General features: G+C 53.7%; 2 protein-coding genes across 5 annotated transcripts; one reads left to right on the top strand and one right to left on the bottom strand.

Annotated features, from left to right (window-relative positions):
- Positions 1-305: 305 nt before the first annotated feature.
- Positions 306-51,012, bottom strand: SLCO2B1 (solute carrier organic anion transporter family member 2B1). 4 transcript variants are annotated; one of them, XM_069471001.1, is made up of 14 exons: positions 50,754-51,012; positions 37,358-37,475; positions 36,081-36,218; positions 34,446-34,608; positions 31,159-31,392; positions 30,828-30,926; positions 28,532-28,722; positions 16,709-16,811; positions 12,370-12,727; positions 8,991-9,156; positions 5,667-5,830; positions 3,503-3,567; positions 3,039-3,159; positions 306-2,056 (listed from the first exon to the last, which is right to left on the bottom strand). In XM_069471001.1, exons 2-14 carry the CDS (start codon positions 37,463-37,465, stop codon positions 1,876-1,878), a joined length of 2,091 nt encoding a protein of 696 aa, XP_069327102.1. In that variant the 5' UTR covers positions 37,466-37,475; positions 50,754-51,012; the 3' UTR covers positions 306-1,875. The 4 variants fall into 4 exon arrangements, with proteins under 4 accessions (XP_069327102.1, XP_069327099.1, XP_069327101.1 ...); XM_069470998.1 differs by lacking the exon at positions 50,754-51,012 and adding an exon at positions 44,788-44,948; XM_069471000.1 differs by lacking the exon at positions 50,754-51,012 and adding an exon at positions 40,738-41,075.
- A 16,615-nt stretch (positions 51,013-67,627) lies between these two features.
- LOC138384822 (olfactory receptor 2AT4-like) lies at positions 67,628-68,593 on the top strand. The gene has a single exon (XM_069470487.1). It carries the CDS (start codon positions 67,628-67,630, stop codon positions 68,591-68,593), a length of 966 nt encoding a protein of 321 aa, XP_069326588.1.
- The last annotated feature ends 1,343 nt before the right edge of the window (positions 68,594-69,936 follow it).

The following is a 69,936-nucleotide window of genomic DNA, read 5'->3' on the forward strand; positions in this document are numbered from 1 at the left end:
GTCTTCGGGAAGTCACTTAGCCTTTCTGAGCCGGCATCCTCTTCTGTAACGTGCGAATGACAATTTGGACAGGTGAGGACTCAGAAAGCCTCGTGCCCTTATCCCATTTTTTGAAACAATTACTAGAGGAAGTCACTGAGCCAAACAAAAATTAGACCAGAATATGAGGCTCGGGAGAGATGTAATGCACGCGCAGTCATGGTGAGCAACGAGCCCAGTAAAGCCCAAATCTACATAACTGGAAATAATGTGGTTGCTGCAGACCTTAATGCAGTTTGTAAAGAAAGGATTTTTGTAATAGAAGAGACATTATGCAAGGACAAATTTAATAACAAGCTATATCTACAAGTCCAGATTATTTCTGCAAAACCTGGGAAACAGGAGGGAAGGGGAGGGAACATAAACATACTGAAAGCCTCATCTTGGCGGAGGAGACTTTGAAATTCTCGGCATTGATAAACACAGGCTCAGATGCTTGCTAAGTATCTACAGGTGTCAATCAGTAGAATAAAAAGGGAATCAGAGCTTCTGTACCCCTCTCTTCTTTCATGTGGGGAAGCCTCAAAGCCCTGGACTGGGAACGCGCGGAAGGCAAGAGCTGTGTGCCCCGTGCCCACCTTCTCCGCCAGGCACCAGCACAGGGCTGGGCGCAGCGCTGGGGAAGCCGCTGCCGGTGGCTCCCTGGCAGCTGCCTCCTGACAGCAGGTCCCAGCAGGCGGGGTGTGTGGCGGCCACTGACTGGGCTGGGAGCAGATCAGGAAACTCTGCTCGCAACAGACGAGACCGGCCATAAAACAAGACAAGCCCTAACGTAGAAACAGATTGGCTCATTCAGACCCAAGCAAGCCGCAGGACCGCTCGTTACAGAGCTGGGCTTACTGCTCCCAGAAGCACAGAGAACCAGGTGGCACCCCCCAGACTTGGGTGTCACAGAACCAGACATTATCTACATACACAGCCCCAGGCAACTGGGGGGAAATGTGGAAATTCGGAATCTGTTCATCAAGGTCACAGTGAGTTGGGTGGCCCCCGGGCATGTGTGTGAAATCTCTGCACCATGAGTGTGCCCTGAGCGTGTGTTTGGTCTCAAGTTTGAAAATACCCAAATGTGGGCCTGGGTTTCCCTCCCCACTCTCGGGCTCCTAAGGCAGGTGCTGGGCCTCACCCCTAAACTGTGGCTCCCTGAGGGCAAGGGCGGGAATTCCTGAGTCAGAGGTGAGTCTCCGCGCTCAGCCAGGGCTCCCTGCCCGCCCCCCAACCTCCCAAAGGCCCAGCCAAGTCTGGATGTCCCGGTGTGACACCAGCTCATTCCCTGTGGGGCCAGAGTCCAGCTCAGGGCTCTGCCTCCAGGGGGCGCCAAATAGACACTTCTTGAAGGCTGCCTGGGGTTGGGGAGAAGACCTGAGTCTGTCCTGACCACACAGATGGTCAAAGCTGAACAAACCTGAAAGCTGGCGAGTCCATTCCCACCCGACAGGAGGTGGCCAAGGCTCAGAGAGAGTACTCCAGGGCCCAGTGTGGAGGCATCCTGGCCTACTATGGCCCACTTCCCTCTCCTGGGGCCCGGGGAAAAGATATGCAGTTCCTTCCACCCAGGAGAACCTGGTTCCAGGCAGCTGGCTGGCTGGGGGAGGAATGCCCAGGGAAGACCCTCTTGCTTCAGCAATGGCCAACACGGCAAACCATCAAATTGGTTTCTGGTTCAAATGAGCAAACAAAGGCCCAGAGAGGGCCAGTGGCTTGCCTGAAGTCACACAGCAATTTAGTGGAGGAGCCAGAATTGGAACACAGGGCTCCTTTGGAATCTTGGCCAAAGAGCCCAGAGGAAGTGCCACTGTAGCTGCTACTCTTGGCCAGGTGGGGCCCTGGGACAGCTCACACTCTGGAATCTTCTGGCTTCTTCTCTGGCCCTGACACCAATAGTTGCTGCTCTGGGCCAGAGCTGCATACGGTTGCCTTGGGCCCTGCTTCTTTATCCTGCTGCCGCAGGATCGCCAAAACTAAGGCGAAGCAGACCAGGGTGCCTGTTCTGAAGAAGAACTGGAGGCCGATGAACCTGGGGAAAGAACAAGGGACCCTTGAACTCAGGAGCTCCCAGTCCAGGGCTTGGATGTCCTTGGGCTGGGGACAGAGCAGAGTCAGCAGTCATCACTCGTTGTGCAGGTGGAGACACTGAGGCCTCGGGGAGACACTGGCCTCCACTGGGGCCCTTCCCTGAAAGAGGGGGAGAGGCTCTGCAGAAAGAGCCCTGGCACCCTCCTTGTCCTGTCCTGGACAGCCATGTGGCCCGGGCTGGCCCTGCCTCCCTCTGAGCCTCTCCAAGGGCTCGGGGCCTGACAAGTACAGCTTTGGATTGTCCCCAACCCAGCCACTGGAAAAGAGATTCTCTCTCCTCGGTTTGTTTAACCCATCAAGGCTCTCGAGACTTTCCCCCTGCTAGGAAGACCCCCTGGACAGTCCAAGCCCAGAGGGATTGTGCCCTCCTCGGAGCTGGAAGTGACCAGCTCCTGCCCCTAGCCCTGCTAGCCAGCCCTCCCCACATCCACCCAGGTCAGCAGCCTCTGGGCCCTCAGGTTCCTTGAGCTCCCCGATGTATCAGTACAGACGGGAAGACCGAGCCCCAGAGAAGGCGAGTCCCATAATGAGGGAGACAGAGCCGGCCTGGAACCCAGGGCTCCTGTGTCCTAGACAGGGCTTGCTTCCCAACACCCTGCCCCAAGTCCCTCTCACAGCTGGCCGCTCCCCTGATTCTCCCCGGGTTCCTACATAGAGTCTGCAGGCAGACAGCTTGGGGTCAAGGCCCAGCTTTGCCAGTTATTAGCTGTGTGACCTTAGGCTACTAACTCTAACTCTCACCTTCCTCTTCTATAAAAGGGAGAGACAGTGTCTAGCTTATAGGACTTGTGAGCTTAGCACAGGATATAGCACCTGTCACCTAGCAGGTGGACTTCAGTGGGACCTCCCCCCTGCTGTTACCCTGTCTGGGATCCAGACAGCATGTCCAGCACCCTCCCCACAGCCCCCGCCCCAGGTCTCACCGGTTTCGGAACAGGTCGTGGTCATAGTAGCGGCAGACAGCTCGACGCCCACAGCGCTGGGCCCAGTGCACACAGGTGGTGTCAATGGCGCTGCCGTGGATCACGGGGCTGGGCATCCAGGCTGAGGGAGGAGGGGCTCAGGGGCCAACGGAGGCCGCATCCCTGCCCCACCCCCTCCCAGCGTGTGCTACTAGGGGCTCTGGGCTCCTGGAGGCCTCTTGGCTCTGGAGTCGTTGGCCTTCAACCCACCCCTGCCCCTGTATCCACGGTGGCCTCCTGACGGCTGTGTGGCCTCTGCTCGCACATCCCCTCCGGGAGAGCTGGATCGGGTCTGCGCCCCATGGGCCTGAGAGCCCTAAGGTCAGGGACTGGGTCCTGCTTATGCCTGTGCCCCCCAGGCCGGGCACACAGTGGCCCTCCAGACCCCCTTCACCACCACCAATGGTTCCAAGCAGAGGCTTTACCCAAAACTCTCAGGAGCATGAACTGGATCCCCAAGGCCAGAGTCTTGTCTTCTTTCTTCACTCCCCTGACAAGCAGACATGTGGGCGCCATGAGGATGCTGGGGTTCCTGCCCCCAAGGGCCATGCAGCGGTGTGGAGGGCCTCTCACCACGCCCTTCTCTCTCACCACCCAGCCTTCCCTCAGTCGAAGGTCTGGTCTGGGGGGCTCAGGCCCCACACCCCATCTCCCTTCAACCTGAAGAGCCTGGTCCGCTTGCACTAGGCACACACACTGACCATCAGGGTCCCGTGCTGCCCTCTATGTCCCTGGTCACGGACACTGCCCCTCTCTCCCCACCTCCTGGTTCCACCAAATTCTCCCCTTCCCCTACCACTGCAATGCCCCAGCCTGGGGTCCTCTGGCTCCTCCCAAATAGCACCAGTGGCTGGCATTTATGAAGTGCTCACTATGGGCTCAGTAATTCTATACTGCAACCCCTACACCCCTATGAGCTAGGTATATCATTAGCCCCATTTTACAGATAAGGAGACTGACACTTAGATGAAATGACTTGGCCAAGATCCCATGGCCGATGGTGTCGGAGCCAGAGTCTCCGCAGCCCAGAGCCTGTGTTCTCCACTTCTCTTAGTCACGCTGCCTGCTGGGGCATTCGATTCCTCTACTCTCTCTCTTATGGCCAGCCTGTTTTATAGATCTACGTGTCTTCTAATAGTTGGGAGGAGCTCCATCCCCCTACTAATTTCTTAGAAAGTAGATAGTGAATAAAATAATCCCAGCAGGAGGAAAATCGGAATTAGCTTGCTCTGAGGTCCCCGTGATATTGTGAAATGCATATTGGGTCTTCCCCACATACAGCTCCTAAAATCCTGGGAATCTTCAGTGATAAGTATATTCATATGCTAATGAATTGGCTGAAGGCTGGCAGTCCCCAGGTAACAGGATGGGGACTGGTGACTAGAGGGGCCAAGGCAGGATTAGACGGTTGGGACTTTCAGCCCCACCCCCAGCCTCTGGGGAGAGGAAAGGGGCTAAGGTTAAGTTCATTGCCAGTGGCCAGTAGTTTAGTCAATCCTGCCCATGTAATGGAGCTTTCGTAAAAACCTAAATGGCTGCGTTTGGGGGGCTTCTGGAGAGCTGAACACGTGGAGGTTCCTGGAGGGTAGGGTATCTGGGGAGGGCATGGGGGCCCCTCCTTGCCACATGCATCTCTTCATCTGTGTCCTTTGCAATATCTTTTATAATAAACTGATAAACATACGTAGGTATTACCCCGAGTTCCCAGAGCCACTCTAGCAAATTAATCAAACTCAAGGAGGGGGTCAGGGAAACCCCAATTTATAGCCAGTTGGTCAGAAGCACAGGTAAAACAAGCTGGGGCTTGTGACTAGGGGAAGGGGGAGGCAGTCTTGTGGGACTGAGCCCTCCACCTGTGGGATCTGAGGCCATCTCCAGGTAGGTGGCGTCGGAATTGAACTGGGGTGTCCACTGCAGAAGTGATTGATGGCTTAGTGGTGTGAAAACACCCCCACACTTCTGGTCATACAAGTCTTCTGTGCTGACTGTTGCGTGAGAGTATAGAAAAGCAGCCCCTACCCCAGAAGACCCTGACTTTGGACTCAGGTGACAATTTGTCAGGCACAGCAGGCACTCTCAGGACGAGGGCTAGAAAGACACTGGACCAAAAAGCAGTGCTCAGCACGGGCTGGGTCCACAGTGGACACTTAGTAAATGTTTGTGGCCTTGCAGTGGCATTCAGAATCATGGAGCATGTGACATAGCTTGGTTTCCCAGCTGTGCCTCCTGTGGCTCATCCACTGCAGGTAGGATGGGGGGGGAGTTCCCTTCCTCCTCACTGTATGACACGCTCTCTTCGGGAGGCCAGGACAGGGCCCTAGGTATGGCCTCTCTTCCCTGGGCAAGTAGAGGCTTGGGCTCTGGGCTGGGCCACCAGTACCATTCCACCCAACACTTGCTATGTGACTGAGGCCAGCTCCTGAACTTCTCTGAGCCTCAGTTTTCTCATCTGCAAGATGGGGAGAAAACCTCGCCTTAGCAAACTGCCAGGTGGCTTCCTTCCTCAAACTCTTCCCTCAGAATTCCTTGTCCTGCCTGTGATTAAGGACCTCCTGGTATCCACCTGCCCCTGCCCCACCCCACCTTTACCTTAGGATGAGCATGAAAGTGGGTGTATGTGTGACACAGCCCACTGTCGCACTCAGGCCGACCAGGAACATGAAGGGCAGCACCAGGTGGCTGCAGGCCGAGTCGCAGGAGCCTGCTGGCACAGGGCCACCCCCTACCACGCAGCTGCAGTTGGTGTAGAAAACCTGGGGTGGAAGAGGGGGAAAAGAGCCTTCAGGAGCCTCCAAGGGCAGGCGGCTGGCAAGGCCTAGGGAGCGGGAAGGCTCGTGAGAGGCCCAGGGGCCCGCAGCCAGGTGGAGGAGAGCCAGCTGGTATCCGAGACTTCCAATCCCTTGGCAGGGTCAGGATGGCTCGAGGAGCTAGGCAGGTACCCGGAGACAGGGTGTGTGTCTGCATAAACTGGGCTGAGCCTGGGCTGAGGCTTTGTGGGGACAGGGAAGTAGAGAGAGAAGGAGGGAGGGACCCAGAAGAGCATCACTGCCTAAACACTACGCACTAGCTGCACGGAAAATATCCCCAGGCTGGCCTTCTGGCGTGTTTGATCCCAGCCTGCATTCCCACTCCCTAGGTAGCCTGGAAAACCTCCAGCCAAGGAAGCCTAGGCCTCGCCTTTCCTTCCCAGGGATCAGAGTTTCTTGAGCAGTGTGTCCCAGCCACCGGGGCCTCCGATGGGGGACAGGTGTGTAGGGATTGGCCCCAACAGCAAGCAAGGTGACCCGGCTGGCCTGGGCAGCTGCAGCCCTCGAGGGTCCTCACCTCCTGCCCTCTCAGCCTCACACTTCCAGTGGGGAAAAGGGTTGGGAAGCCCCGAGAGGGATGCTGGGAGCCTTGGAAGGATTTCAAGCAAGGGAGAGACAGAACTGATAGTACAAAGGCCACTCTGGCCGCTGCACAGAGGAGGGACCCAGTGGGAAGTGGGGTGGGGATGTGTGGCTAAAAGAATTTTGACTTGAAGTTACTTAGGAGATGGAATCAGGGAAAGGAGAGAGAGAGAGGACACGTAGGCTTGGGTGGCTGGATGCTCCCCATGTCCTGGCAGAGCTGATGTGCATGACGAGGCTGTGCTGCCACATGTGTGTGACCTCTTATTTACACGCCATTTTACGCCTTTGGCCCTCCAACTGCAGGCTGCAGACACGGCGGAGGGGCAGGTCATGGAGAAGCACGCTAAGGCAGGGTGACTGGAAGAGGGACCATGCCCCGTTCCTCTTCCCAGAAGCAGAAGCTTGCCGGCATGGACACAAAGGCTGCAGACCTTCCTCTTGGGCTTTTCCTGACATTTCAGTCACATTCATGTAATTCCATAGCAGGAAATTCTTCCTGTAAATCACCTCAATCTCTCCAGTTGCCTGGGCCTCACTCCCCAGGAGCATTTGGCCCCACCCCGTGTGGCCGCCCACCTTCCGCATCACACCTGGGTCCGTAGCTCATTCATAAGCAGCTCCGGAGCACAGCTGCCGTGGGCACTGGGCCACCCGTCCCTGAGCTCACAGTTGGCCTGAGGAAGCAGACATGTCAAGACACAATTCCAGGCCAGCATGACAGTTCCTGCGTGCTCGCCTGCTCCCTCCTCCAAATACTGTACCGAAGCCCAAGTCTCTGCGATGCTCCAAAGAGGGGCCAGAGCCTTGGGTTCTAGTCCTAGCTCTGCTACTGACACTCTGAGCAATGCCTGGTCCTTGCCTGGCACTCCATTTCTCATCCGTCCAATGGGTATAATAGGAGTGTTAGTTACTGAGAGCTTAAAATTTCCTAGGCACTGTCTCTGTGCTTTTCATGGATAATGTCATATGGTTCTTCATTTACCATTTAATGAGTCATCTGGGTAAATCATTTATTTGGCACAGTGTCTGCTCTATAGTGGGTGCTCAGTAATATCACCCCCATTTTACAGACCAGGAAACTGAGGCACAGATTAGATCATTTGCTTAAGGTAACAGAGCCAGTTAGAGGCAGAACAGGGGTTTGAACTGGGTGGTCTGGCCTCTGTGTTCAGAGCCCCATATCCGCAGGCCTGCCAGGGCCTGGGGGCCTCTGGAGGGCTCTCGGGGAGATCAGACTAGCTCAGGGCAGAGAACACTAGGAGGTCCGAAAGGCTGGGATTGTGATTGTTCCGAATACAGTTGACGCAGTCCAGGTAGTGCCTGGCTGGCTTCTGACGACCACAACCGCTGGCAGGTGCTCTACTCTGCACCAGCGTGGCGGCCCAGGTCTCTCCCTGGAGGAGCCTTGGGCTCAGGTGCGGTGCCCAGCGTAAGGGCAGGGATTCGGTATGGTGGACATGGGAGGACTCTGGAGAGAGGGAATATTGTCGTAACAAACAGCCTGACACCCCTGCCCCATGCTCAACTATAGCTGAGGGGCCTGAGAAGGTGGGTGCTGTCTAGGAGAAAGAGGAGGGGGAGCCGCCTGGTCTCAGTGGCCTTTCTAAGGTTCACACAGTGTGCTGCTGCGGATTACGCTGCCCTCATTTTCCCACTGGGCTGCTTGGTTCTGAGACCTCAGGCCCCAGCACAGGGCCTGGCACAGAGGAGGCACTCGGTGAAGGTTTGTTGACTGACTGATCAACTGAATGGGCTTGTGTCAGCCTTTTTACTGGTCTCCATGTCCTATTCTGTACTCTGCTCACCCTCCTCCACGCTATGGCCTCAAGTGTGATAGAACACAGATCTGACCCTGTCGCTCACCCACTTAAAACCCATCCGTGGCTCCCCATAGCTTTCCAGATAAAGTCCCACTCTTGGTCTGGCATTCAAGGCCCTTTCTTGAGTAGGCCTTGCTTTCTCTCCGTGAACCCTCATGTTTCTGCTATGCCAAGTTCTTTGTGGTTTCTCAAAACACTGTGTGTGTGTACATGCATGTGTGCCCGTGCATACATGCACGTTCTTGCAAATCTCTATTTACGCTGTTCTCCTTGCCTGGAAAGCCCTTCCCTCCCAAGTCCTAGTTTGCTACTCACCCTGGAAGGTCTGGCACAAAAGCTACCTCCTGTGAAGCCTTCTGGGACGCTCCCAGGCGGGATGGTCTCCTTCCATCCTTCTCTGTACTTGGAGCCCCTGCCCCTGCCTATCTGTACCCTGGCCAGTTCCTGTGAGTTACTTCCTTTTGCATCTCCCCTGCCTGGACAGCTGGGGCCAGATCTGTTCCTCCTCTGGGCCCTGGGGCCAGGTTGGCAATGACAGCTTATTGACAGAATAATGTTCTACATCTGCCAACAGAATGAGAGAGACAGACAGACAGAGACAGAGAGGAGAGAGCCAAGGAGTGAGAGCACGCAGAAGTGCAGAGCGTGGCAGGCCCACGGGACGGGGAACGGCACAGGTGACCTCCAGAGTCCTGACCCACCTGGCTTTTGTCCAGAGTCTCCTGGACCACCCGGCTGGCACAGCCTGCGTGGCAGGGCGTGATGTATTCCACGCGCGTGCTGGGGTCGCAGACAGGGTTGAAGTCGTCCGATGGGCAGGAGCAGGGCTCCATGCAGGCTGGAAACAGCCCTGGCCCAGGCTGGGTGCTGGGGGGAGAGAGGCCGCAGGGTTGGCCTGGCTCTTCCCCCTCAGGCCACAAGCGGGGGCCCCCTCAGCCCTGCAGCCCGGCTCCCCACCCCCAGAGCCACGGCCAGAGGCTCCAGCTCCGCACGGAGGTCCTCCACTGTCAGGGCTGCCAGGGCTGCCCGGTGGCAGAGCAGCAGTGAGCTCCTTGCACTGAGGGATCCAAGCGGGGAGACGCGCTGCAAGCTCAGGAGGCCTCCTCATGGGACCCCCTCCAGCCCTGGATCCTACGGGTCTTTGAGCTTCTTCTGCGAACATCTCTGTACCTCAGTGAGCCTTCCATGGGGAACACAAGATAAATTCCTCCCAGAATTTCGTGTCAGATTGAGTACCGTTCTCCCAATGAGCTGGATTGCTTCCTTCTCAGAAAATTAGAGCTATGAGTGTGGGATCCAATCAGGAGCCCTGAACACCTGTGGGATCTCCCCCCTGTCCTGGCCTCTTTCTAGGCCTCAGTTTCCCTGCCTGTCAGCTGGGCTGGGGCTCCCTCCCCCGCATTGCCATCCTGCTGCCTCGTGACCTCTCTGCTGTCTCCCACGGCCCTGTTTACTGTGTCCAGGGCACGTTTTAGCCCCCCTGCCTCCCTCCCGAGGGCCTGCTCCCAAATCCCAGGGGAGCCCCTGCGCCAGGGCAAGGTGGGGTACATAGGGGCAGGACGTCAGAGAGAGGCTGAGTCTGAGGGGTGGGTCACCGTGGGAGGGGGTGGGGAGGTGGCCCCTGGGACTCAGAGTATGACCTGGCTTCATGCTAGAAGGAGCACAGCACACCTGCTGGGAGACAGAGGCCCAGAGAGGCTGGTGCCCGACTCAGGGTCACCAGGCTGCGGAGGAGGAGCCCAGAGGGAGAAGCTGGAGGATCCCCGTTTGGGCTGGGGTGGGTGTGGGCAGAGGCCCAGGCTGAGGGGCAGGCCTGGCAGGCTGACTGAAATGTCCCTGTCATGGTGAAGAGGGCTGCCAGGGGTGGGGGAGCCGGTCTGTAGCCAGGTGTGAGGTGGGGAAGGGGTTTATGGGCAAAGGTGAGCTTCTGTCCCTCCCTAAGGTGGAGGTCCCCATGTGAAGGGGGGGAACTTCGTCAGCCCCCACAGTCCTTTCCTCCTCCCCTGCCAGACAGCGCTCGCTCCGGTGTGTCTGACACCATCTCGGCACGTCTCCTGCGGGGATGGCGGGGGAGACGGGCTGGCACTGTCTGAGCAGAGGGCCCATCCGGAGGCTGTGCCAGGGGACTCTGCCCACGGAGAGGCCCTTCCCAGCACCCGCTGCCAACAGCTGGAGGGCTGAGCAGGTGGGAGCTGGGGGCTCCCCCTCCATCCCTGCCCTGTCACCAACCCCATGGGGCTCAATGAGACGGCACACAGGCAGGCTGGGCAGCGCCCTGGGCACACGGGGACCCTCGGCTCTTGCAGCTGTGGGCATCGTTTGTGCGTAGGAATATGAGACGCTCTCCTCAGCCTGCTCAGTCAGACCCAAAAGGCTTCTTCAGTGAATTAGAACACAGCTCAGTACATAAATTACAAGACTATCAATGAAAACACAGGTGAGATGAACTGTCGAAGCCAAGGGGTGAGAGGGAGAGGAAAAGAGAGATGGGCATGTTGGATGTGCTGACATTTTCCCTTATTCACCATTTTAAAAACTGTATTTGGGCCGGGCGCGGTGGCTCATGCCTGTAATCCTAGCACTCTGGGAGGCCGAGGCAGGAGGATCACTCGAGGTCAGGAGTTCGAGACCAGACTGAACAAGAGGGAGACCCCGTCTCTACTAAAAATAGAAAGAAATGATCTGGACAGCTAAAATTATATATATAGAAAAAAATTAGCCGGGCATGGTGGCGCATGCCTGTAGTCCCAGCTACTTGGGAGGCTGAGGCAGGAGGATTGCTTGAGCCCAGGAGTTTGAGGTTGCTGTGAGCTTGACACCATGGCACTCTAGCCCAGGCAACAGAGCAAGACTCTGTCTCAAAATAAATAAATAAATTAAATTAAATTAAAAAACTATATTTGCTTATTACTCTAAAAATCATTTGAAAAGTGTGGCTCCCTCCTAGGAAGAGGGGCTTCCCGAGGACATGGCTGAAGGCCTCATAGCAGTGCCTAGAACAGGGCTCTGCACACAGAAGGCCTGAGTCTAGAAGGCTGTGTTGGCCCCTGTTTGGAAAAGGAGCTGAGACAGGGAAGGAAGGGGGATGGGGGGAGGGAAATAGGGGGAGGCTGGTGAGGGTGGGGCCTGGGACAGATAGGGGACAGGCTGGCACTCCTTGGCCCTGAGCTGAGCCCCCACAGCCATGCTGAAGGAGTCCCAGGTGAGGAAAGCTGGCACCCAGGTGAAGACAGAAGATGCCAAGGAAGAGGTGGGGGCAGAGCAAGTAGGGGAATTCTAGCCGGGTGTTGGGCCAACCTAAGCCCAGAGCAGTTTCCAGGAAAGATGAAATCATTTCTGGAAAACAGGCAGGAATGTAACTTCCAACATCCTCTCCAAGAAGGGTTCCAAGGGGAAAGAGAGAGAGGGGGGCGGGGGCAGCTGGGGTGGGAGGGGCGGGGGGTAGCAGGGAGTGAGGCATCAGCAGCCTTCCTCCTAGAGGGTGCCTCACAGATGTGGAAAAAGAATCCTGACATTTTAGGATCCCAAGCTCTAAGAACTAAGAAGTCAGACGTCTGCAGTCCAACCCCTTCCAGGGCATCGGGCCCCTCTGCAGCTTCCCTGAGAGGGCCAGCCCGCCCCAGCTCACCTGCTCTCCCACCCTCGCCCCCCGGGCAGCCCGTTCCTCTGGCTGAGCTGGGTCCTGCCTCCTGTGATGTGGCCTGTGTCCCACCTCTGCTGGGCCCACAGGGCTTGGCCACTCCGGAGATGCCATGGCACAGGTGGCTTTGCCCTGTCTCAGCCTGCATCCTGGAGGAGGAGGGAAGGTAGATGGGGGAGGCCTCCACCCTCCAGGAGGAAGGCCCCAGGCCTAAGCTCTCCTGCCCTTGGAGGCCTACCTGGGCCCCTTCTAGGGGTGCCTGACACCTTCACTGGAGCCTTCCGGAGCGTCCCACTGCTTGACTTGAATAGAGAGGTGGGGAGATGGTGCTACAGGGGAGCTGAGGTTTGAGGGGTGTCCACTGACGTGGCCTCTCTCTGGGGCCAATGTCCTTCCCGGTCCCGCCCTGCGCGTGCTCGCCTTGGCGCTCGTGCACTCACCCAGGCTGGTGGAGGATGCCTGCAATCTGGTGGGTGGAGCAGCCCACGAAGAAGAGGGGCAGGCTAAGGAGGAGGCTGAACAGGGCTCCCAGCAGGCAGAGGATGCTGCAGCGCATGGGCCCCAGGTGGAGGCACTTGACCAGGGTGCCGCCCAACACCATGCCCAGGATGCCCATCGGGAAGGAGACGCTGCCGATGAGCTGGTTCGCGTACGAGGCCGTGACAGAGAACTGGCGCTCCAGGAACTTCGGCAGGAAGATGGCCAAGCCCGCCACCATGGAAGACATGCACACCTGGGCCAGGACCACCAGCAGGAAGATGGGGTGGCGCAGGGTCCGCAGCAGCACCCTGGGGAAGACTGTTGGGCGAGTGGGGCGGAGGTCAGAGCGGGTGGCCAGCCACGCCATCCGTGCCCTCCCCCCCCCCCGCCCCGTCCTGTGCCAGCTGTTCCATCCCGTCCCGTCTGGTCCCACTTAACTCTGTTGCAATCAAGTCCATCCCCTTACACTTGACTCCTTTCCATGGAATTCTATTCCATTTTTGGAATTCTGTTTCATTCTGTTCCATTGAGTTAGGCTGAATTTTATTCAATATTTTTTTCCATTCAATTCTATTTGATTCCATATAGCTCTATTTCATGCTATCTTATTTGATTCTACTTCATTCATCCCAGCCCATCTCATTTCATTTTTTCTATTCAGACTATTTTTCACTCAGCCTATTCCATCCTGTCCTGCTCTTTCAGGGCCAACCCAGGCCTTTGTCCTCTCTTCTGTGTCCCCAGCACAGGCCCACACCCCTACCCTGCTGTCCCCATCCCTAGTTTGTGATTCTCCATAGCACTTTACATAACACACTGCCCCTTTTACTCATCTAGCTGCTTCACTGCCACCCCCCGCCCCGTTGTAATTTTCCTTTAGAGCAGGGGCTCTTGTCTGTTGTGTTATTTGCTGAATCTCCAGAGCCCAGGGCATAGCAGGCACTCAATAAATATTTGGGGAATGAATGAGGGAAAGAATGAATGGACATACAGGCCAATATGTGATCAAATGTCGAAATGTCTGGGGCAGAACTGAAGACTCCAGAGGGGAAACCTCAGCAGGCTGGGCGCTGAGGCCTCCTGGAGGTAGGACCTAAAGAATGCAGGGTCTGGAGGGGTGGAGTGGGAGGGAAAGGAATCCCAGGTAGGGGCACAGCAGGGGCAAAAGCTTGGGGACAGGAATAGAAGTGACCATTCTGGCACTGGGGACCTCCCCAGTCTCCTTCTAGCTTCTAAAACAGTGCCTTGTTCACAGCTTGCCCTCATTACGGCGAGTCTGCTAAATTGAAGGGCGAGGAAGGGTGGGTAAGTCCCTTCCTCTCTGGGCTTCAGTGCCCTCATCACTTGGGGCAGCCCAGGTGATGTCCAAGTGCACCTTCTGTTCTGACATGTACGACCATCTCTCCACTAACAACAAAAGCGGCAGAGGTGTGCTTCTGCCGGGAATAGGCAAAACTGAAGTCAGGGGTAAGGTACGGGGGAGAGGAGGAGAGGCCTTCCCCGGAAGAGGAGCAACTCACTTTCCAGGCTGGGCTGGTGGGGCAGGAAGGCTATGGGGTGCTCTGGGCCAGGTGGGGGGCCCCTTTTGTTCCTATAGCAGCAGGACCAGGACCTCTGGCATGAGAGATTTGTGTCTGTCCTCAGAGCATGGCCAAGCCAGCTGGTCCCCTAGCCCCCTGGGCCAGGCCAGAAGCTGTTTCCCTGAAGCCAGAAAATAAAGACAAACAGTCCAAAAGGGATGGGTGGGGCTGTGGAATTCCCCAGGCCTGCCTCTCATCCCTGGTCCCTTGTCATGCACTCAGCGCTTCCAGCCAGCATTTGGAGTGGAGCTGTAAAGCTGGCCCTTGCCTCAGGTTGCTGTTCCAGCCTCCCTCCCACTGTGAGCTGCTCAGGGCATCTGAGGCCCTGGATGAGCCATGGAATTTCAGTCTGCTTGGCCCAAGTCATACAGGTGCCCTCACTGCGTGGTGGGGCCCAGAGATGGGCAGGGACTCACCCAAGTTCATCCAGAGAGGCCAGGTCAAGGCCAGGAGTTCCCAGGGTCTCCTGACCCCCAGTACAAGGCCTGTTTCCCTTCCTGTCCCCTCCCCCATTCCTGTGCCTCTCCAGCCGCCTGACTCCAGAAGACTCCATCCCGCTGTTTCCGCCCCATTCTCCTGCGCCAATCACTGCAGTGTGCTTGTGCCCATCCTCCGCCTCTCCTCGGCATCCACAGCCTGCCTCCAGGACAGATGGAAAGTTCCTGGCGGGCAGGAGCTATGCCTTTCACTTAGGTGGGGCCACCTGAAGGGGAGTTCCAGGGCCCATGGCCAGCCCCGAGGCAGGCCTTCCCCACGGGAAGGGGCTTCCCTCAGCTCAGCACAACGTCGCCCCCATCACACAAGCCAGGGCCTCCCTCAACTCAGCGACTGCGTCTTCCTCATCAGCCGGCTCGGGGACCAGCTATCCTCCCTCAAATAGGACAGGTCCTCCCTCAGTTGACGGACTATATTTCCTCCCACTAGCTAGGGGCCTCCCTTAACTCCAGGACAATGTCTCCCCCATTAGACAGGAACCTCCTCCATTCAGGGGCTCTGCCTCCCCCATCAGACAGGGGCCTTCTCCACCCTAGAGGCCAGGTCTCCTCCATCAGACAAGAGAGGCTCTCCCTTCCTTCAGGGACTATGTATCTTCCACCAGAGAGACTGCGTCAGCCCCACCTGCCAGGGCCTTCCCAGCTCAGGGACTACCTTTCCCTAAGAGTTGGGGCTCCTCCGGCTGAAGGACCATGGTTCCTCCTCCCTCCGCCTCCCCTATGTCCCAGGTGGTCAAGGCCAGGTCTCAGGGTCAGACTGGCCCCTGCGCAGCGCAGCAGCAGAAGGCTGGCTAACTAGCCCAGGGCCCGTGGCCAGCCCTGCCTGGGTCCTCTCCAGGCTCCTGTTGGAGCGGAAACCATCAGAAATAATCTTGCCTAGAACACTCGCTCTAGGATCCAATTTCAGCAACTGACTCCAGCTTCCCTCTAGGCAGGAGCCAAAGCAGTGATTAATAAGCAGTTCCGTGGTGCAGTGTGCTGGGCCTTCTAGCAGCTGGGGGTGACCCGAGGCTAGTGAGTCCAGGCCCCTGTCTTGGAGTCCAGGCCCTCCCTTTCCCTGGGAATGCGGAGGAACCGGGGGCTAGATCTGACACGTTGGGACAACAGTAGTCTTAGGAAACGCCTCCCCCAAATTGGCCTAATTTCTTCCTGCTGCAAAAGTCCTCAGTGAAGGATTAAGCAACCTCTGTGGACATCTCCCGCCTAAACCACAGGCAGCTCCACTTACTCTCCTAGGACATGGGCAGAGTGGTAACGGCAGGCGGGAGTGATAACTGACAGAACTGCACCTTACCCACGGGCAGGGTTTGTAATAGAATACGGGGCTTTCCGCTCATTGTCCCGCCGGACTCTCGTCATAGTCCTTGAGCGAGGCAGAGCAAGGCTTCTCAACCCCATCTTCCAGGTGAGGAAACTCAGCTTAGAGGAGGAAAGTAAGTCCCCTAAGACTGTGCACTGGTCAGTAGGGGCACAGGACTCAAAGCCAGGTCTTCTGACTTGTCACCCAGTGCTCTGCAAGAGCTTGGCACGCAGCAGGCACTCACTCCATGTTCACAGGATTGGAGTCTTTAGACAGGTCGGCCTGGTCACAATGTGTACTCTGGTTACCTACAGTTTGAGCTCATGGTCTCAGGGTCGTAGCCACACGGACCTTAGATCATTGAGTCTACTGTACAGATGGAGAAACTGAGGCCCAGAGAGAAGCGAGGACCCAGAATAAAAGCCCAGGTCCCTGGATTTTAGCCTAGAAGTCCCTCCACCTGTGCCCAGCCTGGGACTTTAACAATTTCCTGGGAGTCTCCCGTTCACAGGCTCAGCGGTGGGTGGGAGGAGAGGAAGGCTCACAGATGGGCCAGCACAGGCGATGACCTTCAGGAACATGGCGCTCGGGGAAGGGCTGGACAAGTGCACGGCACAGATCTGAGTTGATGGAGAAGCCTGAGCATCCAAGAGCCCCCAGGAGGGAGGGACGCAGCCCTGCAGGCTGGGAGAGCAGGCCTGCTGGGGGAAGGAGAGGCTCTCGGGCTGGACCCAGAGGGCCAGGGAAGATGTTGATAGATAGCAACAGAAACTGTTGCTCCAGGCAGAGGGGATTGCACAAGCGAAGAGTCACAGGGAGTTTACGGTGCTCGTGAGTCTCCTGTCGGTGGAGAAGATGAAGCAGGAAGAGCAGGCAGGACTGGATCCTGTACAGCCTCCCCGCAACCTGGCCTGAGCTCACTTACCTTTGATGAACTGGATCACAGTCAGGTCGGGTGCCACCTGTGCTAGGCCATCCTGCTTCTCTGGGGACCCCCCAGGTCTCTGCTCAGAGGGGGGGTCCCTACCCTGGGGAGACACACAACCAAGAGCAGTCAGCTGGATGCCAGAGGTCCTGCTCAGAGAGGGCTGTGGGCTGGGAAGGGCTGCAGCAGAGGGGAGGCGGGGGCCGCAGTGCTGTTTACTCTGGGCTCTATAGGGTACGCAACACGTGGTTTTGGAAGAATCACCCTCACCAACATCCACATGACGGCCAATTATCATCACTGTCCTTAACATCGTAATAATCACCAACATCATCATGAAAATTACCACCACAGCCACCATCATCATCATTATTATGCCTATCACCTTAAATATCACCCCCATTCATATCACCAATATCGTCATGACTAAATGACCAGTTTAGTCATGAGAATTGTTATTGTTGACTCTGTCACAGTCACCACTATAGCACAATTACCACCATTGTCACAGTCACCTGAACCTTCAGAATCACCACCGACGTCATGATTATCAGAATCATTGATATCATTATCACTGTGTCTGACATCAGCATCATCCCTACCGCTGTCTTCACCAACGTCAGTGTCATCAAACTCTCCATTACCACTGCGCCATCACCACTGTCACCAAAAACACCAACGTCACCAATCCCATCACTACCACTGTCACCAGCATCTCCATTGCTGACATCATTATCAGTGTCACCGTTATTGCTACCATCAGTGTCAGCTATTCTGTCGACACCATCACCATCAGCGTCGCCGTCATCATCCGCAGCAGCATCTTTACCCCCCTCACCACCTCCATCAACATCACCAGCGCGGTGACTGCCAGACCTCTCTCTTCAGTTATCACATCACCCCCGACTGTCATCACCTGGGGAGTTGCCAGGAGCAGAGGCCTCCAGTGAGCTGTGCCTACCGAGAGGCTGGGTGGCTTGGGCTCCAGGCCATCCTGTTCTAGACTGTCTTCTGGGACAGGAAGGGAACGTGTTGGGGAGGTGAGCAACAGTAGCCCCCTCTCCTCCTCTTGCATAAATCAGGTCATAGAGGGCGTGCTCAGCTCTGAGCCCACACTGTGAGGGTGCCCACTGACACCCTGGACGGTGTCCCTCCCCCTGGGTGAGGATGGCCTATGTGCAACTCCTGAAGGACAGATCTCTTCTATTTTTAAGAGACAGGGTCTCGCTGTGTCACCCAGGCTGAAGTGCAGTGGCGTGCTCACAGCTCCCTGGAACCTGGAACTCCTAGGCTCAAGTGATCCTCCCACCTCAGCCTCCTTCCAGAGTAGCTGGGACTATAGTTGTGCAACACCATGCCTGGCTAATATTTTTTTTTATTTTTTGTAGAGATGGGGTCTCACTATGTTGCCCAGGCTGGTCTCAAACTCCTGGGCTCAAGCAATCCTTCTGTTTCAACCTCCCAAAGTGCTAGGATTACAGGCGTGAGCCACTACACCTGGCCTAGGAGAGGTCTTTTATTCTGGGGACGAGAAGACTTGCTGTGTGTGACAGGGGGCTCAGAGGGAGGGGAGAAAATCACCATCTTCTGATTTTCAGAAACAAGGAAGAAAATGATAAATAATGGTCAATGCCTACTAAGCACTTACTACATGCCGGGTACTGTTCTAATGACTAACGCATAACTTACTGAAACCTCACGACAACCTTCTGACGTAGATACCATTAGAATCCTTTATCTCAGGTGGTAAAACTGAGACGCAGACAGGTGAGTTAACTTGCCTTGAGTTCCACGACTAGTAAGTGGTCCAGCTAGGATCTGCACCCAGACAGCCTGACCCTGACTCCAGAGCCTGAGCACTTTGCTGGTTGAACCTAAAGGCAGGAAGCTGCCAAGGCCACCGGGTGCCCAGGGTGTTCTACCTGCATTCCTCCAACACAAACACGCAGTGAGGTAGGTACGATTACTGTGCATATTTTTCAGATGAGGAAACTAAGTCTCGGAGAAGTTGCTACTGGCATGGGGTCATTCGAACATAAGCAATCAAGCAGGGTCTGATTCAGCCACACTTTTCTATGCAGGCTGACATCAGAATTAGAAGTAACAAATTCCATGGAAGAAGCCTTGAGCCCAGCCTGAACAGCAGCGTGGGCACCCTGGCAGGAAGTGAGTTTCCCGTAACAGGAGCGCACAGGCAGAGGCTTCCCCAGGTGGGTCCAGGATGCTGGAGGCCCCAGGAGAGTGCCTTGGGCTGGAGAGCTCGCCCGGGCTTTGCTGCTCTTGCCTCCTGTCCCCATGTTGCCTGTGAGGTCCCCCCAGGGCTCACCAACCTCTAGCTGGGTCTGACACCTTCTATTTATTCTTCTCCCATCTCATTTTTCTTTCTTTCTTTTGTAGAGATGGGGTCTCACTATGTTGCCCGGGCTTATCTCAAACGATCCTCCCTCCTTAGCCTCCCAAAGTGCTGGGATTACAGGCATGAGCCACCACACTGGCCCCATCTCCTTTTATTTAGGGTCCTTCATGAGGCAAATATTGGATTTTCCCACATTTCAGAAGCTCCATGCCTGCCCCCACCCCAGGGAGGAGGGTGCCCTGTTCTGAGCTTCCGCCACCTGGCTCCCTGGTGCTGGCTGGCCCAAGGCTGGCCTGTCCCAGCAGGATAATTCATTCAAATATGAATTCATGTGTGCTTGCTCCCCTGGGCTTTTTCCTTTCTTGTCTCTTCTTTCATTCCAGCAGGGAGCAGGTTCTGGGCTTCCCTTCCTCAGGGGAGGTTCATGGAAGGGTAGAAAGCAGTAATCAGGTTGCAAGATTTTCTTTCCTGGCTTTTGTTTCTCGAACTTGAACTTAAGTCCATTGAGAAAATTCTGCTGGGTGATGCGGGGGGTGCAAGAAGAAGGGGAGGCCTCTGAGGATGAGGGGAAGAGAATGTCATCCTCCCTACAACTAAAAACTGGAAATGAGGATGGGACAGGGACCTAGCAGTCTGTGGGTTCCAACAGCAGCAGAGAGCCACATACCCTCTGAAACAGGGCACAAGGAAGCAGTTCACTTCCAAGAAGCAGGCTGCAGGCTGACCTAGGGGAGGCTGGGCTCCCACGTTCCCAGCCATACCAGGACTCCTTCCCAGCATGTTAAGGGGGACCACATGGGCCAGGATGGTAGGTGGGCATCACCATAGTGACCAGAGTGGGTGGATGCTGGAGTCTGGTGGGTGGGACCTCCTTGGTGCCTGGGCAAAGGGTAAGACTTTAGGACTTTTGCTTCACTTTGCTGGGAGAGCCCTGAGAAAGGCTGAGGTTAAATTTCCTGATGATCTGGCATCATGGGCATTCAGAGTAGAACTTAAGTTGATTTTTAAAGAAAATAAAGAAATATCTATTTTATCCACGTTTAGGTTGGAGTCAAACCCTGTTCAGTGTCTATCTCTCCTGCTGGACCCTGAGCTCTGCAAGAGCAGGAACCAGGTTTTCTTGTTCTCTGTTGAAACCCTGGTGCCTAGCGCAGGGCCTGGGGCGAAACAGTGGGCATCTGATAAACAGCCATTAAAATAGGGAGGGCGAGAGACAGCTGGACCCATGGCAGCCCATGCGAGGCTCTTAGAAGAAAAACGAGAACATCAAGAGGAGACGCGATCAGGCTGCCAGGGAGCGCTGGGACTGCTAATGGTTCAGAGACAGGCAAAGGGCCACACGAAGCACCCCGGGGTTGGCAGAACTGAGACTCCAGGACCACACTGGGATGTGGGCTGGTGGCTATGCATGCGTGAGCCTGCTCCATCTTCACTGGGACCTGCAAAGGACGGAGACCTGTGCTCCTTCACATGTGAGCAAACAAGCTCTGAGGTTAGGCGACTTGTTTACACCCCACGACTAGAGATGGCTGGACTCAGATCTGAGTTCGAGTTTGCCTGAGTAGAAAACTCACGCTCCATCCACTAAGCCCTATCAGCCAGCAGCCCTGGCAGAATTAGGAGGTACCGTCGTGGTGTGATTTGAAGGGGCCTCACATCCCACCATTTAAGTCTTATTTCTTTGGGCGAGGCACCCTGGGTCTATTCTTCATTTGTACCTGCGAGCTGCACTGTCTGATGAAGCCGCCACCAGCCACGTGTGGCTCTAAGCACTTGAAATACGGCTAGTCCAGATTGAGAGATGCCATGAGTATAAAATACACATTGCATTTTGAAGACTTAATATGAAGAAAAAAGAATGAAAAATATTTCAGCATTAATTTTTTATATTTATTATATGCTAAAATGAGAATATTTTAGATATAGTGGGTTAAATAAAATATATTATCACAATTAACTTTTACTTTTGATTGTGGCTACTGGAAAATTTAGAATTACATGCGTGGCTCACGTGATATTTCTTCTGGACGTGCTGCCTTAAAGAGAATTAGGGAATCTGCTCCTGCCTCAGCCCCAGCCAAGCTCTGGGACAGCGTCTGCACACACAGTGGCCGGAGGGGCCTGCGGAGCTGCGGGAGAGGGTGCGAGGAGCGCGGCTGCCCCAGGATGGCAGGAGGAGGGGTGGGGACAGACGATAACCAGAACGTGCCAGGGAGGGGCAGGCTCACCCTTCAGGGACAAGCAGAGTCTTTTGAGTTCCTTGCCTGGGTTCCTTGTCCCCACATAAACAGCAAAAACAACCACAATGTCATCGTCTCCCCGTGTGGTCTACGCTGCTCTTTCACATCCACCATGTCGTTTCATTCCCACAACAGTCTATCTGGTGCAGGGATCATCGCTGCACCTATTTTACAGAAGAGAAAACTGAGGCCCCAAAAGAATAGGTGTCACCTGGGGAGTTATTGGTAGAGCAGGTTGTCAAACCCAGGTCGTCTAGTCACCCTGTCTCACCGGTCTCCTGCTGTGTAAAAGGAGAGGGGATTTGGAGACAGGAGGGGAGGGACAGACTTTCAGGGCCTGGGTGGTCAGGGAAGGCATCTAGGGAGAAGTGAGCTTTGGGATTTGAATAGACAGAAAAGGAGAGGTGTTTTTTTGTTTGTTTGTTTGTTTTGGTTTTGGGGTGTTTTTTTTTTGTTGTTGTTTTTTTGTTTTCCCACCATGCCCAGCTATTTTTTTTTTTTTTTAATTTTTTGTAGAGATGGGATCTCGCTATGTTGCCCAGGCTGGTCTTGAACTCCTGGCCTTAAGCAATCCTCCCTCCTTGGCCTCCCAAAGTGCTGGGATTACAGGCGTGAGCCACTGTGCCCAGCCAGGAGAGGTGATTTGAAACAGGGGCATTGTATGAGCAAAAGCACGGTGGTGGGAGCTTGTGTGTAGGATGCAGTGTGGGCAAGAGATGGACTGGAGCCAAGGCAGGCTAAGAGCTCTAGGCTTTATTCTGTGGGTGTAGGGAGCCCTAACTGTCCTGAGCTCCTGTCCTCTGTGCTCTCCATGGGTTTCTACCTCCTACCGCTAATCCCACTAATCCGTGTCGAGGTCTGCTGACTAATAGCGGGCTCTAGAAACAGGAACATTGTGCCTCTGCTCAGAGGAGGGCTTGGTGTACAACCCATCTGGGCTGTGGTTTGCCCAGGTCAGCAGGCCTGGATTGAGGGGGCTGTTGGAACTTCCCCTCTTGGCACTCTGTGCTGACCACAGCAAGCCTGCAGGACAAGGCACGCTGTGTGTGGCTCAGCCCACAGAAGGCTCTACTGTCTGCTGGGCCTGCAGGGACCCAGAAGCTACCCTTGGAGGGAGCTGAGTTCCTAGAAGGCTCTGTCCTGGTGCTGGGTCCGCAGTGCCATGGAGCAGTGCAGACTCTGGTAGGTAATACGGAACTCTCTGCCCGCCCTTGGCTTCTATGACACAGGTCACAGGGACAGGGGTAACTGCTGAACTTTCTACCCCTCCCATGAGATAGTGTTTTTTAGCAGAGTGAAGATCTGAGCTTCTATGGGGAATGAAACATGCTTCTGGCTTTGGCTACCAGAAATCTCAGAACCAAATAAGTGGCTCAACCATATCAACTGAATTAATCTTTATGGTCCACACATCCATGTTGTTCCTCTCATTCTGTTAATCTTTTGCTCTTATTTATATGTTTCTTGCTCCTTAGTCTTGGTTGGTTGATTGATTCATTGATTTAGTACAGGTCCTGGAATGAGTTTTCCTGGGTTTGAATCCCAGCTCCACCATTTACTAACCATGTGACCAGGTTATTTAATCTGGTGTACAATGGAGTCCAGGTGTACAATGGAGATCATAACTGTACTACTTTGTAGGGGGTTATGAGCATTAAACGAGGTAATACACACAAAGGTTTTAGAACACCGCATGGTGCAAAGTAATAAATGTTAGTCTAATTGCTACCATTTTACTGGCACTGTACCTGTGTTTGGTATAAGCTATCTTAAATTTTTATGGAGTATAGGGGAAGTTGGCTATAGAAAGGCATCGAAGAACCACAATGAGCTATCACCTCACACCTGTTAAAATGGCTATTATCAGAAAGATGAAAGGTAAGTGCTGGCGAGGATGTGGAAAAAGGAGGACCCTTGCACACTGTTGGTGGGAATGTAAATTAGTACAGCCACTACAGAAAACGGTAGGAAGACCCCTCAAAAAGTTAAAAATAGAACTACCTTACAATCCAGCAATCCCACTGCTGGGTGTGTCTTTCCAAAGGAGAGGAAATGAGTCTGTGGAAGAGATATCTGAACACCCATGTTCACGGCAGCACCATTCACAACAGCCGAGGAACGGAATCAACCTGAGCGCCCATCAATGGAAGGCAGAGAAGGAAAACATGGCACATGTACACCATGGAATAGCATTCAGCCTTTTTTTCTTTTAAAAAAAAGGAAGTCCTGTCATTTGCAACAATATGGAGGAACCTAGAAGACATTACGCTAAGTGAAATAAGCCAGGCATAGAAAGATAAGTACTGCGTGATCTCATTTATATGTGTAATCTTAAAAAGTGAAACTTACAGAAGCAGGAAGTACAATGGTAATTACCAGAGCTTGGGTTGGGAAAAGACTAGGGAGATGTTGGTCAACGGACACAAAATCTCAGGTAGGCAGGAGGAAAACTGTCAAGGGACCTATTGCACATATGATGACTACAGTTACTTGTGTCAAGTGACAATATATTGTACACTTGAAAACTGCAAAGAGAGTAGATGTAAAGTGTGCTCACCACAAAAACAGTCAGTATGGGAGGTAACGCATGTGTTAAACAGCTTGATTTAGCCATTCTACAATGTATGTGTATATCAAAGCATCACAGTGTATGCCATAAATACATATAATTTTTACTTGTCAATTAAAAAATTTTTTTAAATTAAAAAAAATTTTTAAACCTATAAGCATATTAGAAAAAAGTCAATTTTTCTATTATTTTTTTCCCCTGAAGATCTGGTCTGATCAGGGAAAGAAGCCAAGAGCAAGCACTCGTGTTTACTGGGCCTGCATGTCTGGCATTGAACCACTCACCTCACCACTTTGCCTCATTTCATTCTTACAAAAACCTCGAGATCTCGATGTTGTGGTTATACCCATTTTACGGATTTCAGAATTAGTAAGGAGCGGAGCCAGGCCACTATGGCACAGACTCCCGGTGTCCAACATCTGCCGCAGCTGGTCCCGTCCCTGCTACTGCAGGTGCCTCAGACACTGAGGAAACTCGGATGGTGCCTCTCGGGCCAGATCAGCTACCTTTTGTCTCTCTCCTCTTTGGCCTCAGTCTGCCCCTCTGTCAGATGGGGATATTGAACTAGATCAGCTAGTTTTTAGCAAGAGAACCTTTTTCCCAATTGAAATCTCATTCTAAAGACTGGTATAAAAACACATAAAAGCAGAACTACTGGTATCGAAGAGACAGAGAGAGAGAGTCTGTCTGTGTATAGGGGGATGGAAGGCCCTTAGCCCTTAGGGTTCTGTGGGGTACAGTTTGAAAACCACTCAAGCAGATCACCCCAAAGTGGCCTCCAGCCCGGATGTCTGCGGAAGCTCTATGCGCACTCTATGTGCTGAGGGAGGGGCCCTTCTCAGCCCTTTGGGGCCAGATCCTGGCCTTGTACAGACAAACGCAGGGACCAGTCAAGCTGGCCAAGCTCTGGGCACATCCTTGACCCTTTGTGGGCCTCAACCCCTCCATCTGTGGGATGGAGTGAGGGTTGCACTGGGTGATCACTCAAGCCCTTCGACATTAGAGACTGGAAGTCACAAGCCTTGGACTGCCAGCAACGGGGAGTGACACAAGAGGGCTCCCAGGCTGGCAGGGAGAGGTAGTGCCTGCAAGGAAGGGACACAGGGGACAAAAAAGACCTGCACCACCTCAGAATTCAGAGACTGCAACGGGAACACAAGTCCCAGGGAATGGGGCCCTCCAGGCTGGGCAAATCCCAATAGACCAGCCCTAAGCCCTGGGTTTGAAGGACCATTGCCACCTCCCACTCCTGTCCCCACCCTGACCATTCTCCCAAGGATGTGCATTGAGGCTAACAACCAGCTGGCAGCAGACTCATAGACTGGCAAACTCTTAGCCCAAACTGTAGCCATTTAGAAATGTGAATTTGGGGAGTCTCACACCATTTGGGCATAGAATCTTAGAATAATAGAGCACAGGTACTTGAGAATCTCTATTAGGAACACAGAACTTTAAAACCATATAATTTTAGAATCCCAAACTCTCAGAGACATCGCAGAAATAGCAGACACATGGACACCTGGTAAACAGCAGGCAAGGGACGGTCACAAAGTCCAGTGGTGCTCAGAGGCTGGGCAGGGACAGGGACCCTGGATGGGAAAGGCCTCCCTGCCAGGAGGTAGCTGGCTGGGCCTCTGTTAGCCCCTGACTCGACCCCAAGGGAAGGTTCTCAAAAGGACCAGAGGTCATGGAGGGCACAGGAGGGTTGCTGGCTGAATGGGGACACTACCACCACAGCAACAGATGGGGACAGAGGATCTGTCAGGGAGCCCCAAGAGACCATCTCTACTCCACAGACCTTGCAGAGCCAACTGCCAGGAGTCCTAGGGCCCAATGGGACCTTAGGGACTGGCTGATTGCAGATAGGGAGGCGGAGGCCTAGAGAGAGGTCAGGCAGGCCTGTCCTGGATCACTCATAGGAAGGTGTCTTGGTGGCCACCTGAGCTCTGAGGTCACAGATGTGGGAACAGAACCTAAGGCAGGAAAGCAGGGCTCCTGCCTCCTCCCATACCCTGTGTGCTGCGCCCCTACCCCCACCCCACTTCATCCTCTATTCTGTGGGGACTGTTAATGCCCCCTGCTCCAGGCAGGGAACCCCACAGTCATGGGAGAAACTGGGACTATGTTGGCAGTTATCCCCTGTCTCTGCATCTGGCCTTCCCTTCGCTGCCTCAGAGCTCCTGGGGACAGGGACTGTGGGATGCCCCCTCCTGTCCTCCTGTAAAAATGCTCATGCACTGCTCCAGCAACAGGGAGCCATTTGGAGGAGACAGCACGAACCCATCAGAGCTGACGGGCCTTGGCCACTCTGCTTCCCATTATACAGAGAAGGAGACTGAGGTCAGAGACCTTCTCTGGGTCCTGTGATTCTTATATTACATACCGCCATCTCCTGGATAAAACTGTAAAAACCATGTCTACTTCTAGAATGGTATTTAGGAGACCCCTGAGCCTTGAGCCTGGGAGGGTATGCCTGAAGAAACTTCAGAAATAGCCCCCCACCTTTCACTTTCTCCTCTTGCCCACCCCTCTCCCTACAGAAGAGTGACATCCTCTGTCTGGGGACCTGGACTTTCTGGCAGCCGATTCTGTCCAGTTGAGCCTTTTCTCCCTGCCCCTCCGCCTCCCGTCAGTGGCCCTAGCAGCGGGCCAGCAAGCAGCCCGGGGAAGGCAGCCTCAAGGAGGCGGAGGAACAATTCCTCCCACATCAATATTTATTGCCTGAGAGCTGCTGGAAGCAGATCATCATGTTCTCAGCCCTCGATTCTTTAAAAAGAACCTCTCACCCCCTCTCCTCGGCACTCCCCACCGCCGTGTGCTGACAGAATGGATTCAGACAGCCAGACAGGCTCACAGCCGGGGAGCCGGGGTTTCAAGGCATCGCAGAGACACAGCTCTTGTAATCCGAATCTCTGAATCCTGGCAGCTTCGACTCAAGGAATCGTGCATTCTCGGAACCCGAGGTGGGCAGACTTGCTCCGGGAATCTGGCCTCAGCATCTTACACAGCAACACAGAATGGGGAAGTGACTCGCTGCTCAAGGTCACTCAGCAGACATGTGACTGAGCTCAGCACAGTCTCCCACCCCCAACTTTTACTTCTTCCACCCATTCCCCCCCATCGCCCAAATGGTGTTCTACTCTGCTCAAATTCAGGACCAGCAACCAGCAACCCAGGCTCTCTTCTTCCTCTACGACGACTCCCAATTCCAAGAACTCTTCCCCAAGTTCCAAGAATTCCATCTCCTCCAACTGGCCTGAGCTAGGCAGAACCGGGAAGGACGGTCTGTGGTTCCAAGCTGCCTTCCTCCCCTGAAACTGGTATCTGCCCAGCACCTGCTTCCCCCACCTCTGAGCCGGCTGCACCCCGTCCCAGCATCAGCCCAGTGCATCACTGTCGCGGGGACACCCCTAGCAGAGCGGCAGACACCCAAGTCTGAGCAGTTCTCCTCCTGGGACCCCCAATGTGCCCCCAGCCCCTCACCATCAGGGCGCTACTTCCTGCCTGGACCACTGTCAGCCATCTCATTGGGCTCCCCGCCCTCAGCCCCTCCCACCTGACAGCAAACACATTCAAATACGCCAACCTGTCACAGTAAAGAGAAATTTTCTCGCTGCAAAATAGTCAACAGGATTTTTTATAAACTGTCCCTTTGAAATGAGAATCACTTAGCAACAAGTAACTTAATTTATGATTGTGATTTGCTTAACAACCACCTCCTATACTTGGGGAAAGAGGAAATCTAATGCACAGATTTTCAGAATGTAATGAAATGTGTATGAGTATTAAAGAAAAGTTAATGAAGTTTATATCAGTGACATATAATTAAACTTAAAAGAAACCATTTTTATTTTGTCATTTTCTTTTTAATTCAGAGCCAATTTATTGTTTTTTAGGCCCTGGAAAATTTGGAGGCTCCTGGTCTGGAATCACCTATCCTGCCCAATGGCTCACATGGTGCTGCCCTCTCCTACCAGCTTTGTGACCTTGGGCGAATCCCCCCTCCTGGCTGGGCCTCAGTGTCCTCTTCCGAGCTGCGTGGGGGCTCCATGACATCCCTGGAGCATCAGATCCGTTGCTGTTTACCCCCCGTGTACTGATCTCTAGTGTCCAACTGGGGCCTCATCCCGAGGAGGCACTCGGGACTTGTTTCTCCCCTTCACTGCCCTGAAAGGGCCATGTTCATTACTACAGCCGAATCGTTTGCCCAGGCTGTTTCTGCACCCAGAATGCCTGTCCTCTCCTTCCCGCGCTTTGGCACATCACGCAAAGTCCAGCAAAAGTCCCTTCCCTTCAGGGAAGTTTTCCCAGACCCTCCCACTCACTCTGCAGGCACTTAGCATTCCTATGGCATGTTCTGAATTTACAAAACTTTGCAAAGACAAGCCCAGCAGGGGGGTGCAGTGGTCCTTGGGAGGGGCGTGAACTCCCACAGGCGTGGGTTCTCATCCCAGTGCCGCCCTTGCTGGATTTGTGATCTTGGGTAAGTCACTTCCCTCTCTGGCCCTTGACCTCCTCCGCTGTGGAAGGGGCAGGCGTTATTCACCACACAGGCTGTGGGAGGGTGCAATGGTGCCGGGGCGATGAGCCTGGTAAGCTGTGAAGTGTAATGTTACAGAGCCCGGCTGGGGCAGGGGACACGGACGGACAGGGCTTACCTTGCTGACAGCTGAGGATGAAATGGCCGAGACCTTTCGCCGGAAGTGAAGCTCATGCTTCTCCTTGGGCATCTCCCTGGGGAAGAAGAAGTAGGGGATGGCAGCCAGGGCCACCAAGCCAGCGGCGATGAGGAAGCCCAGCCACCAGGCACCCACCCATCGGGGGTCCTTTGTGGTCAGGCTGATACCACCTGAAAGAGAAGATCATGGTGATGTTAGGGTCAGGGTAGGCTGTCACTTCTAGGCCACCACCCTGGGACTGGCCTCTGAGACACGAGGCAGCCCAGGCTGGGAGTCAGGAGACCTGAGTTCCAGTCTTGGCTCTGCCAGTTATGTCCTGTGTGGCCCTTTCTGGGCTTGGCTTCTTCAAGTACCAAGGCAATATAGCCTAGTGGTCAAGGTCATGGGCTTTGCAAATGGACTGCTAGGTCTGAATTCCATTACTGACTCATAACCTTGGGCAAGCTACTTAGCCTCTTTGTGCCTCTGTTTCTTCTGTGAAATACAGATATTAATATTTCCTATATCATAGGATTGTTGTGAGAATTGTAGAAACTAACACATGGAAAGCACTTAGAAGAGTATGTGCTATAAAAGTGTTTGCTCTTCCTCCTCCTCCTTCCTGTCACTGTTGTGATGATGATGATTATTATTAAATTAATGGTTAGGACTACTGTTGTGGTCCTCAGACCTGCATGATGATTAATGTCCCCAGGGAGACTTGTCAAAAATACCTGGCCTTAATGAAGACCTGCTTAGAATGACCACAGGTGGGGTGGGAAGGTGACCAACTTGTACCTTTAAGGAACTGCCCAGGTGATTTTGATCCCCCACCAGGTTTAATTAGGACTAGATTATCCAGGTGTGCCTCCTGACTAGCGTGAACAAATCTCCTGTCAAACGTCCAACCCCAAGGCTGAGCCGGGCACATTCTCCTTCAATCCCCACAGCATCAGCAAATACTGCATAGAAATGCAGACGCAGGATCACACCGACACCTTGTGCCGAGCCGGTCCCCAGGTGCTTGATCCTGCGCTCCTGGGCAGGGGCCAGAGCACACAGGTGGCACTCAGCAGCGTATCTGTAAAGGTCGAAGGGCTTGGCTTCTGCACTGATCAGACCTGATTCCCTCCTCACTTACCCTCTCCCCTGCCCCCGTGCCAGGTTGGCGAGAGCTCACACATGCATTTCCCCAACTCCTCCACTTCTCAAATGCCTGTCTGTGCCTGCAGCAGGTGTCATCCGCCCATCCCATGAAATACCCCGTGATGAAAAAGGACTTGGGAGTTTCGGCCACAGAAATGCCACATCTGCCTGTGGATGCCCCGCCTGCCAGGGTGACGTCAATAGTGTCAGAAAACGCCCCTCTTTCCACCCCTGGCTCCCAGGACTTTCCTTTAGGAGAGAGAGGAGTTGCAACCAAAGCCCAGACATGGCACCTTTTTCTAGAAGGAAGAGAAGTGGGGCGGGGCTATCCCTAGTGACTGCTGCACGAGCTGCCCGGACTTGTCCTGGCTGTGCAAAGCTGGGGAACCAGAAGCAGCATCTGCATGTCCATCTAGCCATACGCCGTCACCTGAGGCTTCCAAGGCCTCCAGGAAAATCTCCAGGTGCGACAGGACTTCCGAGGCAGCTGAGATGCCGCCGTGACATGTTCTAATGGGACTCCTCTCCTGGCCACTTTCCACCCTAGCTTCAGCGCCACTCCTTGGCCCGCTCTGATCACCACCTGGATCAGAGACCACCGCTTCCCAAATGGTACCCCTGACTCTGAGGTAGTCAGAACAAGAAAGGTTCTCAGAGGTCACCCAGGGAATGTCCCATCTGAAAGAGGCCCAAGGTAACACAGCAAGGCACTGATGAGTCCTGCTCAAAAGTTCTCTGCAGTGTGCCGTCGTCCTCTCTGTTTCACCCGAGTCTCGATTCCCGCTAAGGACGGGAGCTCGCTGCAGGCCAAGACAGCATGATCTGTCGGCCCCACCGCAGTGTGAGCGTGGGCTGAGGGTGCGGGGAAGCGGGTGTGAAACAGCACCGACTCGCAGCAGTAGCAGCGACCACGACCCCTCATCTGAGGGTGCCCTACAGTCTGTCCCCATCCTCTCCCTGGGTGCTCACTGCGGCTTTAGGAGAGAGGCAGCACAGAGCTTAAGCTGAGCCCCAGAGAGGTTAAGAGGCACAGCCAAGGTCAGTGTTGTTGCTGGGATTTGAACCTAGGTCCCCTGGCTCTATGAGACCAGCAGTTAGCTAGCTAGTATCTGTGTGTCCCAGGGGACAAATGTGTGCTCCTGGGGCTCACCTTCTGGCATCCGATCAATGTCCACATAAAGGCGTAACATGAGGCTGCCCAGCCCGTAGGCCATGCCTGGCCCCGTCATGGTCAGTGCAAACAGGATGCCTGCAACACAAAGCCTAGGTTAGGACCCTGCGGCCCCGGCTTCCCTCAGCGGATCGGTGCCTGCCCAGTCTCTGATGGGCAAGTACTGTGCATCCCCCTGGTCTGGGCTGGAGAACTGGCCGGATGGGGCAGAGGTCAGGAAGTCCATGCCCAGCCCCCACCCTGGGCCTCTCTTCCTCCTACCTGAACCTGGCCTGACCCTCAGAGGCCAAGGGGTGGGACCAGCCCTCACCAAGGTAGAGGGGCGAGTTGCTGTTGTGGGCAAAGTCGTCGATGTAGGAGATGCCGAAGGGCTGGATGGGCACAGCACCCACGCCGAGCAGGGTCTGCGCCAAGAACAGTATCCCCACCACAGTCAGGTGCCGGGCCTCCGTGTAGCTCGAGCAGCTGCCGTTGGAGAGGGCTGGGGCTGGGGCTGAGGTCGGGGGCAGGCACAGGGAAGCCTTGGAGTCCTGTGGCATATCCTCTGAGAAACGGTGATAAAAAAAAATAGGAGGACAATAGCTAAGACTTAAATAGCACTGACCGATGGAAGGTACTGTTCTAAGTACTGTGCACAAATATCATTTCATCTCTACAAGAAACTTGGGGGATGCATGCTCTCATTACCCCATTTCACAGATGAGGAAACTGAGGCTCAGACAGCAACGCAAGGGGGTCGACCCAGGGCTGGAACCCAGGTGGTCTGGCTTCAGAGTCCACGCTCTTAGACTGCCCTATGCTACCTTTCTGAGCCGAGGCATTTGAAAGCACCACGGCAACGGTGGCTCTGGGGTGGGGTAGGGCAGTCAGCCGAGGTAAAGTTTGAACTGGGGCCAGAAGAACAAACAAGATTTCCCAGAGAGGGAGGGAAGGGTGTTCCAGGGAGAGGTCACGCTACAGGCCAAACCCAGGGCCTTGAAAGGCAGCAGGCTGGTAGAGTGAGAAGCTCAGAATGGCAAGATCACAGAGCGTGAGGGCGAGGCCGGCTGCAGGCGGGGTCTGGCAGGGGAGAGAAGCTGGGGCTGGACCGTGGAGGGCTGTGGGGCCCTTGCCATTCACCTTGGGGCGGGTTCAGTGTCAGCTTGGGACACAGATGCAGAGTACAGAAAAGAATTTCTTAATTTAGTACCAGACATTTGTTCCGTGTAGCTCACCAATATTTCGTGAGCAAACTTGAGGAAACCCTTACACTATTATTATCCCAAATGTGTGTGTAGCGGTGGCCTTCTCTCTGTGGCCCTCCATCTATAGAGCAGGGACTCTGAGCCGTGGCAGCCCGGCCCGCAGAGCCGCTCCACCGACTGCCAAGAGCCCCGTGAACCCAGGTCAAGAACCCGGACTTAGGCCTTCTGGCGAGGCTGCCTGGGCCTCACGGTGTGACTGTGACAGGGACCCTGAGCCCCGCTCTGCGCCTCGGCTTCTTCATCTCGAAAATGAAACTCCTAGAAGTTCTCCAGAGATCAGGAGTTCAGGGGCAGAGTAATTCCGTAGTTAAGAGCAGGGGCCCCAGGGCAGGGCCATGTCGGGGTGTCATAGTTCTGCTGCTGGTGGGCCTTGGGGAGGCTCCTGCCCTCCCTGAGCCTCAGAGGTTGTGAACATGAAGAGTGGCGAGTGTGCCCTGCCCATTTCCTACTAGACGTTAGATGTGATCGTGTCTGACTTTTCCTCCCACTGTCCTCAGGGCCTTGCAGGGGCCTGGCACGGAATAGAGCTTTGTAAATATCGGATGCAGAATGAATGAATGAAACAGCCTGGAGTGGCAGAGCAGGATGGGAGCTTGGAGACCCTTGGGTCTCACCCACTCTCTGGGCCAATGTGAAGACTGAGGCTCAGCCAGGAGAAGGGCTTTGCTCGGGGTCTCAGGGAGCCTCTGGCAGAGGGTGTCGTATGGCAGTGAGGATGAAGAAGAACATGTGTGACCCTGCATAGAAAAAGCTCTGTCAAAGTGAAAATTCTGGAAAGAAATGGGAGGCAGTATTGCTGTGGCCTTGCAAGCAGTCCTCTTGACAAGTCTCCACTCAGGCCTAGACAAGTGCCGCACATTCTTCATGCGTGCTCTGTGCTCCCCTTCGCCGCTGCGCCCGTGCCCTGGCCCACCACCTGCAACGCCCGCCTTCTCTCTGAGCTGCCTCTCACCTGCCACCCGCTCCAGCTCCCTCCAGCCGCCAGTGTCCTTCCTCTGCTCAGGGCTCTATGGCTCCCTCTGCCATCTCCTACCAGCTGGGCTCTAGACCTCTTAACATGCTCACTCCAATCCCACACTCCACTAGGTCGTGTCTGCTCCGTCTTTCCACACCCTGGTCCCGCACAGAGCGGGGCTCCCGGGGTGCGAGCTGGGCGGAGGGAGGAAGGATGCTCTCTGACAGGCTCTTCCCCTGGGAAGCCTTTCCTGACGCCAGGATGGGGTGTGGGCTCCTCCCACCCCTGTGCTTCCCTCACACAATTGACACACTCTGGGGGTTGTTTGTCTTGGTCTCCTCTCCCAGACTGGGAGCTCCCTGGAGACCAGGACTGAGTCCCCCTGAGAGGGTCAGGCACAAAGTAAGCAGCATTAAGGGTTTGTGGGGTGGACCATTGGCTGGATGGATAGGTAAATGGATGGGTGGATGTATGGATGGAGGGGTGATGGATGGATGGGTGGGTGGGTAGGTGGGTGGAGGGGTAGATGGATAGAGGCGTGAATGGATAGATGCATGGATGGGTAGGGGGGTGGATGGATAGAGGTGTGAATGGACAGATGCACGGATGGATAGATGCATGCATGGGTAGGTGGGTGGAGGGGTAGATGGATAGAGGCGTGAATGGATAGATGCATGCATGGGTAGGTGGGTGGATGGATAGAGGTGTGAATGGACAGATGCACGGATGGATAGATGCATGCATGGGTAGGGGGGTGGAGGGGTAGACGGGTGGATGAGTGGGTGGATGGGTGGATAGATGAATGGGAGGATGGATGGATGGGTGATAGGAGAGGGAAGAAATAGAGTGAACGCTCAGGCTGCTTGGGTCGTTCTCTAAGGGACGGGCATCCATCTGTCAAGTAGGCCCTCAACAAAATCCCACTGGGCTAAACAGGGCTTCACTATGCTTGTCCAAAATTCTTTCATTTTTTATTTGTTCGTTCACTCATACATTCTTTCATCAGTGTCTTGGCTTTTTGTGAGGATGAAATGCATGAATACACATAAATTTCTCAGAGCAGTGTCTGATGCAGAGTAAGCAGCGTATGACACTGTTATTATCACTCTGCCTGCATTTCCTGAGGGACTACTACATGCCGGGCCCTAAATGGGCTGTGTTGTAAATTCACTCCCACCTCAAAAAGCAAAACAACCCAGTGATATGCAAGCATGTCCTCACCAAGAGAGGCCCTGCCCTGGGCCACATCCTACCCCACACCTCGGGTCCACCAGGGAGGGGTAGAAGGTGACCTGGGCTGCTGGGGCCCACCCTGCCCGACGGAGGCCTGTGCGTGTGCCCCGGTGCACAGCGACGCGGCTGCTCACAGCCTCTCCTGCCCGGCCCTGCTGCTCTTACCAGGGCTGGTGTGGTCGTAGCGGTACGGCTCCGAGATGAAGTGTGGGACGGTCATGAGCAGGCCCGCCAGGGCCACAAGGACAGCCCCACAGCCGATCATTCGGGGCCGGTGTACCCGGCTGCCAAAGTAGCTCACAAACACAATCAAAGCTGTGTTCCCCACCTGCAAAGGGACAAGGTGACACATTAAAGGGGAGCAGAGCCCAGGGCTGGCGGCCTGTACCATCCCTGTCTCCATTGCCAACCTCACTGTTCCCATCTGTGTAACGGACTGAAGAAGAATCCCGAGTCCCTCTTATAAATACCGATTCTGGGTCCCCCTGGGAAGGGCTCCACGGTCCCATTAGGGGAGAAAACTGAGGGCAGAGTGGAGAAGGGACTTGAGAGCTTGCCCGGCAGGGGCAGCCTCTGCCGTCACAAGCTGGGCGTGCATCTGCTCTGTGGCTTCCTGCCGGGGGTGCGGGTGAGCCTCAGACTCCTCGCTGGGGGTGGGGGCAGTGTCAGCAGAGGGGTAGGTGGGGACTGATCATGGGAAGGACAAGCACTCTCCATTTGACAGATGAGACACAGAGGCCCAGAGACGCACAGTGACATGCCCAAGTCCCAGCGCAAGGCAAGGACTTTCCCTTCCCGTGTCTGAGACCTGAGGTGGGGTGCGGAGGAACATCTGGGGGTGCTACGCAGCTGGCAGGCCTTGGGTTGGGAGGAGTGTGACACATTACCCAAGGCCAGAGAATTTCACAAGAGTCTGCCGCAGGCAGGGGAGAAAGAAACAGCTTCCTGCTCCCTGGGTGAAAACATCTGGCGAGGGAGGGGCTGGGCACAGCTGGACTCTGATCTCCAAATCCACCCAAAGCAGCTCATCTGCTCTTCTGCTTGGCTGTGGGCCCCAGAAGCCTGCAGATCCCTGGGCAGTTCTGAGGACAGACATTTCGTGGTGTCTCTCCCTCCCCCATCCCCAAGTTCTGAAGGTTCTGTCCTTGATGTTAAACTACATCAAGCGTCTCTCACTACTGTTTGTTTGATTTGAGACAGAGTCTTGCTCTGTTGTCCCGGCTAGAGTACAGTGGTTTCATCATAGTTCACAGCAACCTCAAACTCCTGGGCTCAAGCGATCCTCCTGCCTCAGCCTCCCTAGTACCTGGGACTACAGGCATGCACCACGATGCCCAGCTAATTTTTCTACTTTTTGTAGAGACGGGGTCTTGCTCTTGCTCAGGCTGGTCTCAAACTGGCCTCAAGTGATCCTCCTGCCTCAGCCCCCCAGAGTGCTAGGATTACAGGCATAAGCCACTGTGCCCAGCTGATTACTGTTGAAGGGACTTTCTCTGATTCCCTCCTGGGACAGGCAATAGCTAGGTGCCTGAAAAGGCAAAGGAACCAAAAGGAGAGTGGGTGGATGTGGGGACCCTGGCCAGCTCCGAAATATCCCACAACCTGAGTACAGTGCTCCCACGGGGAGGATCGCCAGGTCTTAGAAGACAGCTGCAAATGTTCTGAGGTTTCAGGCCAGGGGCTGTGATGGGGGTTGCCCGAGGGCGCCCGGAGGGGAAGGGTTTATGGCGGGATAGTGAGGGGGGGTTGGCAGGAGGGGGGGGTGCGAGTCTTCCTCAGCGTCCACCCTGTGGCTGGTACCTCGTTGAAGGCGGCCAGCAGCCCCGAGGTCTGGCTGGAGAGGCCAAAGCGCTTCTCCACCGTGGAGATGGAGCTCTTGAGGTAGCCGGAGATCATGAGCTGCGCCAGCTGCAGCAGGCTGTGGCACAGGAGGAACAGCTGCGGGGAGCCGCGGCGGGCAGAGGCCAGGGAGACGGTGGGGAGACAGAGACGGAGTTGGGGGAAGAGAGGGAGGGTGAGGTCATGAGAGGAGCAAGGAACAGAGATGGGGACACAGAGCCAGAGGAGATCCACACGGGGGAGAGAAGGGGAGGGGAGGGGGAGTGACGGACAAGAGACAGAGAGACAGAGAGAGAGAGAAAGAGAGTATGTTATTGGAGTAGCCCACGGCTTCTGACACAGGCCTAAAAACTAGAAAAGCTGTCCCGGGTACACCCCAGGGGCCTGGGGCTACCAGAGAGCCACATGACAGTTGGGTCTTTATGGGGCCAGGAGTGGTGGGAGCCCCCTTAGGCCCCCAGAGCCCCCCCTGGGCTGGACTGGCCCTTCCTCCCTATTCCGCCACACTGTCCCTTTCTCCAGGAAGCTATCCCAGGTCCAGCCAGGTCCTTCTCCAGCCCACCCCCACCCCGTCGTCCCCTCGGGCTGCCCTGTGGGACCACCTGCTCACACCAGGTCCCCAGGCTGCCCAGCCCCACCTGCCCCAAACTTCCAGCCTGCCTGTAGTCTTCCTCCTGAAAGACTGGCAGAATTCCTAAGAAAAACTTGCTCCAAGGAATTAAAAGAGAGTATTTACGGCACAGCTTAATACGTGCACTCTGTTCCTCATCTGTACGATGAGGACAATGGCGCTACCTGGCAGGGACATTCCGAGAACTGAGTAAGATCATGTGTGAATGGCACCTGGCACAGGCCTGGCACCCAGTAGGTGCCCGTGGGTGTTGGATGTTTAGGGCTCCCCTTGGTAGAGCCAGGACCCCCACTATTCTTACAGGTTCAGGACCTGGGTCACTTTATTTCCCGAGGGAAGTGGGAAGCAAGGGGACTCACCTCCACTGCCCCCAGAGCAGCCCCTCTCCTCTCTGGAAGGAGGGGACACGTACTGGGCACCTTCCATGTGCCTGAAACCCAGCCAGGTGCTGTTACAGATCATCCTTTTGATCTCACAGCCGCCCATTCTACAGATGAGGAAACTAAGGCTCAGAGAGGGGCTTGGTTGTTGTTACACAGCCAGTAAGTGGCAGAGCCTGCTCCGCTAGGCTCAGAGGACCCTGCCCCTGACAGGCCCCAAGAGGTACCTTGATGTTGTGGAACACACTTGGCCGCGAGTCCTGAGAGTCTGGGCCGGCTTTGCCTCCAGGTGTGTCTTCTGTGCCCATGGTGGCCTTGGTTTCCTTGTCTGGCATCTGCGCTGGCCTTGAGGGACAGACAGCCAGGTGATAAGATTGGAGATGGAATCCCAGAGGATGGCCCTGACCCAGGTAGTCTAGACCTCAGAACCAAGGTGTTTCGGGAGAAAGGACCTTCGTGGCTGGGCAGAATCTGAGAATCGAAACACCTTCAGCCGTGCTGATCCCTAGGTCGCAGCGTGGAAGGGACCTTCCGAAGAGGGTGTGTGTTCTGTGTACTCACGCCGACCAGGTCGCTGCTGCATAAACCTGCCTCCCCAGGGAGAAGCTGCCCACCTCGCCAGACAACAAACCTGCAAGCAGTGGCGCGACAGCAGGGACCAGCCGTGCAGTCCCTCCGCCCGCCCTGGGCCTGTGGCCTTGGGGCCCGAGCCTGGGCCTGGGTGTGCCTGGCTCAGGGAGGGTCAGAAGTCCGGCGCCGGGCACAGGGGCCAGGCTCAGGCCATAGTCAGGGCATAGAGGGTGTATTTTGGAACAGATACCAACTCCCACACACGGTGCCACCCCGTATGTCATCACAGAGCTAACCAGCCCCCAAATCATACCATCAAACCACACTGCTGGTTGGGCAGAAAGGGCCCTCAGAGCTCGTCCCATGTAACGCCCTCCTGGACAAACAGAGGCACGGGGTGGGGCTGGGGGCAATGACTCCGGAGGCAGAGCTGTCTTGGACCCTTGGCCCCCGCCATGTACGTCGCCTCTCCTCTCACGGTAACTGTGGTGATCGTGCCAGCATCCCACTCCCTGCGGTTAGAGGAAGCTGAGCTCCTTCCGAGGCAGCTCCCGGGGTCTCCTGAGCTCAACCCTGGGGGACTCCACCCCTCCACTTAGATGGGAACCACCTGCCCCTCCCGGCAGCCCAGGCCTCCTCGGCCTTCCTCCCCGCGGCGGCCCCACTTCCTGCCGGAAGCCTTCTCCATTGTCTCACGTCCCCCTCACCACCCCTAGGAGTTTCCCCTCACTCAGCATGCTCCTTCTGGAGCCTGAGAACTGACCTAAAACACCTGTGACCCAGGGGACTCTCTTACTCCGTCTCTAGGCCCGGAAGGCAAACTTGGGGAGGGGCCACAGGGGCCTGAACTGCTCCGAGTGAAGGTTTTGTGGTCCTCATACAAGGCACCTGGGAACCTGAGGATTTTCAAAAATTGATATAATCCACATGCCGTAAAATCTGCCATTTGAAAGTGCACCATCCAAAGGTTTTTAGTGTATTCACAAAGCTGTACGACCATCACCACTATCCAATGCCAGAACATTTCCTCCCTCCCCCCAGCCCCTGGCAACCACTAATCTGCTTTCTGTCTCCATAGACTTGCCTAGTCTGCACACTTCATACACATGAAATTATATAATATGTGATCTTTTGTGACTGACTTCCTTCAATTAGCACAATGTTTTCAAGGTCCATCCATGTCGTAGCATGTATTAGTACTTCGTTTTTTTTATGAATGAATAATATTCCATTGCACAGATACATCACATTGAGTTCATGGACTCATCAGTTGGTGGACATTTGGGTTGTTTCAGGTATCATGAACATTCACGTACAAATTTGTACATAGACACGTTTTCAATTCTCTTGGGTGTATACTTAAGAACGGAATTGCTGGATCATATGGTAATTGTACGTTTAAATCTTTGAGGAACTGCCAGACTGTTTTCCACAGTGGCTGCACCATGTTGCAGTCCTGCCAGCAGTGTGTGATCATCCCAGTTCTCTAGATCTTTGCTAATACTTGTTGCTGTCTGTCTTTTCATTTACAGCCATCCTTGCAGTATGAAGTGGTATCTCAGTGAGGTTTTGATTTGCATTTCCCTGATGGCTGATGATATTGAGCATCTTTTCATGTATTTATTGGCCATTTGTGTATCTTTCTTTGGAGAAATGTTTATGCAAATAGTTTGAAGAATTTAACTGAGGAAATGGAAGCATGGATAGCTGAGGAGGAGTCCCATTTAGGGGACTCAGAGGAAACAAGGAAATATTGAAATAAAACTGCCTCCTGAGAGGGAGGAGAGGAGGGGTTGGCCCGAGGAAGGGGAGTCGGGGGGAGACTCTGGTGGGGTGACTTTGAAGGCAAAGAGGAAGTAAGGCAGTTGAAAGCACAGGTGCCCAGCGGAGATGCAGGGGACCATTTCTGAGCCGCAGTCCTCTCGGGGGCACAGGCCAGTCAACTGCTGTGGTCTGGCTCTGGGCTACGGCTTTCCACGCATCGGCTCATGAACCCTCCGCACGGCTCTGTACCAATGGTGCTTTATTGTCTCTGTGCTTCTGATAAGGACACTGGGCTCAGAGCAGCCAGCTCTGCTGGCTAACACTGGTCCAGCCCAGGTGTTTGTTAAGCTCAACATCACTCCATGCTCCTTGTACAGGGTTGAGGACTGAACTCTGATCTTTTCTTTTGCCCAAAAAATTCCTTTCTGAGGGGGCCTGGTGAGTCATGCCTACAAATGATAAAATCTCACTAAACAGGTTTTGTTAACCCAATATAATGTGGTTTACTTCCCAACCTGGTTCCAGCATAGCATCACATGAAAGATGACCCTTATCCTAACTCCTTTCTGCTGACTCCTGGTCTTTTAGACAAAGCCTAACTCTTACATCCAATTGTCAACTAAAGAATCTCTAAACCCACCTATGACTTGTAAGCCCCTGCTTTTTGGCCCAAACCAATGTATGCATTCCATGTATTGATTTATGATTTTACCTGTAATTCCTGTCTCCCTGAAATGTATAAAACCAAACTGTAACCCAACCTTAGCAAGTCCACTTACTCAAGGCTACTTGGGCATGGCTCCGGGCCATGGTCCTCACATTTGGCTCAGAATAAACCTCTTTAAATTATTTTACAGAGTTTGGCTTCTTTTCTGTTGACAGGGGAAGAAGTGTAATGCTCCTCTCTGTCTTGGCCCACCCAAACCTAACCAGGCCACCTCTTAGGCAGCAGAGCTGACCCACCCAAAGGGCCAGCCAACCAGGCTTGGAGCTGAGTGTCAAAGGGCAGAAGTCACTGACTTGGCGCCCCAGCTCTGAAGGAAACCCAGGGAATGGATGGGAGAGGGTCAGAAGTTCAGTGGGCCAGCTCAGAACACAGGGCCCCCAGCTATAGGCCAGATTCTGTCCCCTCAGCTTGGCTTCCTGGGCACACTGGAGGCATCTTCCCTGTGCCCCAAACTGTGTAGCACGAAGGTCCAGCCCCCTACCCTCTCACCTGCCCACTCCCAGAGCCTGGCCACCTGCCTCAGGTGAGCTCCTACTCCAGCCTCACCTCTGAATCTTCCCCTCAGCCTCTTCTGCCAGGGCCAAAGTCTTCCTGGGATAATTTATCCCTTAGAGATATGGCAGTTTCCGGAGGGCAGAGTCCACGGCCTGCACCTCTCGGTGGTGGAGGGAAGCGCTGGCTGTGGCTGTCTGCACTGAGAGCAGCAGCAGGCGCGCTGGCGGTCAGTCGGCCACTGAATGGGGCCAGTCAGGCAGGCCGTCTGTCCCCTCCGAGCCCTTCCTGTGGGCTGGGGCCCCGGGGCTGGCAGGAAACCATCGACTCCCCGACTGAGGACAGAACTGCCCTTGGAAGGAGGGTCCTGAGTCCAGGGCTGTGTGGTCTCCTCACGTGGAAGGGCACCGAGGCCCTTTCCTGTTCTGTGAAGCCTTTATCCCGGAGGAGGGGACAGCTGTGGGAGTGAACCTGGGCTGGGCTGGCGGTGGCCTGTGGGAAGGAGGGGAGGGGCAGAGAGCCAGGCCCCCAGTTAAAAAAAACCCAGTGCCCTTCTCTCCTAGGTGGGCAGCTCGGTTTTGGGGTCCCAGGTAAGCCGGTGGTTTCAAGGGCTGGGAGCCCACAGCCCCAGAGCTGGCAGGCAGGGGCTCTGTGTGCCTGCCTATCGGTTACCTGGCTGGTCATTCACACAGGCACACATGTCCATCTGCTCGAAAGCAGCCAGTCAGTGGTCTGCTGTCTCCCAGGAGACCTGTCTGTCAGTCTGCCACCTGCCCTGCGGCTCCTCAGAAAGACATTCATGCAATTGCCCCAAATGTCTGTCGGCCAGAAACCTTGTTTACCAGGTATCTGGTCAGTGAGACACGCCTTCTGCAGGCTGCCCTTGGGCAGCAATCAGCATTCTTCATGCCAACTGCATCTGGGTGACGAGGGGCAGAGTTTCAGAGACCAGCCTGACGGCAGGGAGCACCTTTCTCTGCTTGTTCTTTGCTGGAAGGGCTCAGGCTTCTGCCTCCTTGAGCCACCTCCTAGCCGCAAGGAGCAAGTCTCGGGGAAATGTGCGGCTGAGCATAGGCTTTACGTCCTCAGACCTGGGTTGGAATCCTAGCTCTGCCACGAGCCCACTGTGTGGGCCTGGACACATCCCTTGATCTTTCTGAGCCTCAGTTTCCCCACTTCTAAGGTGAAGATAACAGTATATACTGATGAGGTTCAGGACATGCTACCCCAAGATACGGCACCTTGACATTCAAGAAAACAGCAGAAGCAGGTCATAAAACCTAGGAAGGCCACTCTTCAACCTTCTCCCGCCCTTCTCTCCTAAAGCAGGTCATAGATGCTCATTTGAGAGTTATTCTCCCTATAGTGGAGAAAAGGAACATCCTTGGCTATGAAGACACAAGGACGTGGAGAAGAATCTGGACAAACAAGCCTTGCTAGATCATACCGCCTTTGTCTGATGATACTTCTCCACAACTACATACTTCTCACCAAACTTAGCAGAAAAGTACACAGGTTTTTCTGACTTTAGGGGGGTCTTCATTTCTGAAGGCTGCTATGGCATGGAAAACTTGTATTAAATAAATTTGCATGCTTTTCGCCTGTTAATCTGTTTTTTGTTGTAGGGGACTCAGCCATGAATCTAGCAGTGGGTGAAGAAAGAAATCTCTTCTCCCCTACACTATCCCCAGGAGGTGAGGTCTCTAGGGCACCAGGCCCAGGGTTTGGCACACAGTAGGTCCCTGCCAAGGGCCATCACTCTCCCCTTTCCTGATAAATCTTCAAGCACCTCCCAGGCAACATGGCCCAACTGGACCCTCCCCTTCCCTGCACACCTGGTCCTCCTCCAAGTATACCTTCCACTCTGATGTCACCGGCCATCCATCTGGGTCATGTCTCTCTCATCCAAGCCCCAGCCAACCACAAAACCTGAGGAACTGGACCCCTTCTCTTCAGGCATACTCAATGACCCAGGTTTGAAGCCCCTGCTGCAAGGCAGGGAGTGTAATTCCTCCCTCCCAGTGCAGAAAGCGTCTACCGAGAACCAAAACCACCTACGCCCACACTCAGCCTGGGCTAAAAACCCCAAACCACAACCACACCTTATGGTCCACATTCACCTGACTTTGCTACTTCACTGTCTTCAATAGCAGTTTTTCCCTCTTCCCAGGCTGTCCGCCCCCAAGTAAATGGTTTGACTGTTCATTACAGGAACTTCTGAAAGACCAATCAACTCTTCAAGGGAAATAAAGTATTGGCCCTCAGATTCTTTGACTCCCTCCTGGCAACTTCCTCACCTTGCTGCTTCTACCAATCCTGAACTGTTGAACTGAAATTTTCACCCAATCCTAATCAAGTCTCCCCCTACCCACCTCCTCCTACTCTGCGCTGAAGGGCTTTAAAACAAACTTTTAATTCTTCATAGACTCTGACTTTACCTCCCGCTCTGAGACACTGCCAAAACTCTAAGCAGCAGTGTTGTCCCTTATCCTGGAGAGTAATGACCTTTGCCTCACTGACAGGCTGTGGTGGTCGTATTTGGGAAGCCAGCATTGACACAGGGCACAGCAGGTCCTCAGTGAATACTGCATGTTCCCCTGCCAGGCAGCCATCCTCTGTCAGCTGCCTGTCCGCCTGCCACAAACAACTGCCTGCTTCCAGACTTGCTTTGTGCCAGCAGCAAATGTTGCTACATCTAGAACCAGAGGATGTGGCTGAAGTTCAACAGCAATGGGCTGGGGGAGGGGGAGGGAAATCAACCAAGGCCCTGGCTGGAAACAGAGCTCTCAGGCCCACCTTCATCCCCCACAGAAGTGGCCAGCCCTGAACAGCAGGCAGGATGGAGGAGTTTGTCCTGGGTGTCTTCTTCTCGGGGGAAGCAGGGACTTGATCTAGACCAAACACCACCATGTGCAGGGCTAGGCTCAGCACCCTTCCCCCCAGCAACACTCCGGGGTGCCGCTGACTCCCTGACGCAGAAAGAAACAGAGGCTCCTGGGGAAACGACTTTTCTAGGGTCTCCGCTGGTAAGTGGCAAAGCCAAGGCTGAAGGCCAGATTTGTCTGACTCCAGCGTTCCCAACAGCAACCGCAAGATGGCGGCTGCAATGATGGCAGAGACAGTCCCTGTGTAGGCACATCTTATTCTGGCCTGGCTTCCCTCCTGTGACTTGTCAAAGGTGGCCATTTGGGGACAGTCTGTCATTGGACCAGTCCATCCTTTAGCTAGTGTTGGGGCTCAGAAACCGATTCCCGAAGTCTCAAGGTTCCTCTGCCCTCCCCACCACCATCTCTCCCTCAGCACAGGACGAAGTTGAAGTTCCTTTACCTGCTTAAGATTCAGACCTATCAAGGAGAACACGTGTTTTTCTTCTCCTCCCTGTAAGACCAAGGATGTAACCACACCTGCACAGCCCCTTGCACAAGATAATGTACAAGTCGATCTCAGTTCTGGGATCCATTCATTCTCCCTGGTAAACCTCTCAACAGAATTCTCCTTCTCTTTCATCCCACAACCTGTTTTGCCAGGATGGCAATAAGCTTCTGAACCCCATTAGGGGTGGGTAATCGCTCTGTGATTTTCCCCGTGTACATGTTAACAAAATTTGCGTGACTTCTCTCCAATTAATCTGCCTTTTGTGAGTTGATTTTTCAGCAAAGCTTCTGAGGGCCAAGGGGAAGTTTCCCTTGGCCCTACCCTCTGTCAGTCCCCTGGTTGGTCAACGTCCTCTTCCAGTGGCCTGAGAGAGTACTGCGGGCAAGGGCTGGGCGAGAGACAGTGGAGGGAAAGATTCACAGCCCCCTGTCCAGGGGACCTGAGTGTGACGAGGGTCCAGCACTCACAACCGAGGCCGGATCTGGACCTTCAGGAGAGACAGGGCAGCAGGTGCTGAGAAACGCTCCCACCCTGAGGGCAACTGCAGGCCGACCAGCTGGAGGAGGACGTCTGGGACCAAGGAAGGGAAGGCATGACACTTTCTCTCCAGAGTGTGCCAGCCTGTCCCTCAGCAGAGAGTGAGACCTGGGACCACTCAGACCCGGTGTGCCCTTGTGTGAGCAGTCAGACCCCACCCAGCCTCTGTGAAACAGGCGTAAGGAGCCTTACCTCTCAAGCCTGGGCGAGGGTCAGACTGGATAATGAATCCCCTTTGTCAACTCCAAGGTGCTTTACAAGTGCCAGTTTTGTCAGCTTTTGCCCCAAACTCACCGGGAAGTCTATTTCTACCTCTGGCCACCAACCTTAAAATAATCATTCTCTTTCCTGCGGGAGACTCCGCCCAGCAGTACTCTCTGACCAACTCCTGGGCCTGGCCCAGAAGCAGCACAGACCCCTGTGGTGTCCCTCCCCTGTCCGGCCCTGGCCCTGTCTCCACCCCGCCCTCCCCTAACCTCACTAGCTGCATTCCAAGACTTCTTTGTTTTTTCTGAATAACTTTCCTGTGCTAGAGAGGGAGAGACCTCTCCCCCCACCCTCCCGACACGTCGCCAGGGCCATCAAAGGGCCCTGTCGGGGCGGAATACAAGGCAGAGGTTGCAACTGGAAGACCTGGCTCCAGACCCCCTGGTGCGCAATGCGAGCGGGCTGTGCACTGCCAGGTGGATGGCGCCTTCTGCAGTTGTCCTGACTGAGGGCACATCTGGCCCTTAGACCTGTTTTAGGAGCTTGCACAATGCCAACTTGCTGAGTGCTTTTAAGTCAGAAGCCAGCATTTAAAAATCAGGAAATTTTACGTTAAACTCCAGATTTTTTTTTTTTCCTTGAAAGATCAGCAGAGCTGGCACCACCGAGCCCACATTCCCATACGGGCAGGCTTTGTCCCAAAGCCAGGGAGGAGGTCAGATCTGGCCTTCTGAGAAGCCCACCACGACTGGAGGGGAGGGTGGAGAAGCCAGGCTGCAGGCAGGGGCCGGGAAGAAGGAGGAGTGAGGTCCAGGGGAATGAGTGGTAATGGGCCTGGCCAGGTAGTGGCAGTGGGGATGGAGAGTCATGAGCAGGCACTGCCACCATGGTAGGGAGGGGGGTCCTTAGGGCCTGGCAGAAAATCAGTGGTGGGGATGCAGGGGGCTGAGGAATCCCTGGAGGTGCAGGGGAGGAGAGGAGCAGCTTTCCTTCTGGGTGCATCATCATTTTATTAATTTATTTAATTTTTTTTTTTTTTTTAGAGACAGGGTCTCTCTCTGTCATCAGGCTGGAGTGCAGTGGCGCGATCATAGCTCACTGCAGCCTCGAGCTCCTGGGCTCAAGTGATCCTCCTGCCTCAGCCTCCTGAGTGGCTGGGAATACAGGTGTTAACCACCATACCCTGCCAATTTTTAATCTTTTGCAGAGACAGGGTCTTGCGGAGACCTTGACCACGCTATTCTTGAACTCCTGGCCTCAAGCAATCCTCCTACCTCGGCCTCCCAAAATCCTGGGATTACAAGCTGTGAGCCACTGCGCTCAGCCATGAGTATACTACTATTAAAACCAGGATCGCAGGGTGGTGTGAATTCAGCGTTGGATGTGGTGAGTTCAGGGTGGCAGAGAGGCACCCAGGGAATGACGTCTAGAAGGCCGTGGGCTCCGGGACAGAGGAAATGGGCTGGAGACAGAGCTGTGGGAGTTTGGGACGCACGTGTGGACGGGAGGTAACAGAAGCCACAAGTGGCCAGACTTGCCCAGGGAGAGTGAGAATTCCCCGCCATGTGCCCCAATGGAGGAGAGCCGAGCAAAATGAGGTGTTCCAGGCTCCAAGTTGTGTGTGAAGGGGTGTCACTGGCAAAGCCACCAGCCTCCAGCACTAACATGCCCACTGCCTGAGCCTGGGAAGGGAAAGGTTCCCAGCAGCGGATACTGGGCAATCTATCCCTCAAGATGACGGCAGACACCTCTCCGCAGAGGTGCTGGGGCGGAAGGCCGCCAGCCTCAGTGCAGCTAACCCTTGCCTTGAGCCCTTCCCACCCTCTGCGTTTCCCTGAGTTCCCTTGGCCTGCTGATCCCCTGCCGAGTCCCTACAGCTCAGGACAACCATCTTTCCCTCCAGAACCCCCATGCCCCACCCAGGCCAATTTCCTCAGCGCTTCTCTGGGCTGCAGCACGGCTGGTCACTCTCTTGCATTATTTGTATTTCTCTCTAATCAGCCTGATTAGATAGTAAATTCCCCCAGGGCAGTGATCGTCCAGTCCTCCCGTCCTGATGGAACATGTTAGGTCCCTGCTGAAACCCTCTGGGTCAGTAGACTTTGGATTCAAATATTTGTTTTGCCACATTGAGCTGTGTGACCTTGGGCAGCTTCTTTAGCCTCGCTAGGGCTCAGTTTCCTTCTCTGTGAGAGAATAGTGCCTCACAGTGTTTTGTGTAGGATTAGAGGAAAACGCCCTCTGCTTGGTACCTGGTGGGCCCCAACAACAGTTAGCCCCACCCCCATCGCCTGCAGGGGTGGGGGGGACCCTCCCCCCATCTGCAAACAATGAGTACAGACTCCTCAGCCTCAAGGAGGTCAAGGCTACTGGGAGCTGCTCCTGCCTCTTCTGCCCATCCTGGTGAACTTTACTTTCTGGCTTCTACAGATTCTTGCCATTCCCCAAATTCATCACGCTCTTTTCCACCTCTAAGCCTCTGCACAGGCAGTACTCTCAGCCTGGAGTGTCCCTACTCCCCAGCAAAACTGAATGAGGAAGAAGAGAAGGCTGGAGCATGGGGCTGTGGGCGGGGGCTGCCGTGGTGGGCCTGGGTGGGATGGGGACAGCGTGGGGGTCCTGAGCGCTTCGGTTCCCAGTTTGGCGTGGCCCCGCATTCTGGAGGGGAAAGAGTCAAAGGAAGCAACGGGGGAGGAGGCGTGTCTCCAGTCTTTGAGCTTGGCTGTCATTTTGGGGAAATTCTTCCCGGCAGGACCCTTGAGTGGTCTGTTGCGAGGACAATAGCATGTTTGAGGTCCAGCTGTTGTGGGCCTTCCAGCTGTTGCTTCTTGAGGGAGATCTGGCAGGGTCAGGGAGAGGGCCAGGCAGTTTCTGGTGGTTTCCAAGCTGGGTCAGGGACCCCATGCTGGGACTTTCTGTTCCTGGTTCTAGCCCTGGCTACCCCTTCTAGACCCATGATGACCTTAAAAATAGTGACTGCGGCCTGGGTGGGAGGGTGAGCCCTGAGCCTATGGGGGACCCAGGCCAGTCTCCTTAGGCCTAAAAGCAGGAGCCCGAGGCCTAAGGATAGGCAGCTATTGGCCCAGGCCATGCTAACTTCTCGTCCATGTCATCTCAGCTCATCTCTCTCGGGGCTTACATTGGCCCTTTAGGGGGCCTGTATTATCCCATCTCACTCCATATCATGAATCTCCAGTCCTCCAAACACAAGGTAATCCTAATAATTGTCTTAAAGCTGTTTGGGCACCAGAGACCCAGGGGTTTACAGAGGGCTCGGGGCAGGCTCCTTACAGATGCAGCCCCCTCGGGCCTGTGTTCACCAGGCACAGGCTGGGCACACTGGAGCCTTCAGTACAGACTGGTCGGGACAGAGGCCAAGGGAAGGCCAGAAAGGGCCCTGCTCCAGTGCGGTGCTGGAGTTTGAGCCTGGGTTCTGCCACTGACTAGCTGCACAGTCTTGGGCAGGTAACTGGACTCTGCCTGGCCTTAGTTTCTTCATTTACAAAATGCACATTGTAGTACTTTGTACTCATAAGAGTGCTGCATGCATGAGTAGAGTTATTATGGGTTATCTGCTCCTGGGACACAGATTCTCTGGGCCACTGAAGCATAGCCACTGCCCTCCTCAGACACCTTCTATACCTCCCAGTTGCCTCCAGACAAAGTCCATAGGCCTAACCTGGCATAGGAGACCCTTGAGATTGGGCCCTAACAGCTTCTTTGGTTTAGTTTCCCAAGATATTTCCCAGTGACCCCCTACTCTAACTGTACTGGTGACTCACTGGCCCCACAAACACGCCAGGTACGATCCTTCTCCAGGCATTTGTGATGCTGTCTCCCCCGGAATGCTCATCCTGGGCGGGGTCTGTGGAAGGGAAGAGAAAGCCCAGAGGCAGTGGCACAGAGAGGAAAGAGCTCTGGCACCCGGCAGACCTGGGTTCTGGCCCCCACTCTGCTGCTTACTTGCTAGGTGACCTCGGGCTAGTTACTTGCCCTCTCTGAGCATCTGTTTCCTCACCTACTAAAAAGGGTGAGTGTGTTTCACTGAGTTCTCCTAAAGCCAGTGATACAGAGCTGGGATTTGAACCTAGGGCCCCTGGTTCTTTCCCTTGTCCCACCTATGTGCCCTGGAATGTCTCACATTTGGACGCAGAAGGGCTGGAGACAGCAACAGCAACAACACCGGAAACAAGGAAGGATGAACCTCGAATAGAGGGTCAAACAGCATATGGGAACTGGCAGGAGAGGTTACCTCCAGCTGGGGGAATAGGGAAGGCTTCCTGGAGGAGTCAGCATTTGGAGGAGCTGGGAAATGGCAAATTTCCCAGAATGGGATGTGGGCAGGCCCTTCCTGAGCAAAGGGGCAGCGGTGGGAAAGTGGGGTCTCTGAATCACACTGTGGAATGGCCTGTCCCTGCACAGACAGGGACACTCCGCCTGCTGCCTCAGGGTATGTGGAGGGTTGGCGGAGGGGCTCTGCCAGAGCCAGATCTGACCCTCACTCCTCTCTGCTGTCTGCCCCTGGCTGGGACGGCTGTCCCCTGTCCCTTGGTGATCTGGGTCCACAATTCTTCCAGACTCCAGGCTCCGTATCCTGCCCCCCAGTGTTCTTGCGTCCGTCAGAGTGCTGCGTGAGCCTGGCCACAGCCTAGACAAGAGTGGCTTCTGGTGGCCCAGGGGGCAGATGCTGGGAGGCTGTATGCGTGGGAGGTTGGGGGGATAGTAGAGAATATCCTAGAGCTAGAGCCTTTATGGCCCAGAAAAATAGTCATGGGAGGTAGTGGGGTTGGAGTAAGGTGCAGTACATCCGAAGTTTCTAGTTGCTTCCCACACCCACAGGATCCCCAACCCTCCCATCCAACACTAAGCCAAGGCCGATTGGGAATTTGGTTTGTCAATGGCCCCTTCCCGCCAACACACCCCAAACCAACCCACCCAAATCTGACCTCATTCTCATCTGTCCTGTGAGGCACCCTGAGAGGAAGCCTCCACCCCAGCCTTCCGGCCATACCACAGTCCCCAGGCTGTGGCTGTGTCCCCCGGGAGTCCCCGCAGCTGCACGTCAGCTGGTCTGTCTTGGCAGCCTGCAAAGCCCTCACTGCCGGGCTCCTGGGTGCAAGTCCAGCCTTGCCCGAGTGGGTGTGAGGCTCACACAGCCAGGTGGGAGGGGGCCAGAGGTGACAGCTGCAGGCATCCAGCCCAGTCCTCCCTGTCTAAAGACCTTTTGTTTCTTCCAACTTGCTGCCTGCCTAGGAAATGCTTAGCCTGGTGCTCCTTCCAGAAACACCGCCCTCGCCACATGGTGCTTCCTCGTTACGCTCCAACCTGGGCTTCAAGGCTTCCTCCCCACCCACAGCTGGCCCACCAGGTCTCTGCGGTCTCTCTGAATCCCTGTCTCCTGTGTGGCTCCTCCTGACGCTGGCTAGCTGGCTGCACCGCGTCCGTCCCGTCTGACTCTCGCTCTCACTCTCTGTCTCCTGCTTCTTTGTCGCTCCAGGGCTGCTCCCCTCCCTTTCTCTGCATTCTCCTGCTGACACCTGTTGAAATTTGTCTTCGTCCACGTCCCCATCCTTCTGTCTCCATCTGTATCTGAGGCCATCTCTGCGCTCATCTTTGTCTCTCTCAGAGAGGGAGAACAGGGCCCAGTGAGGGTTGGGGGCTTGTCTTTTCTGTTGTCCTCTTGGGCTCTGTCCCATCAGGGAGGGACCATCAGCTCAGCAACCGGCCTCCAGCTGAGTAAACAGCGTCCCTTCCTGCCCCTCGGGTCATTCACTCATTCATTCAATGCACCTTCCCCCGGGTCCAGCCACGTGCCTGGCTCTGTGCAGAGAGCTGTGAGCCCCCATCCCACCCCTGCACACCCGCTTTGGCTCTACGGCCACACCCTTCTCCCTGGGAACAGGGCCCCGGGTTCCCTCCAGATGCCCCTTCCTTACTTCAATCAGACTTACCTATCCCGGGTCCCAGGCCTGCTGGGCTGCAGGGAGTCCCGGCCCCTAATGCAGTCTCAGGCCTGGAGCGTAGCAGGGCGGAGGGAGCAGGCCCTCTCAGGGCTCCTGGGAGCAGCAGCCGGTCAGCCACAGCAGGGATGTGCACAGGCGCGAACTCTGGGCACTGGGTGGATGCTTCCTGGGCCACCCTGGACAGCAGCCCCATCCAAGCATGGGCTAGGAAGTCCTGCTTAAGTCAGCCCCGTTCTCCAAGTGCCTGTCTCCCTGGTCACTTGCCACTTCTGTCTCTCCGCCCTGGCTCCAGAGTTGTGTTGGAGGCTGGGTTTGTTTAGGTCCAGCCTCCCTGCTGGGAGGAAGCTGCGCCCTGCCCCGCCTCCCTATAACCAGACTCTGCCTGTTCCCTTCTCAGCATTTCCCGTGGCTATTTTCTCCTGCTCTGTTAGCAGTGGAGAGGTGTGGGGCACAGGGGATGCTGTTGGGCCTCTCCAAGCCCTAGGGTCATTCAGCCCTGATCCCTCAATCTGCTCACTCTACTCCCATTTTCAGTCTGAGCCCCTTCTCCTGCCAAGCCCTTGTCCCCCTCACTCACAGAACATCTGTCACCCTCGATGAGCCCCATAGAGAACTCTTGTTCCCCCACTGAACCCCTGTCCCCCCAAGCTCTCGTCCCCTCTCAGCAAATCCCCACTTCCTCTCTGAGCTCCAAGGATTCCGAGCAAGGAGGGGCTCTGTCCGCTGGAGTCACAGTGGCCAGCCCACCTGGGGGAGCTCGTGGCAGAAGGTCTGGCAATTACAGCCGTCTGGGTGCAGGGAGGGGGGGAGAAGGGCGAACCCGAAATCCCCAGATTTTCCGACTGAGGACTGAGGATGGAGGCCCTGGAGCCAGACAGACCTGGGTCCCATCGCAGCTGTCATCAACTGGTCAAGCGACCTTAGGCAAGTCCCTGCACCTCCCAGAGTGTCAATTCCCTCTTCTGTAAAGAGGAGACAGGACTTCTCCCTTGCAGAGCTGCTGTGAAAGTTCAGTGAGCAAGAAAGAAGCCAAGCCTGGAGGCCTCAAGCTCAGCGAAGGGAGCGGCAGAGGTGGGGCTCAGAAAGGGCAGAAAGAGAAAACAAGCCCATTTGCCTTTCTCAGGTTGCACGGTACTGTCACATGCGAGGTCCCACTGGGCCCTCCCATGGGCCCTAGGGCCAGCCGTTTACTCTCCTGTTTTACTGATGCGGCACTGCGTCTCCATGACTAGCTGGAGATCACCCAGCTGGTAGGTGGCGGGGCCATGCCTTGAACCTCTGATGCTAGAACCAGGCTTTTTCCTCCACCCAAGCTGTCTTCTCTGAGGAAGTTCTCTGGGTTTCCCCAACTCCAAGATGCAGAAGTGAACCTGAATCCATCCCAGGAATAAGGTCTTTGCATGGAATGGGGATGTGGGTTTGGAGTCGAACTTTCGAGGTGCAATAATAGAGAAGCGTACATCAGCCCCTCTGGCTCCTCCTTGCTATGTGAGGGTGCTAGTGGGAAGTCTGAAATAATTACAGATCTCCCGAGCACTTAGGAGGCATTCAGTGGGTACTCATCGCATGAAGGACTGAGTCTTTGAGAAACCAGAGATGTGAACACATTACCCTGCACTGGGAAAAGTCAATTGTTGGCTTGGGTGGATAGAAAGACCAGACCCTGATCCTACCTGAGAAAACACAATTGGGTCTATCTCTCCAAATCCTTCAGACCGAAGTCAGCACTGTTGAGTCCTCAAAGAGAGTGGCAGGGGAGCGACCTCCAGACACCAAATTGCAGGTACACAGTAGAGAGAGGGAAGGTCCCTTTAGGCTTTCTGGAAGCTCTGTTATTCCCCATCTTGGCCCCAGAGACTAAAGAAGCTGTATACATGGAATGGTCTGGGTATATAGGGAGATCAGATGGCTGGCCAAGTCTGTCTCATCGATGTTTGATGAGATGACAGCCATCTAGGTGAAGGGAGGAAGGGAGGCAGAAGGGCCAACCTGAAATTCCCAGAGATTTCCAGACTGAGGACTGAGGATGGAGGTCTCAAAGCCAGACAGAGCTGGGTCCCACAGGGCAAGGTATATACAGTACCCTCCAGCATGAGCAATTTTCACTTATTACCTCAACCTCTCCAGGCTGACAAAGCCCGGTCCAGGAGTATCCTGGAGCTCAGAGCTGTGGAACAGGAGCAAGGGTGAGGTACCCAGGAGCATCTGGGACTTAGGCTAACATGCCTTCAGACTGGCTCTGGGGCTAATCCTGCAGGGAGGTCCCACTGTGGGTGGCCCAGGAGTGAGGTCTGACCACACTGGTTTGCACCTCAGCTTTGCCACTTGCCAACATGCGGTGTTTGCCACGCATCACGCATTTTACAAAGCACCGTGCTGTGTGTGGATCCCAACACCATCTGCGGATGCCCACGGTGTGCAAAACTTGATGCCTTTTTTAGAGTCCTGTGCTGTTGGCAAAGCCTGGCACAGTCTGCAACACTCTGCAGGGCACCGTGCTGTTCGCAGAGCCTCGTCTCATGCTAAGCCTGATGCTGTTTCTAAAACTGCTGGCTGTTTGCAGAACCCATGTCCTTCCCCTCTTAGGGAAATGTCTTTTTGTAAACCAGGCAAAATAGGAGATGCCTCATTTTATAGAACTATCTGCTTTTAGGTATAAGAAAAGAGTGGTGAGCTCCAGACTACAAACCTCGATTCTCAGCCCAGCTCTGTGGCCACCCTGTTGTGGGACTTTGGGCAAATCCTTTGTCCTCTCTGGGTCTTGGTCTTCCTGTTGGTTCAGTGGAGATCATGACATGAAGCCACACACCTTCAGGACTGTCCTGAGGATCACCACGAGATTGCCCAGAAGATGGGGCAGGGGGTGGGGAGGGTGAGAAGGGGAAGAGTGACCAGAGGCTTCTTCCTGAAAAAGGCTCCAAACTGCCACCTCAGCACCTTTGCTCCCACTTCCCTTCTGGATATCTATAAATGAGCCCTTGCAGGGAGACAATCGAGGGCCTCAGTCACAGTGGTGGCCTTCCCCACCCCCAGATGCAGCCTTGGGGCCAGACCCCCTGCTGTGCAGACACACTCCCATGCTTAGCTCATTGACTCTGCCCAAGGAAGGCAACGTCATACTTATTTACTCATGAGGCCACTGCCACTCAGAGAGGCTGATGTGACTTGCCAGGGGCTGGGGGATCGAGCAGCAGGACACATACTTTCCAAGGGCAAGGATAGACCAATGGTACTTTATGATGATCCACTTCCACTTAATTAAAAGTAATTAGTAAAGTATTAACTAGATATATTTATGGGAAACATGTTTTCTAATTCTCACTGGATCATGAAATACAATTCTTTTAGGGAAGGAATGTGAAGCTCATTTAATTCAACCCTTCCTTTTCACAGATGGGGAGACTGAGGCCTGGAGAGTGTGGTGACCATGGGGGAGTCACTGTCTCTCCCTGGGCTTCAGTTTCCCTGGCTGGCTGATGAGAAACAGGCCCCATCCTGCCAAGCCTTCAAGGCTTTCTCTGCCTTTGCTGGCACAACTCTCTCATCAGGACACAGCTCATCTCCTCCCCGAGGGAGAAGCGCAGGTCTGCAGGCCAGGTGTGTGTCCGGTGGGTGCCCAGGTTGGGCAGCCCCGCCCACCTTGGCTCAACACAGCCACCGGCCTGCCCAGCCTGGACAGCCCGTGCTGTGTGCTGTGCCCCCTGTGGCAGCCACACCCCACCTGGAGGTTCCTCCCCTCCTCCAAGTGCTCCTTTGGGAAGCTGCCTCCCCCATCCCCAGGCTCTTTTGCCTGCAGCTGGCTTCTCCCGGGTCCAGCTGCCTCCACCTCCCACCAGCACCCCCCCAGCCTGGAGAAGATATGTATGGCACTGGAAACTCCGCATCCGCCCTGGAAGAGGCAGCCTGTGCCCCAGAAAGAGGGAGCTTGGGCATCAGACAGTTTAATCCTGACCCAGGAGGAAGCTCTCTGAGGTTGTTTGCTCACCTGTAAAATAGGAATGATGAGAAACCTCCAGTCGGGACTGCGCTAAACCCCATCATCGTGGCCCCCTCTTCTTGGTATGTGCACAGCTTCTCTCCCCTGGGAGACTTTGGAGGCCTGGCTGGGTGGCCTGGGGCTGGTCACTTGCCCTCCCTGATCTTCAGTGCCTTTGGCTGTGAAATGTCTTCCCAGAGCTGTCATAAGGCTCAGATGAGCGATGGGTGGATCAGCGCTTGCTAAATTCTGAGAGCTAAGCAGACACAGGTGTTATTAATATGTCAATGGTGTGATGGTGTTGACTCTTGTAATTCTGGGAGCAGAGGAAGAGGAGGGAGTAAACACGACAGGTGTCTGCCTGGTCAGTCTGACCTGACTGACAAGCCCATGGGGATGGATCACCGGGATGGCCCCCTGAGGAGGGAGGGAGCTCAAGGGCAAAACAGGGGCTCGTCAGCAGCCGTGGTTCTCTGGGGGCTGCAGGCCGTGCCCTCTCACAGGCCTCCAGACTGGGCACTGGCTGCCCTTGGCCTCCAGCCCTGGCTCAGCCACCAACACGCTGGCATTGGTCAGGTGTCATTCCCTGCCTGGTCCTCAGTTTCCTCACTATAAAATGGTCTTTGCTCCCATCTTTTGGAAGGACCACATGAGCTAATGGCTGTACCACCGCTTCATAAAGTGACAAGTGTGGGGTTACAGTTATTAATAATTTGTCTCCCTGGAGAGAGGACACAGGGGCGGTGCAGGAGGAGACGGGGTGGGGGCGGGGATGGGGGTGAGAGATGATGGGTGGAGGTTGAGGGAAGGATGGGGGGAGCACACATCTGCCCCTGCTGGGGACAGTTGGGAGCAAGAGCCCCAGCTCCTTGAAGACTTTGCGACACTGCCCCCTGGGGGCCGGAGAGGAGGCCTGCGCCCTGGCTTTTCCTCCAAAACTCCGGTCAGGGAGGAAGGGCCCCTGGAAAGACCACCGTCAGGAGGCTGAAGTGGGCCAGAAGGAGCTGTGGCCTGCCCCCCGCCCCCGCTTCCTGTCCATTCCGCTTCACATGTCTCTCATATCCACCCCCTTCTCTCCATCCTGCCGCTGCTGCCCTGATCTGGGCCACTAGCATCTCTTGCCTGGGCCGTGCCCGGCCTCCTCCCCACCTCCAGTCTCACCCCAGCCCATCTTCCTGCGAGCTAGAGGGAACCTTCTAACCTTTAACCTGACCGTGCCCCTCTCTGCATAAAGCCCTGCCCAACTCACAGTGCCCCGAGACGAACCGTCTTTCTTAGCTGCGTCAAGTGCAAGAGAGACCTTACAGGGGCGGTTAAGAGCATGGCCGTGGGGCAGCACGGCTTGGGTGTGATGTTGGCTTCTCCACTTGGTAGCTGTGTTACTTAATCCTTAATGTGCAGTATTTTTTTTATTGTGGTAACATATACGTAACATAAAATTTGCCATCTTCACCATTTTTAAGTGTACAGTTCAGTGGCATTAAGAACGTGCACACTGCTGTGCAACCCACCACCACCATCCACTCCAGACCTTTCTCATCTTTCCAAATTAAGACCCCGTCCCCGTGTGTTACCCGATTCTTCCTGCGTCTGTTTTCTCATCTGAAGGCTGGGGCTAGGGAATGGATTGCTTTGCACAGTGCCTGGTAGGGGGGTAGCAGGTGTTCGACCACGGCTATCGTATTCTCCTCTTGAGGAAACTGTTGTGGAACATAAGTGCAGCAGCACTGCACGGAGGTGAGCTCTAGAAACCTGCGGCCCGCTACTGCCGGGGATTCACTTCTGGGGCTGGGACGGAGTCTATGACAGCTGCTGAGGAAGCACGCCGTCTGCCTCATGTAGGAAGATGAGTCACTTCCTCCCCTGGCGGGTTATGCGGCTGGTGATGGGGAAGGCAGAGGCAGGGCGAGCGTGGGCAGCTGCTTCCCAGGCAGGTGCTTCGCGGCCGGGACCGGCCTCCACAGCGGCTCCAGAGAGAGCTCCGTGGCAGGAGGATTCTCTCTGGCGTCAGCGCCAGGGTAGGACCCCCTAACTTGCCTCTGTTCTAACGCTCTCAGGAGGGGCTGGAGCAGGCTGACTTGTTTGCATCAGTGCTGCTGATTCAGAGCATATTGGTTTGCATTTTGCTCCCTTCTCTCATTCCCATAGTGTGCCCTAAACCAGGGGTGGGGAACCTGCGGCCTTAAGGTCCATGGGGCCTTCTAGGTCCTTAAGTGTGGCCTTTTGACTGAATCCAAATGTTACAGAACAAATCCTTTTATTTTTATTAACACATTTTTGTTCATCTTTTATATTTATATTTTATTTTTAAAATGAATGTATTTAAAATACCAAAGAATTAAATAAGTTTTAACAAAATAATGCTCCTAGATAGACAGGCACAATTAGAATACTAATTAACCATAAGGGCTAAATTGATGACTGCTACACTCACAATTTAGTTCTAACTTCCCCCACCCGACTGGTGCCACTACCACATGAGGCTGGTAGGCCAGAGTTTATGGGGGTCGAGTACGCCAGTCTTTTATCAGCTTTTGACAATGGTGCGCTGTGTTTTTTGTTTGAAGTGGAATTTGTGAGTAGTTGCACAGCTCGACAGCATTTTTTAATTCTGTCTGCTTAATACCCCATCATGTCAAGGAAGACCAAGAGAACACTGAAGGAAGAAAACAGATTTTTTAAATGAGGACTGGTAATTGTAATATTATCTTGTTTCTTCTAAAGATAAGATAATTTGTGATACTGTAGTATCAACATTAAAGAAATTCAATGCTCATCAGCATTATACCACTCACAAGGACCACAAGTATTTTAAATTAGAGGGAGAAGTGCTAAAGGTTGCATCACAGAAATTAAAAGATGAAAAGCCCAACAAAGACAATGCTTTCAAGCAGCAATAAGAACCTGAAAATAATGCCACTAAAGCAATTTATAAAGTAGCTTATATACTGGGGTAGGGGGAAGGGAAGCCATTTAGGGATGTAGAAATTGTGAAAGAATGCATTGTCCAAGTTGCAGGATGCTTAGACCCTAATAATGTTTCAAAGTACAAATAACTGCCTCTTTCAAAGAGAACTATAATTGATGGGCAGCATGAATTAGCCTTCAACTTAACAGAACAACTTCATGCAATACTTCAAAAGGAAAATATATATTATTCAATCACCTTGGATGAAATCAACTGATACTACTGACTCAGTGCAGGTTGTATACTTCATTCAGGTCATAACAGAAGATTTTCGTTGCTAACAGGAGTTACTTGCTTTGGGAACTCTTGCAAACAGAACATAGGAATAGTCTTGAACAGCTTTCAAGATAAATGTCGTGAAGTTGGACTGAATTTGGTAAATTTAGTGAGTGTGTGTACAGACAGTGCATCTTCCATGACAGGAAAACATGAAGGGTTTATTGCATAGGTAAAAAAACGTATTGACAGATGCAGATGGTCTTGTTTCTTTTCATTGTATCTTGCCTCAGCAAAATCTCCATGCTAAAGCTACTATTTTAAGTGACACTTTGCAACAACTTATACAAATATAACTATATTTGTGCAAATGCAACACAGCATCATCAGTTGCATAACATGCTAAAGTTGAACGATGAGGTAGGTATTCAGTGTGGATTTGCCATATCATTCTAAAATGTGTTGGCTACCGCAGGGACAGGTGTTAGCCAAAATTTTATCTCTGCAAGAAGAGATAGTTAAATTTAATGAAGAACAGAATCAGCAATGTGAATGATTGAAAGATTTCTATAGGAATGCAGCATTTCTGTGTGATATCATGTCAAATCAAAGTGACTTGAATATTTCTTTGCAAGGTAAAACTAAATCTATATATGATATGTGGCAAAAAAAATCCAAGCATTTCAAAAAAACCCATCTTTTTGAAAAACACTTCTTCAAAAGGAAATTTTGAATGAATATTTTCCCCAGTTAGCAAAGGTCATTGATGAGCAGGATGATGTATGTGGTTCATTTGAAGAATACGCAGCTGTTATAGACCTACTAATAGGAGAATACAATGAAAGGTTCACTGACTTTGAGAATCATGACATCACACTCAAATTAGCCTTTCAGCCTCACCTAGTTGATACCGTCAAGGCACCTAAACAATTACAGATGGAATTGATTGAGCTCTCTGTAGAAGACCTTTTAAAGCCTCAGTTTCCTCCATAAAATGGATGCAACAATTACGACATCATTACATGCCAAGTGCTATTCTAGCACTTTACTTATATCTCCTCAGGGGATGTTCCCAACAACGTGTTATAAACCCCTATGTACAGATGAGCGGCTGAGCACAGAGAGGTTAAGAGGCTTATTCAAGGGTACACAGCTGGTATGAGGCAGACCAGGATTTTAACCTAGACAATCTGATCCCAGAGTCCAAGTCCCTAACCATGGCACTTAACTGTCCATCTTAAAGGGCTAGTCTGAGGGCTCATTCATCATCCAGTGGCCCCTGAGCCATGGGGTTGAATACAGAGTCAGGTACTGAGCTATTGCCTTACACCGGGTTCCAGGCCTGTTCTACTGATGGCCATCTGGGTGACCTTGGGCATGTTACTTTCCTTGTCAAATCTCAGGTTTCTTTCCTACTACAAGAAGAGCTTGAACCCCTGCTGGTGACCCCTAGATCTCCACTCCAGCCCAGACCCCCTCCTGAGCTCCTCATGTCTACCTGTTCCTACCCCTACCCCTACCCAGGCACCTCAGGCTCCGCAAAGAGCTCATTGTTTTCCTGGAATCCTGCCTGCAGCTGCTCAGAGCCAGCCCACCCCTGCCCCTCCCCACAGCCGTGAGGCAACCCCGCCTTCCCTTCCCTCAGTTCAGAGCCCACTCCTCATTCCTCTCGGACCCCTGCACGGCCTCCTGTCTCTTCTGTGACTCCAATTTCCCCCTTCTAATCCACCCTCCACATTCTACAGGAGTCATCTTTCCAAAGTCTAATCTTTCTGGGCCCTGTCCCTCTCCTCAGAGCCAAGTTTAGCTCTTAGCCTAACACCTGATGCTCATCACCACACGCCTGTAACCTGCCAGCCTCACCCACCCACCCCGAGCACAGCACGCACACTCTTGTCCTGGTGCCTGCTGTGCGCAGTTCCCTCTGGTCAAATGCCCTTCCTGCCTTTTTTGACATTGGACTAAGAATGGGGCCAACCCAGGGTGGCCTGTCACAGGACCAGCACAATCCCAAGAGAGACAGAGTGGAAGAGTCTCAGTCTTTCCAGGGTGAAAAACCTCAGCAGTGAAGACATCCTGCAGGTGGCCTCTCCGTGGCTGTGGTGGCGATGGCACCACGGCACGTCGTGGTTTCAAAGTACTCTCACAGAGAGTGGCTCACTAAATCTTCACTGGAGCCAATATCGCTGGTACTATTACCCCCATTCACAAAGGGGAAACAGAGGCAGAGAGAAGTGAAGTCACCCCCAAGGACACACAGCTGGTGAGTGGTGGAGCTGGGATTTGAGCCCCCAAAGCTGATGCCCTTGTCCTCGGGCCACATTGCCCCCTGGTGGCGGTGAGGATGGTGACAGTGATGAGAATGTCGGCGGCCCCAGCACTGGGCGCTGATTCTGGACTCTCCTCCCCAGAGCTCCCTGAGCCTCCTGCCCGTGGCCGGGAAGGCAGCCCAGGTTCTCCCTGGACGTATTTATAGCTTCCCTTTCTTCCTTGGCACTTTCCTTTTCCAGCCTCTCGCGTCTGTCGGAGCCGCGCGCGGGTGGGAGTGAGGAGCAGTGGGGGCGAGATGGAGAGAGACGGAGCGCCACCCTTCCCTGCGCTCGAGCAGGGACAGGAAGGGGCGCAGGCAGCTGGCCTCTTGTTCCCTGGGAACGTCCAGCTTTAAAATGTTCCCGAGATCACGGGCTCCTCCTGGAGACATTTCTGGACTTCACTTTCTGAGAAAGGAGAGATGGTGCAGTGTGAGTGTACAGACCTCCCCACCCTCCCAAGAGGAAGGACAGCGAGTCCTGCAATTTGGGTGGAAAATGTTTATGACGCCTGCTCACACCCTGACTTCTCAACCTGCCCGCAACAGCACAGAGCGGGGCTCAAGAAATATTTACTTGAGGAACAAACCCCTATTTTAGGGAAGAGGAGACATTCTCAGCGAGCTGAATACCAGGCTTGAATCCCAATCAGCACCAAGATCTGAGCACTTGCCCACTGGACTGCCTGCCAGTCCCATTTGATGGTGGACACACACTCTGACAATCTCAGCATCTTCACAAAATCCTCCTCCCACTCTGGTCCTTAAATGAGGCTTGTCCTGCCCAACACACCAAATCTGCAACATTATCTTTGGTTTTTTTGTTTGTTTGTTTTAGGGACAGGGTCTTGCTCTGCTGCCCAGGCTGGGGTGCAGTGGCACAATCAGAGCTCACTGCAGCCTTGAACTCCCAGGCTCAAGCGATCCTCCTGCCTCAGCCTCCTGAGTAGCTGGGACCACAGCTGTGAGCCACAGTGTCCGGCCTGAAAACTTACCTTTACCTCACTCTTTTCTCTTTTTTTACTCCCTTTGCTCCCACCTGACACCCCAGGAGCCCAGAGCCTGGGTTCAGAAGCTCTTCTTCCCCTCTGTTGACCACCCTCTTCCTCCCCATTCTTCATCCTCTCGCTCTCTACTGGCTGCTTCCCACCAACAAATGGTGTGAAATGTGCTCAGATACCTCCAGTTTTAAAAATACAACAAGATTCTCCCTTACCTCCCTTATGGTCTGAATGTTTGTATCCCCCCAAAATTCATATGTTAAAACCTACCGCCCCCAGTGATGGTGTTAAACAGTGGAGCCTTTGGGAAGTGATTAGGTTATGAGAGCAGCACCCTCATGAATGGGATTAGTGTCCTTATAAAGGAGGCCTGAGGGAGCTTTTTGGCCCCTTTTGCTATGTAAGGACACTGCTGGAGGGCGTCATCTGTGAAGCAGAGAGCAAGCCCTCACCAGACACTGTGAGCAATACATTTCTGTTATTTATAAATCACCCAGTCTAAGGTGTTTTGTTCTAGCAGCCTGAATGGACTAAGACACTTCTCATCAGCCTCCAACTATCCACTTCTCTTTACAGCCAAACATCTTGAAGATGTCACCTACTGTCTCTCCATGTACTCACTCCCTGCCTTCCACACCCACTGTTCCACTGGACCTGTTCACACCAAGGGTACCAGTGGCCTCCTCCTTGGTGGACCCCATGGACACTCTTCATTCAGTTCTTGTCCTCTGGCTCATGAGTCGCATTTGATGCTGCTGACCATGGCTGGCCCTTGGAGCTCCTCTGTGATATCATACTCTCCTGGCTTTGCTTCTCCCTCTCTGGCCATTGTTTCTCAGTGTCTTTTGCAGACACATCATGTTCTGCCTCAATCTCATATTGCTGTCCCCTAGGGTTCTGTTCTATTCATGCTACACTCTCTTCCTAGATGATTTTATTCACTACAGTGGGCATACACTTCCCAAGTCTTTGTCTGCAGCTCAGCTGTCTTTCCTGAGCTCTAGACATAGACCCTCAAATATCTGCTGAACATCTCCATGTGGATGTCCCACAGGCTCCTCAAGTGCAACACGTCCAACACTGAACTCAACTGTCTTCCTCCAAAATCTTCTTCCCACCTGCACTGCCCACCACCCACCACCGTGTTCGCCATCTCAGTCCGTATCACCACCATCTGTCTTGTCACCACACCAGAATACTGGGCATCATCTAGGACTAATCAGTTATCAAATTCTGACTCTTCCACCTCTTGAAGATTCCCCTGATCCTTGGTAGTTAAAAGGTGTGGGCTTTGGAGATGGATTGACTCTAACACTGACTCGCTGTTGGCCCAGAGGAGGAACCAAAGCAGACTTAGTTTCTTAACCTCTCTGAGCTTCCTCATCCATAAAACAAAGGTAATAAAAATTACCCCTTGGACTAAGTGAAATGAAGTGTGTGTCTACTGGGGCACAGTCATTAGCACAGGTGAGCACTCAGTAAAGGGGGCGGCCGTTACCTGTTACCTTTATCATTAATACTCCTCCCCATTCCTCTCCTGGCCACCCTGCCTTTGGTCTCTCCCACCCTAATCCATTCTCCTTTCTGCTGCGGGGATGATCTTTCAGATACATGGAGCTGCCTGTGTTGGTCACGTGTCTGGAGGCTGGTTCTGGCTTTCCCACGTCCTCATGCTGAGTTCTTATTCCTTGGTCTAGAATTCGAGACTCTTCTCCCTCTGGCCCCTACCGACCCTCCCACTTTAGCCTCCCAGTCTCCCCTGTGTACTGAACCCCAAACAAGCGTCTAGCTGCCCTCTATCACACCTCCTGCTTTTTCACTCCTTCTTGACTTTGTTTACCCTTCGTCATTGGCCTGCACTCTCCTCCTCTGCCTGCAATTCTTGACCCACCTGAAAGATGTCTTCCACGTGCAAGCCTGCCTTGTTTCCTCCTCTGGGCCCTTCAAGTCTATGGCAGCACAGACCACGGTGGATACAATGGCCAGCTGTTTGGCTACCCCGCTAGACTGTGTCCATTCACTGTGGCCGTGCGCCCAGCACAAAGCAGCTTCATTCAGTGTGGAATAATGCATCAGCCGTAGCCACCTGAATCTTTCGAATGGCAGCAGTGGCAGCCAGGCCTGGCCAGCCCAGGGGAGAGAAAGAGCACCTGGGGCTGGAGGAGGATGGAGTCACGAAGGCTCCCTGGAGGAGGCTGGACTTAGAATTACAGGGCACTAAGAAGGAGCGAGAGGGAGCAAGCGAAGGCAAGAGCGTGAGAGCAGATGGATGAGAGAGAGAGAGGGAAGATTTGGGAGACTGAATGGTTCTCTGCTCTGTCACACTTGTTCCTGCAGTTTCCGTTCACTCAAAGGGTCCCACCGGCCAGTAGCACAGCACTTTACATTTATTATACATAGAGAGTTTTCATAAACTTACTCATTTGTGTCATTGGTTGGTGCGGAGGCTGGAGTGAGAGTTAGCAAATCTGAGACTTCAGATCCTGCCTTGTCCTTGGATTGCTGTGTGACTTGGGGCCTTCGTTTCCTCATCTGTCACACGGGGATACCAGTCATTGCTCAACAGGTAGGAAGGCCCCCACAGACCATAAAGTTCTGTGTCCCAGTGAGGACTATTAATCTTGTTGTTCTACGTATCAGCAAAGCTTGCCTGGGAGTCCCCAGAATGATGTTACCCAGGGCCCCAGTAGAAGGGGCCTCTGAGAGTTCAGGCCACAGCTGCTTAGGAAGGGGTAGAGCTCAGGGGTTTTAAGGCAACTAGGCTCAGCCCAACCCGGTCCTTCCCACTGAGGCAGCGCTGGCTTGGGGAGAGGAAGGAGCAGCTGGCGTGGCCTGAGTGGGGCAGGTGAGCCGGGCCGACCTGCAGAAGTCTCGGGCATGAAGGCTAAAAGCCCAGAGCCGCTCATAGCCCAAGGAGGGGCCAGGTTCTGGGAGGACAGGGTTTTGGGGATGCAGGAAATTAGGGACCCTCACCCAGCTATGAGAGGGGCTCTGAGAGAAGAGAGCTGGGCCAAACTCTGCCTAGGTGATTGTGCTCCAGGCTGGCTGGCCCTGCTGCTGATTTGCTTTCTGTGTGACTTTGGCCGGAGCCCTCTCTGGGCCTGCTCCTTCCTATCAGCAACAGCAAAGGAGCTGGGCCAAAGCTCTCTCTGGAGCTCAATGTCATCTGATTCTGTAGCAGCGTTGGAGAGACAGCCCTGAGGTTGTCACGAGAGCCATGGTCTTGGCTTCTCTGACATGCTCATTTTGTAGGGGAGAGGGAAGAACAAATCTCTGTCCCCAAGGAACCCCCAGGCTGGTGAGGGAAACTGACGCGCATGTGGGCAACTCCCAGAATTCCCTGGGCTGCCGGACAGGCAAGCTCCAGGGACCATGCTATGGTGGACCCATAGGTGCCAGGGCAGGGAGCAGGCATCTGGCTTCTGGCAGAGCTCTGCCACCAACTCTCTGTGTGACCTCGACCAAGTCACTCCCCTCTTTGACCTTTTTTTATTTGAAAAATGGTGACTGGATGACATGGCTTGCTTCTCAGGACCCTCCCGCTCTGACATTCTGGGACTGCCCAGCAAACCTCGTACCTCCAGCCTTCCCGGGTCCCAGGCAGGGGTGGAAACAACCTCTCAGAATTGCAGCAACTTTCATGGAAATGCTGTTGGTATCAATTTAGGTGCTAACATAAAAGAAAATAAAAATCCCTGCTGACTGGTCCATCATGAAAAAAAAGTTCAGCTTAACTCATGCAACTCATTCATTTATTAATTCATTTGTTCAAAAACATTTATTGGGGGCTTATCAAGAGCCCATTTCTGCCAGGTATACATTTATGCTCAGGACATGAGGCCTGGCTGTCAGGAGCTTTTTTCACAAAGATGTACCCAGTCCATCTCTTCCTTAAATCATTTTTTGAAAACAGCATTTTTCTACCATTTAAAGTCTCCATTTAGTCACCAGTACATCTGAAACTCTTTAAAAATGCCCTCAGAACAAAATAGAAAATTATAGTTGTCTCTGACATCAGCTTAAGAAACAGAGAGGAAATTAAAACCTTTGGCCTAATTTTTTCCCAGGTGGAAACCAGAGCTTCCGCGTTCTCTAGGCGGCCCAGGTGGGACGAGCCCAGGCCAGAGCCCTGGGGCCTGGTTTCCAGGACGAACCCTGACCCTGACTTGCTTTGACACAGGGCTGATCCCCAACCCAGCCCTGCCGCAGCCTGATTTCTTCACCTGGGAGGAAAGGACAGGGACACAACTATCTGCAGGGCCATTTCCACTCTTAAATATTCTGGAACATGGGAAAGATTTTGTTAGAAGAGGGACCAGCTGGAGGTGGTTTTGGGAAAACCAAGTGGAAGTGCTCAAGGCATCCCTGGGTGGAAGAGGCCGTGATGCGGACGTCAGCAGACCCTGGCCCTGGGTGGCTCAGCTAGCGGGACAAGCCCAAGGTGAAGGGCGCTATCTTCCCTCGGCTCAGCTCTGTGGGGTGAAAGGTCTCACTTCAGGGGTCTTGGGCTGCCTGAATGCCCAGTAACCTTCTTCAAAAGCCTCCAGGGAGGGAGTTACTCTCTCCAGCCCTTGGTCTTCTCTCATAACACTGATTCTAAGACTTCGGTTCTCTGTGGTGCCCTGTGAACTGAGGCCAGGGAAGGAAGGCTCCCAGGCAGGGAGCGTGAAATAGCCAAGGGACACCTGCTGAGCTGCGGCCAGGAGGAGGGAAGACTCAGAGAGTGCCGTGGAAGCACCTGGGGTCTGTCTTTTCTTAATGGGGTAGAATTCATTTTCTTTTTTCTTTTTTTAAAATTTATTTATTTTCTTTTTTTTTTTTAATTTCAGAATATCATTTTCAACTTGGATTTCATTCAGGAAATAATTCCTACTGTCAAAGGCATATACTTTGTCTCTGCCCACTCAGGGTGACCAACGGTCTGGGAAACTGAGGGGTTTCCCAGGACCCGGGACTTCCAGTGCTAAAACCAGCACAGTTCTGGGCAGATGAGGATGGTTGGTCACTGTGATACGACAAAGAGACAGGCTACTAAGACAGGTCACAGGGTGCGCAGGGTAGGCAGAGATGGACAGAGAGAGCCCCGGCACAGGCACACGGAAAGGGAAGCCATTCCTGGGATAAGCAGACAGCGTTCTGCAGTGCGCCTTGGAGGAAGCAGCTACAGAGGAAGGTGTCACAGAAAGGGAATTCTCAAGCGAATGGAAATGCAGGGAGGAAGACAAAGGGCACTGACTCAGGCATAACACCCCAGATGGAGTGAGATGAGAACGGGGCAGGCTGTAGGAGGAAAGGAAGTGGAGCCAGAGCAGAACAGAAGCAGTTCTTTCCGCCATCCGGGAGTTGAGCTTTGACAGAGGTCGTTGACAATCCTCTAGGCTCGGAGGATCATGATTAGAGGCAAGGGAAACAGAGTTAACTATATAGTTTGCACTCCAGGGTTTAGCCTCACTCACCCTCAGCCTGTGATTCTGCTGTCTGCCTTCACAAGGGCCCACGTTAAAGAGCCCCTCCCTGTTCAGGAACTGTCGTGTAGACACACCTGGACTGGATGGGCTTATGTCGAATGACTGCAGTCAAGATTCTGGTGCTTACAGTGGGCAAAATCTGGTAAGTGGTTCATCAACATTACCATACCTGGAATGTTCCTTCACCTGTGGTTTCGGGAACTAGGCTAAAAAGTCAGACATCCTTAAAGGAGCTGCTTAAGCTAATAAAGGAGCTACTTGGTTTTTTAATTGGCATTTGAACATAAATGGATACTTGTCAAGACTTTTTTTCTCAGATGGATTAAATTTTCCCTCCAACATTGCAATCTTGTTGATGTGGTTCATGTATGTCATTTTTTTTTTTTTTAGAACCAATGGAACTAGGGTTAGAAGGTTACTTAAAGGCTTTTGATCTATCTCCTATGCAAGCACTAAATCTCCCCTGTAGCATTCCAGCATAAAAGACCCCAGCGTCGCATAACTCTGGTTACATGGCACTCACTAATATTCAAGCCTGCTTTTGCATCATTGGATAGTGCTGCTTGTAAGAGACTTCTTCCGTATGTGGGGCTGAACTCTGGGCCCCTGACGCTGCTAACACTGGCCCAATTCTTTCTAAGTGTTTTTCCTTCCCTTCAACAGCCCTGTAGGTGTTGGTGGACACCTCTCTTCCCCCCTAAACAGGACCAGCTCTTTCAACCATTACTGTTAGATACCTCATCATTCTAATCATCTTAATTGTACAATAAAATTCCTGCCACAAAAAAAGGTGTTGGGATTGAGATCAATGGTAAGAAAGAAAAAGATAATGCATGTTCTAGTTAATGTCTCATTGATTGCTCTGGTTTCCAGATGTGTCCTGATTTCCCAGTGTGTGTTTGCAGACATCCAACTCTGACCCACTATGGAAAGCACAACCTGTAATGGATCAGAGGACTCTTCACCCATCTTCTATCTGGTGGGCATCCCTTCTCTGCCCGAGTCCGTCTTCCTCCCTGTCTTCTTGATTTTCTTCTTAATCTACCTGTTCATCTTGCTGGGTAATGCCCTGATCCTGGTGGCTGTGGTGGCAGAGCCCAGACTCCACAAGCCCATGTACTTCTTCTTGATCAATCTCTCAGCCCTGGACATCCTCTCCACCACAACCACTGTCCCCAGGATGCTGTCCCTATTCCTGCTGGGAGACCGCTTCATTAGCTTCCCTGCCTGCTTCCTGCAGATGTACCTGTTCCACAGCTTCTCCTGCTCTGAAGCCTTCATCCTGGTGGTCATGGCCTATGACCGCTATGTGGCTATCTGCCGCCCACTGCACTACCCTGTCCTCATGACCCCACAGACCAACGCTATGCTGGCAGCCAGTGCCTGGCTCACTGCCCTCCTCCTGCCCATCCCCGCTGTGGTACAGACCTCCCAGATGGCATTTGGTCTTGTGGCCCAGGTCTATCACTGCTTCTGTGACCACTTGGCTGTGGTCCAGGCCTCCTGCTCTGACACCACCCCCCAGACCTTCATGGGCTTCTGCATCGCCATGGTGGTGTCCTTCCTCCCCCTTCTCCTGGTGCTCCTCTCCTACGCTCGCATCCTGGCCTCGGTGCTTCGCATCAGCTCCCCAGAAGGAAGGTCCAAAGCCTTCTCCACGTGCAGCTCCCACCTCCTGGTGGTGGGCACCTACTACTCATCCATTGCCATCGCCTACGTGGCCTACAGGGCCGACCTGCCCCTCGACTTCCACATCATGGGCAACGTGGTGTTTGCCATTCTCACACCTGTTCTTAACCCTCTCATCTACACACTGAGGAACAAGGATGTCAAAGTAGCCATCACGAAGATCGCATGTCCCCAAGACCCAGTGCGTTCTGGGGGCATTTGATCCTTAGGTGAAACTAATTCAGCCCCCAGGATAATAATGACAGCCCCTAGCACAGAATAGGACCCAATAAATATTTTTAAATGAATCACAACAACTTAAATTGCTTTCATTCAGTTGGGCAGACAGCTACAACTTGGTCCTCAAATAATGGATCAAGATTTCCCAATGGTACCACAGAATAGTTGTAGACTTCACAGTTTTCATCAGTGGTTAATGTAGCGAATAAAACTTCCTCATTCAATCATTCATGAAAATCCTTACTGGATGCTGGAGATAGAAGTGAACCAGACACAGTTGCTTCCCTGAAGGTATCTATAGTCTGATGGGGGAGTCAGACCCAGAGAGAAAAAAACATAAGATAAGAACAGAGAGAAGCAAAGGGGGCTGTGGGAGCCAAGAAGTTACCATTTAATTCAATGTTAACATTTTCTCCTGTAAGTTGATATATTTTCAGCATTGGGTATCACTTCTTAACAAGTACTCTGTGGGTGGGCGGGGGAAGACTTGCAAAGATTGCAAAAGAAACCACTAACTGCTCCGATCAGAGGGTGGTAACGGTGCCCATGTTCCTGCCCAAGGGGAAGATTCCATCTTCAGCTTGGATGGCCCATCAAGAAGTGATGCTTCCTGCCAAAGCATTGGCTCCTCTCAGAAATCACACAGGGATCAGAGCAAGGATGGGCAGAACTGCAGTGTGCCCCAGTCCGGCAGAAAGGAAAACCGTTGCCAGGAGAGAGAATGGAGCAGGAAGCCAGCACTTTGCAGTGCGTATTGTCGGGAAGTAAAGCCCCCTCAGTAATCCGTGATAAAGGCTCGGCGCTTAAGCAGACGTGGAATATGTGAATGAGAACAGAGAATTTTGCACAAACCCGGATTATATTACTAAAGGTCCGAAACAAACAAATAGAATGATCATGAGAACCACCTGAAAATAAGGTCTATTTTTTTTTTTTCAAGCTGAGTATCTCATTCTCAGAGCAGGAGATATGTGAGAGTTTATGCCGGAAGTCAGCAAACTGTGGATCACAGGCTAAATCTAGCCTGCTACCCGTTTTCATGTGGCCTGTGGGCTAAAAGTGGTTTTTACATTTTAAAATAGTTGAGAAGGCCCAGCACGGTGGCTCAGGCCTGTAATCCTAGCACTCTGGGAGGCCGAAGCGGGTGGATTGTTTGAGCACAGGAGTTCGAGACCAGCCTGAGCAAGAGCGAGATCCCGTCTCTACTAAAAATAGAAAGAAATTATATGGACAGGTAAAAAATACATATATAGAAAAATTAGCCGGGCATCGTGGCTCATGTCTGTAGTCCCAGCTACTCGGGAGGCTGAGGCAGAAGGATCGCTT

This window comes from Eulemur rufifrons, chromosome 6 (assembly GCF_041146395.1).
Source record: "Eulemur rufifrons isolate Redbay chromosome 6, OSU_ERuf_1, whole genome shotgun sequence".
NCBI lineage: Eukaryota > Metazoa > Chordata > Mammalia > Primates > Lemuridae > Eulemur > Eulemur rufifrons.

Coding starts and splice junctions, on each gene's coding strand:
- SLCO2B1 (XM_069471001.1), bottom strand. CDS start 37,465: ATGCCAGACAAGGAAACCAAGGCCACCATGGGCACAGAAGACACACCT. Junction 34,609..36,080: donor TGCTGGCCGCCTTCAACGAG/GTACCAGCCACA, acceptor GTCCCTTTGCAG/GTGGGGAACACAGCTTTGAT. Junction 31,393..34,445: donor CTACGACCACACCAGCCCTG/GTAAGAGCAGCA, acceptor ACCGTTTCTCAG/AGGATATGCCACAGGACTCC.
- LOC138384822 (XM_069470487.1), top strand. CDS start 67,628: ATGGAAAGCACAACCTGTAATGGATCAGAGGACTCTTCACCCATCTTC.